Source organism: Ascidia mentula, chromosome 8 (assembly GCF_947561715.1).
Source record: "Ascidia mentula chromosome 8, kaAscMent1.1, whole genome shotgun sequence".
Taxonomy (NCBI): domain Eukaryota; kingdom Metazoa; phylum Chordata; class Ascidiacea; order Phlebobranchia; family Ascidiidae; genus Ascidia; species Ascidia mentula.
The window spans coordinates 10,475,857-10,547,945 of record NC_138573.1 but is presented as its reverse complement, the minus strand read 5'-3'; positions in this window follow the sequence as shown (position 1 = coordinate 10,547,945).

Below are 72,089 nucleotides of genomic sequence, written 5' to 3'. Positions count from 1 at the left end.
AAGCTTTATTATACAGTGGATAACGCTGATACTCCAGTATTGCTTTTGCGGTTGCACAACGTATGTAACTATGAAATTTCAGCACTTGTCCATTTTGCAGTATATGACTTTTCGATGAAAAATTTTTTTTTGCAGTACAAGCTTTATTATACAGTGGATAACGCTGATACTCCAGTATTGCTTTTGCGGTTGCACAACGTATGTAACTATGCGATTTCAGCACTTGTCCATTTTGCAGTATATGACTTTTCGATGAAAAATATTTTTTTGCAGTACAAGCTTTATTACACAGTGGAAAACGCTGATACTCCAGTATTGCTTTTGCGGTTGCACAACGTATGTAACTATTCGATTTCAGCACTTGTCCATTTTGCAGTATATGACTTTTCGATGAAAAATATTTTTTTGCAGTACAAGCTTTATTATACAGTGGATAACGCTGATACTCCAGTATTGCTTTTGCGGTTGCACAACGTATGTAACTATGCGATTTCAGCACTTGTCCATTTTGCAGTATATGACTTTTCGATGAAAAATATTTTTTTGCAGTACAAGCTTTATTATACAGTGGAAAACGCTGATACTCCAGTATTGCTTTTGCGGTTGCACAACGTATGTAACTATGCGATTTCAGCACTTGTCCATTTTGCAGTATATGACTTTTCGATGAAAAATATTTTTTTGCAGTACAAGCTTTATTATACAGTGGAAAACGCTGATACTCCAGTATTGCTTTTGCGGTTGCACAACGTATGTAACTATGCGATTTCAGCACTTGTCCATTTTGCAGTATATGACTTTTCGATGAAAAATAATTTTTTTGCAGTACAAGCTTTATTATACAGTGGAAAACGCTGATACTCCAGTATTGCTTTTGCGGTTGCACAACGTATGTAACTATGAGATTTCAGCACTTGTCCATTTTGCAGTATATGACTTTTCGATGAAAAATTTTTTTTTTTGCAGTACAAGCTTTATTATACAGTGGAAAACGCTGGTACTCCAGTATTGTTTTTGCGTTTGCACAACGTATGTAACTATGCGATTTCAGCACTTGTCCATTTTGCAGTATATGACTTTTCGATGAAAAAATTTTTTTTGCAGTACAAGCTTTATTATACAGTGGAAAATGCTGATACTCCAGTATTGCTTTTGCGGTTGCACAACGTATGTAACTATGCGATTTCAGCACTTGTCCATTTTGCAGTATATGACTTTTCGATGAAAAATTTTTTTTTGCAGTACAAGCTTTATTATACAGTGGAAAATGCTGATACTCCAGTATTGCTTTTGCGGTTGCACAACGTATGTAACTATGAGATTTCAGCACTTGTCCATCTTGCAGTATATGACTTTTCGATGAAAAATATTTTTTTGCAGTACAAGCTTTATTATACAGTGGAAAACGCTGATACTCCAGTATTGCTTTTGCGGTTGCACAACGTATGTAACTATGACATTTCAGCACTTGTCCATTTTGCAGTATATGACTTTTCGATGAAAAATATTTTTTTTCAGTACAAGCTTTATTATACAGTAGATAACGCTGATACTCCAGTATTGCTTTTGCGGTTGCACAACGTATGTAACTATGCGATTTCAGCACTTGTCCATTTTGCAGTATATGACTTTTCGATGAAAAATATTTTTTTGCAGTACAAGCTTTATTATACAGTGGATAACGCTGATACTCCAGTATTGCTTTTGCGGTTGCACAACGTATGTAACTATGCGATTTCAGCACTTGTCCATTTTGCAGTATATGACTTTTCGATGAAAAATATTTTTTTGCAGTACAAGCTTTATTATACAGTGGATAACGCTGATACTCCAGTATTGCTTTTGCGGTTGCACAACGTATGTAACTATGCGATTTCAGCACTTGTCCATTTTGCAGTATATGACTTTTCGATGAAAAATATTTTTTTGCAGTACAAGCTTTATTATACAGTGGAAAACGCTAATACTCCAGTATTGCTTTTGCGGTTGCACAACGTATGTAACTATGAGATTTCAGCACTTGTCCATTTTGCATAATATGACTTTTCGATAAAAAATAATTTTTTTCAGTACAAGCTTTATTATACAGTGGAAAACGCTGATACTCCAGTATTGCTTTTGCGGTTGCACAACGTATGTAACTATGCGATTTCAGCACTTGTCCATTTTGCAGTATATGACTTTTCGATGAAAAATATTTTTTTGCAGTACAAGCTTTATTATACAGTGGAAAACGCTGATACTCCAGTATTGCTTTTGCGGTTGCACAACGTATGTAACTATGCGATTTCAGCACTTGTCCATTTTGCAGTATATGACTTTTCGATGAAAAATATTTTTTTGCAGTACAAGCTTTATTATACAGTGGATAACGCTGATACTCCAGTATTGCTTTTGCGGTTGCACAACGTATGTAACTATGCGATTTCAGCACTTGTCCATTTTGCAGTATATGACTTTTCGATGAAAAATATTTTTTTGCAGTACAAGCTTTATTATACAGTGGATAACGCTGATACTCCAGTATTGCTTTTGCGGTTGCACAACGTATGTAACTATGCGATTTCAGCACTTGTCCATTTTGCAGTATATGACTTTTCGATGAAAAATATTTTTTTGCAGTACAAGCTTTATTATACAGTGGAAAACGCTGATACTCCAGTATTGCTTTTGCGGTTGCACAACGTATGTAACTATGAGATTTCAGCACTTGTCCATTTTGCAGTATATGACTTTTCGATGAAAAATGTTTTTTTTTTGCAGTACAAGCTTTATTATACAGTGGAAAACGCTGGTACTCCAGTATTGTTTTTGCGTTTGCACAACGTATGTAACTATGCGATTTCAGCACTTGTCCATTTTGCAGTATATGACTTTTCGATGAAAAAATTTTTTTTGCAGTACAAGCTTTATTATACAGTGGAAAATGCTGATACTCCAGTATTGCTTTTGCGGTTGCACAACGTATGTAACTATGCGATTTCAGCACTTGTCCATTTTGCAGTATATGACTTTTCGATGAAAAATATTTTTTTGCAGTACAAGCTTTATTATACAGTGGATAACGCTGATACTCCAGTATTGCTTTTGCGGTTGCACAACGTATGTAACTATGCGATTCCAGCACTTGTCCATTTTGCATACTATGACTTTTCGATAAAAAATAATTTTTTTCAGTACAAGCTTTATTATACAGTGGATAACGCTGATACTCCAGTATTGCTTTTGCGGTTGCACAACGTATGTAACTATGCGATTTCAGCACTTGTCCATTTTGCAGTATATGACTTTTCGATGAAAAATATTTTTTTGCAGTACAAGCTTCATTATACAGTGGAAAACGCTGATACTCCAGTATTGCTTTTTCGGTTGCACAACGTATGTAACTATGCGATTTCAGCACTTGTCCATTTTGCAGTATATGACTTTTCGATGAAAAATATTTTTTTGCAGTACAAGCTTTATTATACGGTGGATAACGCTGATACTCCAGTATTGCTTTTGCGGTTGCACAACGTATGTAACTATGAAATTTCAGCACTTCTCCATTTTGCAGTATATGACTTTTCGTTAAAAAATGAATTCTTTTCAGTACAAGCTTTATTATACTGTGGAAAACGCTGATACTCCAGTATTGCTTTTGCGGTTGCACAACGTATGTAACTATGCGATTTCAGCACTTGTCCATTTTGCAGTATATGACTTTTCGATGAAAAATATTTTTTTGCAGTACAAGCTTTATTATACAGTGGATAACGCTGATACTCCAGTATTGCTTTTGCGGTTGCACAACGTATGTAACTATGAAATTTCAGCACTTGTCCATTTTGCAGTATATGACTTTTCGATAAAAAATATTTTTTTGCAGTACAAGCTTTATTATACAGTGGATAACGCTGATACTCCAGTATTGCTTTTGCGGTTGCACAACGTATGTAACTATGAAATTTCAGCACTTGTCCATTTTGCAGTATATGACTTTTCGATGAAAAATATTTTTTTGCAGTACAAGCTTTATTATACAGTGGATAACGCTGATACTCCAGTATTGCTTTTGCGGTTGCACAACGTATGTAACTATGAAATTTCAGCACTTCTCCATTTTGCAGTATATGACTTTTCGATAAAAAATGAATTCTTTTCAGTACAAGCTTTATTATACTGTGGAAAACGCTGATACTCCAGTATTGCTTTTGCGGTTGCACAACGTATGTAACTATGCGATTTCAGCACTTGTCCATTTTGCAGTATATGACTTTTCGATGAAAAATATTTTTTTGCAGTACAAGCTTTATTATACAGTGGATAACGCTGATACTCCAGTATTGCTTTTGCGGTTGCACAACGTATGTAACTATGCGATTTCAGCACTTGTCCATTTTGCAGTATATGACTTTTCGATGAAAAATATTTTTTTGCAGTACAAGCTTTATTATACAGTGGAAAACGCTAATACTCCAGTATTGCTTTTGCGGTTGCACAACGTATGTAACTATGAGATTTCAGCACTTGTCCATTTTGCATAATATGACTTTTCGATAAAAAATAATTTTTTTCAGTACAAGCTTTATTATACAGTGGAAAACGCTGATACTCCAGTATTGTTTTTGCGTTTGCACAACGTATGTAACTATGCGATTTCAGCACTTGTCCATTTTGCAGTATATGACTTTTCGATGAAAAAATTTTTTTTGCAGTACAAGCTTTATTATACAGTGGAAAACGCTGATACTCCAGTATTGCTTTTGCGGTTGCACAACGTATGTAACTATGCGATTTCAGCACTTGTCCATTTTGCAGTATATGACTTTTCGATGAAAAATATTTTTTTGCAGTACAAGCTTTATTATACAGTGGATAACGCTGATACTCCAGTATTGCTTTTGCGGTTGCACAACGTATGTAACTATGAAATTTCAGCACTTGTCCATTTTGCAGTATATGACTTTTCGATGAAAAATTTTTTTTTGCAGTACAAGCTTTATTATACAGTGGATAACGCTGATACTCCAGTATTGCTTTTGCGGTTGCACAACGTATGTAACTATGCGATTTCAGCACTTGTCCATTTTGCAGTATATGACTTTTCGATGAAAAATATTTTTTTGCAGTACAAGCTTTATTATACAGTGGAAAACGCTGATACTCCAGTATTGCTTTTGCGGTTGCATAACGTATGTAACTATTCGATTTCAGCACTTGTCCATTTTGCAGTATATGACTTTTCGATGAAAAATATTTTTTTGCAGTACAAGCTTTATTATACAGTGGATAACGCTGATACTCCAGTATTGCTTTTGCGGTTGCACAACGTATGTAACTATGCGATTTCAGCACTTGTCCATTTTGCAGTATATGACTTTTCGATGAAAAATATTTTTTTGCAGTACAAGCTTTATTATACAGTGGATAACGCTGATACTCCAGTATTGCTTTTGCGGTTGCACAACGTATGTAACTATGCGATTTCAGCACTTGTCCATTTTGCAGTATATGACTTTTCGATGAAAAATATTTTTTTGCAGTACAAGCTTTATTATACAGTGGATAACGCTGATACTCCAGTATTGCTTTTGCGGTTGCACAACGTATGTAACTATGCGATTTCAGCACTTGTCCATTTTGCAGTATATGACTTTTCGATGAAAAATATTTTTTTGCAGTACAAGCTTTATTATACAGTGGAAAACGCTAATACTCCAGTATTGCTTTTGCGGTTGCACAACGTATGTAACTATGAGATTTCAGCACTTGTCCATTTTGCATAATATGACTTTTCGATAAAAAATAATTTTTTTCAGTACAAGCTTTATTATACAGTGGAAAACGCTGATACTCCAGTATTGTTTTTGCGTTTGCACAACGTATGTAACTATGAAATTTCAGCACTTGTCCATTTTGCAGTATATGACTTTTCGATGAAAAATATTTTTTTGCAGTACAAGCTTTATTATACAGTGGATAACGCTGATACTCCAGTATTGCTTTTGCGGTTGCACAACGTATGTAACTATGCGATTTCAGCACTTGTCCATTTTGCAGTATATGACTTTTCGATGAAAAATATTTTTTTGCAGTACAAGCTTTATTATACAGTGGATAACGCTGATACTCCAGTATTGCTTTTGCGGTTGCACAACGTATGTAACTATGCGATTTCAGCACTTGTCCATTTTGCAGTATATGACTTTTCGATGAAAAATATTTTTTTGCAGTACAAGCTTTATTATACAGTGGAAAACGCTAATACTCCAGTATTGCTTTTGCGGTTGCACAACGTATGTAACTATGAGATTTCAGCACTTGTCCATTTTGCATAATATGACTTTTCGATAAAAAATAATTTTTTTCAGTACAAGCTTTATTATACAGTGGAAAACGCTGATACTCCAGTATTGTTTTTGCGTTTGCACAACGTATGTAACTATGCGATTTCAGCACTTGTCCATTTTGCAGTATATGACTTTTCGATGAAAAATTTTTTTTTGCAGTACAAGCTTTATTATACAGTGGATAACGCTGATACTCCAGTATTGCTTTTGCGGTTGCACAACGTATGTAACTATGCGATTTCAGCACTTGTCCATTTTGCAGTATATGACTTTTCGATGAAAAATATTTTTTTGCAGTACAAGCTTTATTATACAGTGGAAAACGCTGATACTCCAGTATTGCTTTTGCGGTTGCACAACGTATGTAACTATTCGATTTCAGCACTTGTCCATTTTGCAGTATATGACTTTTCGATGAAAAATATTTTTTTGCAGTACAAGCTTTATTATACAGTGGATAACGCTGATACTCCAGTATTGCTTTTGCGGTTGCACAACGTATGTAACTATGCGATTTCAGCACTTGTCCATTTTGCAGTATATGACTTTTCGATGAAAAATATTTTTTTGCAGTACAAGCTTTATTATACAGTGGATAACGCTGATACTCCAGTATTGCTTTTGCGGTTGCACAACGTATGTAACTATGCGATTTCAGCACTTGTCCATTTTGCAGTATATGACTTTTCGATGAAAAATATTTTTTTGCAGTACAAGCTTTATTATACAGTGGATAACGCTGATACTCCAGTATTGCTTTTGCGGTTGCACAACGTATGTAACTATGCGATTTCAGCACTTGTCCATTTTGCAGTATATGACTTTTCGATGAAAAATATTTTTTTGCAGTACAAGCTTTATTATACAGTGGATAACGCTGATACTCCAGTATTGCTTTTGCGGTTGCACAACGTATGTAACTATGCGATTTCAGCACTTGTCCATTTTGCAGTATATGACTTTTCGATGAAAAATATTTTTTTGCAGTACAAGCTTTATTATACAGTGGAAAACGCTGATACTCCAGTATTGCTTTTGCGGTTGCACAACGTATGTAACTATTCGATTTCAGCACTTGTCCATTTTGCAGTATATGACTTTTCGATGAAAAATATTTTTTTGCAGTACAAGCTTTATTATACAGTGGATAACGCTGATACTCCAGTATTGCTTTTGCGGTTGCACAACGTATGTAACTATGCGATTTCAGCACTTGTCCATTTTGCAGTATATGACTTTTCGATGAAAAATATTTTTTTGCAGTACAAGCTTTATTATACAGTGGATAACGCTGATACTCCAGTATTGCTTTTGCGGTTGCACAACGTATGTAACTATGCGATTTCAGCACTTGTCCATTTTGCAGTATATGACTTTTCGATGAAAAATATTTTTTTGCAGTACAAGCTTTATTATACAGTGGAAAACGCTGATACTCCAGTATTGCTTTTGCGGTTGCACAACGTATGTAACTATGCGATTTCAGCACTTGTCCATTTTGCAGTATATGACTTTTCGATGAAAAATAATTTTTTTGCAGTACAAGCTTTATTATACAGTGGAAAACGCTGATACTCCAGTATTGCTTTTGCGGTTGCACAACGTATGTAACTATGAGATTTCAGCACTTGTCCATTTTGCAGTATATGACTTTTCGATGAAAAATTTTTTTTTTTGCAGTACAAGCTTTATTATACAGTGGAAAACGCTGGTACTCCAGTATTGTTTTTGCGTTTGCACAACGTATGTAACTATGCGATTTCAGCACTTGTCCATTTTGCAGTATATGACTTTTCGATGAAAAAATTTTTTTTGCAGTACAAGCTTTATTATACAGTGGAAAATGCTGATACTCCAGTATTGCTTTTGCGGTTGCACAACGTATGTAACTATGCGATTTCAGCACTTGTCCATTTTGCAGTATATGACTTTTCGATGAAAAAATTTTTTTTGCAGTACAAGCTTTATTATACAGTGGAAAATGCTGATACTCCAGTATTGCTTTTGCGGTTGCACAACGTATGTAACTATGAGATTTCAGCACTTGTCCATCTTGCAGTATATGACTTTTCGATGAAAAATATTTTTTTGCAGTACAAGCTTTATTATACAGTGGAAAACGCTGATACTCCAGTATTGCTTTTGCGGTTGCACAACGTATGTAACTATGCGATTTCAGCACTTGTCCATTTTGCAGTATATGACTTTTCGATGAAAAATAATTTTTTTGCAGTACAAGCTTTATTATACAGTGGAAAACGCTGATACTCCAGTATTGCTTTTGCGGTTGCACAACGTATGTAACTATGAGATTTCAGCACTTGTCCATTTTGCAGTATATGACTTTTCGATGAAAAATTTTTTTTTTTGCAGTACAAGCTTTATTATACAGTGGAAAACGCTGGTACTCCAGTATTGTTTTTGCGTTTGCACAACGTATGTAACTATGCGATTTCAGCACTTGTCCATTTTGCAGTATATGACTTTTCGATGAAAAAATTTTTTTTGCAGTACAAGCTTTATTATACAGTGGAAAATGCTGATACTCCAGTATTGCTTTTGCGGTTGCACAACGTATGTAACTATGAGATTTCAGCACTTGTCCATCTTGCAGTATATGACTTTTCGATGAAAAATATTTTTTTGCAGTACAAGCTTTATTATACAGTGGAAAACGCTGATACTCCAGTATTGCTTTTGCGGTTGCACAACGTATGTAACTATGCGATTTCAGCACTTGTCCATTTTGCAGTATATGACTTTTCGATGAAAAATAATTTTTTTGCAGTACAAGCTTTATTATACAGTGGAAAACGCTGATACTCCAGTATTGCTTTTGCGGTTGCACAACGTATGTAACTATGAGATTTCAGCACTTGTCCATTTTGCAGTATATGACTTTTCGATGAAAAATTTTTTTTTTTGCAGTACAAGCTTTATTATACAGTGGAAAACGCTGGTACTCCAGTATTGTTTTTGCGTTTGCACAACGTATGTAACTATGCGATTTCAGCACTTGTCCATTTTGCAGTATATGACTTTTCGATGAAAAAATTTTTTTTGCAGTACAAGCTTTATTATACAGTGGAAAATGCTGATACTCCAGTATTGCTTTTGCGGTTGCACAACGTATGTAACTATGCGATTTCAGCACTTGTCCATTTTGCAGTATATGACTTTTCGATGAAAAAATTTTTTTTGCAGTACAAGCTTTATTATACAGTGGAAAATGCTGATACTCCAGTATTGCTTTTGCGGTTGCACAACGTATGTAACTATGAGATTTCAGCACTTGTCCATCTTGCAGTATATGACTTTTCGATGAAAAATATTTTTTTGCAGTACAAGCTTTATTATACAGTGGATAACGCTGATACTCCAGTATTGCTTTTGCGGTTGCACAACGTATGTAACTATGCGATTTCAGCACTTCTCCATTTTGCAGTATATGACTTTTCGATGAAAAATATTTTTTTGCAGTACAAGCTTTATTATACAGTGGAAAACGCTGATACTCCAGTATTGCTTTTGCGGTTGCACAACGTATGTAACTATCAGATTTCAGCACTTCTCCATTTTGCAGTATATGACTTTTCGATAAAAAATATTTTTTTTCAGTACAAGCTTTATTATACAGTGGAAAACGCTGATACTCCAGTATTGCTTTTGCGGTTGCACAACGTATGTAACTATGCGATTTCAGCACTTGTCCATTTTGCAGTATATGACTTTTCGATGAAAAATATTTTTTTGCAGTACAAGCTTTATTATACAGTGGATAACGCTGATACTCCAGTATTGCTTTTGCGGTTGCACAACGTATGTAACTATGCGATTTCAGCACTTGTCCATTTTGCAGTATATGACTTTTCGATGAAAAATATTTTTTTGCAGTACAAGCTTTATTATACAGTGGATAACGCTGATACTCCAGTATTGCTTTTGCGGTTGCACAACGTATGTAACTATGCGATTTCAGCACTTGTCCATTTTGCAGTATATGACTTTTCGATGAAAAATATTTTTTTGCAGTACAAGCTTTATTATACAGTGGAAAACGCTGATACTCCAGTATTGCTTTTGCGGTTGCAGAAAGTATGTAACTATGCGATTTCAGCACTTGTCCATTTTGCAGTATATGACTTTTCGATGAAAAATATTTTTTTGCAGTACAAGCTTCATTATACAGTGGAAAACGCTGATACTCCAGTATTGCTTTTGCGGTTGCACAACGTATGTAACTATGAGATTTCAGCACTTCTCCATTTTGCAGTATATGACTTTTCGATAAAAAATAATTTTTTTCAGTACAAGCTTTATTATACAGTGGAAAACGCTGGTACTCCAGTATTGCTTTTGCGGTTGCACAACGTATGTAACTGTGCGATTTCAGCACTTGTCCATTTTGCAGTATATGACTTTTCGACAAAAAATAATTTTTTTCAGTACAAGCTTTATTATACAGTGGAAAACGCTGGTACTCCAGTATTGCTTTTGCGGTTGCACAACGTATGTAACTGTGCGATTTCAGCACTTGTCCATTTTGCAGTATATGACTTTTCGATGAAAAATATTTTTTTGCAGTACAAGCTTTATTATACAGTGGATAACGCTGATACTCCAGTATTGCTTTTGCGGTTGCACAATGTATGTAACTATGCGATTTCAGCACTTGTCCATTTTGCAGTATATGACTTTTCGATGAAAAATATTGTTTTGCAGTACAAGCTTTATTATACAGTGGAAAACGCTGATACTCCAGTATTGCTTTTGCGGTTGCACAACGTATGTAACTATGAGATTTCAGCACTTCTCCATTTTGCAGTATATGACTTTTCGATAAAAAATATTTTTTTTCAGTACAAGCTTTATTATACAGTGGAAAACGCTGATACTCCAGTATTGCTTTTGCGGTTGCACAACGTATGTAACTATGCGATTTCAGCACTTGTCCATTTTGCAGTATATGACTTTTCGATGAAAAATATTTTTTTGCAGTACAAGCTTTATTATAAAGTGGATAACGCTGATACTCCAGTATTGCTTTTGCGGTTGCACAACGTATGTAACTGTGCGATTTCAGCACTTGTCCATTTTGCATAATATGACTTTTCGATAAAAAATAATTTTTTTCAGTACAAGCTTTATTATACAGTGCATAACGCTGATACTCCAGTATTGCTTTTGCGGTTGCACAACGTATGTAACTATGCGATTTCAGCACTTGTCCATTTTGCAGTATATGACTTTTCGATGAAAAATATTTTTTTGCAGTACAAGCTTTATTATACAGTGGAAAACGCTGGTACTCCAGTATTGCTTTTGCGGTTGCACAACGTATGTAACTGTGCGATTTCAGCACTTCTCCATTTTGCAGTATATGACTTTTCGATAAAAAATAATTTTTTTCAGTACAAGCTTTATTATACTGTGGAAAACGCTGGTACTCCAGTATTGCTTTTGCGGTTGCACAACGTATGTAACTGTGCGATTTCAGCACTTGTCCATTTTGCATAATATGACTTTTCGATAAAAAATAATTTTTTTCAGTACAAGCTTTATTATACAGTGGATAACGCTGATACTCCAGTATTGCTTTTGCGGTTGCACAACGTATGTAACTATGCGATTTCAGCACTTGTCCATTTTGCAGTATATGACTTTTCGATAAAAAATAATTTTTTTCAGTACAAGCTTTATTATACTTTCGAAAACTCTGGTACTCCAGTATTGCTTTTGCGGTTGCACAACGTATGTAACTGTGCGATTACAGCACTTGTCCATTTTGCATAATATGACTTTTCGATAAAAAATAATTTTTTTCAGTACAAGCTTTATTATACAGTGGATAACGCTGATACTCCAGTATTGCTTTTTCGGTTGCACAACGTATGTAACTATGAGATTTCAGCAATTCTCCATTTTGCAGTATATGGCTTTTCGATAAAAAATAATTTTTTTCAGTACAAGCTTTATTATACACTGGAAAACGCTGATACTCCAGTATTGCTTTTGCGGTTGCACAACGTATGTAACTATGAGATTTCAGCACTTCTCCATTTTGCAGTATATGACTTTTCGATAAAAAATATTTTTTTTCAGTACAAGCTTTATTATACAGTGGAAAACGCTGATACTCCAGTATTGCTTTTGCGGTTGCACAACGTATGTAACTATGCGATTTCAGCACTTGTCCATTTTGCAGTATATGACTTTTCGATGAAAAATATTTTTTTGCAGTACAAGCTTTATTATAAAGTGGATAACGCTGATACTCCAGTATTGCTTTTGCGGTTGCACAACGTATGTAACTGTGCGATTTCAGCACTTGTCCATTTTGCATAATAAGACTTTTCGATAAAAAATAATTTTTTTCAGTACAAGCTTTATTATACAGTGCATAACGCTGATACTCCAGTATTGCTTTTGCGGTTGCACAACGTATGTAACTATGCGATTTCAGCACTTGTCCATTTTGCAGTATATGACTTTTCGATGAAAAATATTTTTTTGCAGTACAAGCTTTATTATACAGTGGAAAACGCTGGTACTCCAGTATTGCTTTTGCGGTTGCACAACGTATGTAACTGTGCGATTTCAGCACTTCTCCATTTTGCAGTATATGACTTTTCGATAAAAAATAATTTTTTTCAGTACAAGCTTTATTATACTGTGGAAAACGCTGGTACTCCAGTATTGCTTTTGCGGTTGCACAACGTATGTAACTGTGCGATTTCAGCACTTGTCCATTTTGCATAATATGACTTTTCGATAAAAAATAATTTTTTTCAGTACAAGCTTTATTATACAGTGGATAACGCTGATACTCCAGTATTGCTTTTGCGGTTGCACAACGTATGTAACTATGCGATTTCAGCACTTGTCCATTTTGCAGTATATGACTTTTCGATAAAAAATAATTTTTTTCAGTACAAGCTTTATTATACTGTGGAAAACTCTGGTACTCCAGTATTGCTTTTGCGGTTGCACAACGTATGTAACTGTGCGATTACAGCACTTGTCCATTTTGCATAATATGACTTTTCGATAAAAAATAATTTTTTTCAGTACAAGCTTTATTATACAGTGGATAACGCTGATACTCCAGTATTGCTTTTTCGGTTGCACAACGTATGTAACTATGAGATTTCAGCAATTCTCCATTTTGCAGTATATGGCTTTTCGATAAAAAATAATTTTTTTCAGTACAAGCTTTATTATACAGTGGAAAACGCTGGTACTCCAGTATTGCTTTTGCGGTTGCACAATGTATGTAACTATGCGATTTCAGCACTTGTCCATTTTGCAGTATATGACTTTTCGATAAAAAATAATTTTTTTCAGTACAAGCTTTATTATACAGTGGAAAACGCTGATACTCCAGTATTGCTTTTGCGGTTGCACAACGTATGTAACTATGCGATTTCAGCACTTGTCCATTTTGCAGTATATGACTTTTCGATGAAAAATATGTTTGTGCAGTACAAGCTTTATTATACAGTGGATAACGCTGATACTCCAGTATTGCTTTTGCGGTTGCACAACGTATGTAACTATGCGATTTCAGCACTTGTCCATTTTGCAGTATATGACTTTTCGATGAAAAATATTTTTTTTCAGTACAAGCTTTATTATACAGTGGATAACGCTGATACTCCAGTATTGCTTTTGCGGTTGCACAACGTATGTAACTATGCGATTTCAGCACTTGTCCATTTTGCAGTATATGACTTTTCGATGAAAAATATTTTTTTGCAGTACAAGCTTTATTATACAGTGGAAAACGCTGATACTCCAGTATTGCTTTTGCGGTTGCACAACGTATGTAACTATGCGATTTCAGCATTTCTCCTATTGCAGTATATGACTTTTCGATAAAAAATGAATTTTTTTCAGTACAAGCTTTATTAAACAGTGGAAAACGCTGGTACTCCAGTATTGCTTTTGCGGTTGCACAACGTATGTAACTATGCGATTCCAGCACTTGTCCATTTTGCATACTATGACTTTTCGATAAAAAATAATTTTTTTCAGTACAAGCTTAATTATACAGTGGAAAACGCTGATACTCCAGTATTGCTTTTGCGGTTGCACAACGTATGTTACTATGCGATTTCAGCACTTGTCCATTTTGCAGTATATGACTTTTCGATGAAAAATATTTTTTTGCAGTACAAGCTTCATTATACAGTGGAAAACGCTGGTACTCCAGTATTGCTTTTGCGGTTGCACAACGTATGTAACTATGCGATTTCAGCACTTGTCCATTTTGCAGTATATGACTTTTCGATGAAAAATATTTTTTTGCAGTACAAGCTTTATTATACAGTGGATAACGCTGATACTCCAGTATTGCTTTTGCAGTTGCACAACGTATGTAACTATGCGATTTCAGCACTTGTCCATTTTGCAGTATATGACTTTTCGATGAAAAATATTTTTTTGCAGTACAAGCTTTATTATACAGTGGATAACGCTGATACTCCAGTATTGCTTTTGCGGTTGCACAACGTATGTAACTATGCGATTTCAGCACTTGTCCATTTTGCAGTATATGACTTTTCGATGAAAAATATTTTTTTGCAGTACAAGCTTTATTATACTGTGGATAACGCTGATACTCCAGTATTGCTTTTGCGGTTGCACAACGTATGTAACTATGAGATTTCAGCACTTCTCCATTTTGCAGTATATGACTTTTCGATAAAAAATATTTTTTTTCAGTACAAGCTTTATTATACAGTGGAAAACGCTGGTACTCCAGTATTGCTTTTGCGGTTGCACAACGTATGTAACTGTGCGATTTCAGCACTTGTCCATTTTGCAGTATATGACTTTTCGATAAAAAATAATTTTTTTCAGTACAAGCTTTATTATACTGTGGAAAACGCTGGTACTCCAGTATTGCTTTTGCGGTTGCACAACGTATGTAACTGTGCGATTTCAGCACTTGTCCATTTTGCAGTATATGACTTTTCGTTAAAAAATATTTTTTTTCAGTACAAGCTTTATTATACAGTGGAAAACGCTGGTACTCCAGTATTGCTTTTGCGGTTGCACAACGTATGTAACTATGCGATTTCAGCATTTGTCCATTTTGCAGTATATGACTTTTCGATGAAAAATATTTTTTTGCAGTACAAGCTTTATTATGCAGTGGAAAACGCTGATACTCCAGTATTGCTTTTGCGGTTGCACAATGTATGTAACTATGAGATTTCAGCACTTCTCCATTTTGCAGTATATGACTTTTCGATAAAAAATATTTTTTTTCAGTACAAGCTTTATTATACAGTGGATAACGCTGATACTCCAGTATTGCTTTTGCGGTTGCACAACGTATGTAACTATGCGATTTCAGCACTTGTCCATTTTGCAGTATATGACTTTTCGATAAAAAATAATTTTTTTCAGTACAAGCTTTATTATACTGTGGAAAACGCTGGTACTCCAGTATTGCTTTTGCGGTTGCACAACGTATGTAACTGTGCGATTACAGCACTTGTCCATTTTGCATAATATGACTTTTCGATAAAAAATAATTTTTTTCAGTACAAGCTTTATTATACAGTGGATAACGCTGATACTCCAGTATTGCTTTTTCGGTTGCACAACGTATGTAACTATGAGATTTCAGCAATTCTCCATTTTGCAGTATATGGCTTTTCGATAAAAAATAATTTTTTTCAGTACAAGCTTTATTATACAGTGGAAAACGCTGGTACTCCAGTATTGCTTTTGCGGTTGCACAATGTATGTAACTATGCGATTTCAGCACTTGTCCATTTTGCAGTATATGACTTTTCGATAAAAAATAATTTTTTTCAGTACAAGCTTTATTATACAGTGGAAAACGCTGATACTCCAGTATTGCTTTTGCGGTTGCACAACGTATGTAACTATGCGATTTCAGCACTTGTCCATTTTGCAGTATATGACTTTTCGATGAAAAATATGTTTGTGCAGTACAAGCTTTATTATACAGTGGATAACGCTGATACTCCAGTATTGCTTTTGCGGTTGCACAACGTATGTAACTATGCGATTTCAGCACTTGTCCATTTTGCAGTATATGACTTTTCGATGAAAAATATTTTTTTGCAGTACAAGCTTTATTATACAGTGGATAACGCTGATACTCCAGTATTGCTTTTGCAGTTGCACAACGTATGTAACTATGCGATTTCAGCACTTGTCCATTTTGCAGTATATGACTTTTCGATGAAAAATATTTTTTTGCAGTACAAGCTTTATTATACAGTGGATAACGCTGATACTCCAGTATTGCTTTTGCGGTTGCACAACGTATGTAACTATGCGATTTCAGCACTTGTCCATTTTGCAGTATATGACTTTTCGATGAAAAATATTTTTTTGCAGTACAAGCTTTATTATACTGTGGATAACGCTGATACTCCAGTATTGCTTTTGCGGTTGCACAACGTATGTAACTATGCGATTTCAGCACTTGTCCATTTTGCAGTATATGACTTTTCGATGAAAAATATTTTTTTGCAGTACAAGCTTTATTATACAGTGGAAAACGCTGATACTCCAGTATTGCTTTTGCGGTTGCACAACGTATGTAACTATGCGATTCCAGCACTTGTCCATTTTGCATACTATGACTTTTCGATAAAAAATAATTTTTTTCAGTACAAGCTTTATTATACAGTGGATAACGCTGATACTCCAGTATTGCTTTTGCGGTTGCACAACGTATGTAACTATGCGATTTCAGCACTTGTCCATTTTGCAGTATATGACTTTTCGATGAAAAATATTTTTTTGCAGTACAAGCTTCATTATACAGTGGAAAACGCTGATACTCCAGTATTGCTTTTTCGGTTGCACAACGTATGTAACTGTGAGATTTCAGCACTTCTCCATTTTGCAGTATATGACTTTTCGATGAAAAATAATTTTTTTCAGTACAAGCTTTATTATACAGTGGAAAACGCTGGTACTCCAGTATTGCTTTTGCGGTTGCACAACGTATGTAACTATGCGATTTCAGCACTTGTCCATTTTGCAGTATATGACTTTTCGATAAAAAATAATTTTTTTCAGTACAAGCTTTATTATACAGTGGAAAACGCTGATACTCCAGTATTGCTTTTGCGGTTGCACAACGTATGTAACTATGCGATTTCAGCACTTGTCCATTTTGCAGTATATGACTTTTCGATGAAAAAGATTTTTTTGCAGTACAAGCTTTATTATACAGTGGATAACGCTGATACTCCAGTATTGCTTTTGCGGTTGCACAACGTATGTAACTATGCGATTTCAGCACTTGTCCATTTTGCAGTATATGACTTTTCGATGAAAAATATTTTTTTGCAGTACAAGCTTTATTATACAGTGGATAACGCTGATACTCCAGTATTGCTTTTGCGGTTGCACAACGTATGTAACTATGCGATTTCAGCACTTGTCCATTTTGCAGTATATGACTTTTCGATGAAAAATATTTTTTTGCAGTACAAGCTTTATTATTCAGTGGAAAACGCTGATACTCCAGTATTGCTTTTGCGGTTGCACAACGTATGTAACTATCAGATTTCAGCACTTCTCCATTTTGCAGTATATGACTTTTCGATAAATAATATTTTTTTTCAGTACAAGCTTTATTATACAGTGGAAAACGCTGATACTCCAGTATTGCTTTTGCGGTTGCACAACGTATGTAACTATGCGATTTCAGCACTTGTCCATTTTGCAGTATATGACTTTTCGATGAAAAATATTTTTTTGCAGTACAAGCTTTATTATACAGTGGATAACGCTGATACTCCAGTATTGCTTTTGCAGTTGCACAACGTATGTAACTATGCGATTTCAGCACTTGTCCATTTTGCAGTATATGACTTTTCGATGAAAAATATTTTTTTGCAGTACAAGCTTTATTATACAGTGAATAACGCTGATACTCCAGTATTGCTTTTGCGGTTGCACAACGTATGTAACTATGCGATTTCAGCACTTGTCCATTTTGCAGTATATGACTTTTCGATGAAAAATATTTTTTTGCAGTACAAGCTTTATTATACTGTGGATAACGCTGATACTCCAGTATTGCTTTTGCGGTTGCACAACGTATGTAACTATGCGATTTCAGCACTTGTCCATTTTGCAGTATATGACTTTTCGATGAAAAATATTTTTTTGCAGTACAAGCTTTATTATACAGTGGAAAACGCTGATACTCCAGTATTGCTTTTGCGGTTGCACAACGTATGTAACTATGAGATTTCAGCACTTCTCCATTTTGCAGTATATGACTTTTCGATAAAAAATATTTTTTTTCAGTACAAGCTTTATTATACAGTGGAAAACGCTGGTACTCCAGTATTGCTTTTGCGGTTGCACAACGTATGTAACTGTGCGATTTCAGCACTTGTCCATTTTGCAGTATATGACTTTTCGATAAAAAATAATTTTTTTCAGTACAAGCTTTATTATACTGTGGAAAACGCTGGTACTCCAGTATTGCTTTTGCGGTTGCACAACGTATGTAACTGTGCGATTTCAGCACTTGTCCATTTTGCAGTATATGACTTTTCGTTAAAAAATATTTTTTTTTCAGTACAAGCTTTATTATACAGTGGAAAACGCTGGTACTCCAGTATTGCTTTTGCGGTTGCACAACGTATGTAACTGTGCGATTTCAGCACTTGTCCATTTTGCAGTATATGACTTTTCGATAAAAAATAATTTTTTTCAGTACAAGCTTTATTATACAGTGCATAACGCTGATACTCCAGTATTGCTTTTGCGGTTGCACAACGTATGTAACTATGCGATTTCAGCATTTGTCCATTTTGCAGTATATGACTTTTCGATGAAAAATATTTTTTTGCAGTACAAGCTTTATTATGCAGTGGAAAACGCTGATACTCCAGTATTGCTTTTGCGGTTGCACAATGTATGTAACTATGAGATTTCAGCACTTCTCCATTTTGCAGTATATGACTTTTCGATAAAAAATATTTTTTTTCAGTACAAGCTTTATTATACAGTGGAAAACGCTGGTACTCCAGTATTGCTTTTGCGGTTGCACAACGTATGTAACTGTGCGATTTCAGCACTTCTCCATTTTGCAGTATATGACTTTTCGATAAAAAATAATTTTTTTCAGTACAAGCTTTATTATACTGTGGAAAACGCTGGTACTCCAGTATTGCTTTTGCGGTTGCACAACGTATGTAACTGTGCGATTTCAGCACTTGTCCATTTTGCATAATATGACTTTTCGACAAAAAATAATTTTTTTCAGTACAAGCTTTATTATACAGTGGATAACGCTGATACTCCAGTATTGCTTTTGCGGTTGCACAACGTATGTAACTATGCGATTTCAGCACTTGTCCATTTTGCAGTATATGACTTTTCGATAAAAAATAATTTTTTTCAGTACAAGCTTTATTATACTGTGGAAAACGCTGGTACTCCAGTATTGCTTTTGCGGTTGCACAACGTATGTAACTATGCGATTTCAGCACTTGTCCATTTTGCAGTATATGACTTTTTGATGAAAAATATTTTTTTGCAGTACAAGCTTTATTATACTGTGGATAAAGCTGATACTCCAGTATTGCTTTTGCGGTTGCACAACGTATGTAACTATGCGATTTCAGCACTTGTCCATTTTGCAGTATATGACTTTTCGATGAAAAAGATTTTTTTGCAGTACAAGCTTCATTATACAGTGGATAACGCTGATACTCCAGTATTGCTTTTGCGGTTGCACAACGTATGTAACTATGCGATTTCAGCACTTGTCCATTTTGCAGTATATGACTTTTCGATGAAAAATATTTTTTTGCAGTACAAGCTTTATTATACAGTGGATAACGCTGATACTCCAGTATTGCTTTTGCGGTTGCACAACGTATGTAACTATGCGATTTCAGCACTTGTCCATTTTGCAGTATATGACTTTTCGATGAAAAATATTTTTTTGCAGTACAAGCTTTATTATTCAGTGGAAAACGCTGATACTCCAGTATTGCTTTTGCGGTTGCACAACGTATGTAACTATGCGATTTCAGCACTTGTCCATTTTGCAGTATATGACTTTTCGATGAAAAATATTTTTTTGCAGTACAAGCTTTATTATACAGTGGAAAACGCTGATACTCCAGTATTGCTTTTGCGGTTGCACAACGTATGTAACTATTCGATTTCAGCACTTGTCCATTTTGCAGTATATGACTTTTCGATGAAAAATATTTTTTTGCAGTACAAGCTTTATTATACAGTGGATAACGCTGATACTCCAGTATTGCTTTTGCGGTTGCACAACGTATGTAACTATGCGATTTCAGCACTTGTCCATTTTGCAGTATATGACTTTTCGATGAAAAATATTTTTTTGCAGTACAAGCTTTATTATACAGTGGAAAACGCTGATACTCCAGTATTGCTTTTGCGGTTGCACAACGTATGTAACTATTCGATTTCAGCACTTGTCCATTTTGCAGTATATGACTTTTCGATGAAAAATATTTTTTTGCAGTACAAGCTTTATTATACAGTGGATAACGCTGATACTCCAGTATTGCTTTTGCGGTTGCACAACGTATGTAACTATGCGATTTCAGCACTTGTCCATTTTGCAGTATATGACTTTTCGATGAAAAATATTTTTTTGCAGTACAAGCTTTATTATACAGTGGATAACGCTGATACTCCAGTATTGCTTTTGCGGTTGCACAACGTATGTAACTATGCGATTTCAGCACTTGTCCATTTTGCAGTATATGACTTTTCGATGAAAAATATTTTTTTGCAGTACAAGCTTTATTATACAGTGGATAACGCTGATACTCCAGTATTGCTTTTGCGGTTGCACAACGTATGTAACTATGCGATTTCAGCACTTGTCCATTTTGCAGTATATGACTTTTCGATGAAAAATATTTTTTTGCAGTACAAGCTTTATTATACAGTGGAAAACGCTAATACTCCAGTATTGCTTTTGCGGTTGCACAACGTATGTAACTATGAGATTTCAGCACTTGTCCATTTTGCATAATATGACTTTTCGATAAAAAATAATTTTTTTCAGTACAAGCTTTATTATACAGTGGAAAACGCTGATACTCCAGTATTGTTTTTGCGTTTGCACAACGTATGTAACTATGAAATTTCAGCACTTGTCCATTTTGCAGTATATGACTTTTCGATGAAAAATATTTTTTTGCAGTACAAGCTTTATTATACAGTGGATAACGCTGATACTCCAGTATTGCTTTTGCGGTTGCACAACGTATGTAACTATGAAATTTCAGCACTTGTCCATTTTGCAGTATATGACTTTTCGATGAAAAATTTTTTTTTGCAGTACAAGCTTTATTATACAGTGGATAACGCTGATACTCCAGTATTGCTTTTGCGGTTGCACAACGTATGTAACTATGCGATTTCAGCACTTGTCCATTTTGCAGTATATGACTTTTCGATGAAAAATATTTTTTTGCAGTACAAGCTTTATTATACAGTGGAAAACGCTGATACTCCAGTATTGCTTTTGCGGTTGCACAACGTATGTAACTATTCGATTTCAGCACTTGTCCATTTTGCAGTATATGACTTTTCGATGAAAAATATTTTTTTGCAGTACAAGCTTTATTATACAGTGGATAACGCTGATACTCCAGTATTGCTTTTGCGGTTGCACAACGTATGTAACTATGCGATTTCAGCACTTGTCCATTTTGCAGTATATGACTTTTCGATGAAAAATATTTTTTTGCAGTACAAGCTTTATTATACAGTGGATAACGCTGATACTCCAGTATTGCTTTTGCGGTTGCACAACGTATGTAACTATGCGATTTCAGCACTTGTCCATTTTGCAGTATATGACTTTTCGATGAAAAATATTTTTTTGCAGTACAAGCTTTATTATACAGTGGATAACGCTGATACTCCAGTATTGCTTTTGCGGTTGCACAACGTATGTAACTATGCGATTTCAGCACTTGTCCATTTTGCAGTATATGACTTTTCGATGAAAAATATTTTTTTGCAGTACAAGCTTTATTATACAGTGGAAAACGCTAATACTCCAGTATTGCTTTTGCGGTTGCACAACGTATGTAACTATGAGATTTCAGCACTTGTCCATTTTGCATAATATGACTTTTCGATAAAAAATAATTTTTTTCAGTACAAGCTTTATTATACAGTGGAAAACGCTGATACTCCAGTATTGTTTTTGCGTTTGCACAACGTATGTAACTATGCGATTTCAGCACTTGTCCATTTTGCAGTATATGACTTTTCGATGAAAAATATTTTTTTGCAGTACAAGCTTTATTATACAGTGGATAACGCTGATACTCCAGTATTGCTTTTGCGGTTGCATAACGTATGTAACTATGAAATTTCAGCACTTGTCCATTTTGCAGTATTTGACTTTTCGATGAAAAATTTTTTTTTGCAGTACAAGCTTTATTATACAGTGGATAACGCTGATACTCCAGTATTGCTTTTGCGGTTGCACAACGCATGTAACTATGCGATTTCAGCACTTGTCCATTTTGCAGTATATGACTTTTCGATGAAAAATATTTTTTTGCAGTACAAGCTTTATTATACAGTGGAAAACGCTGATACTCCAGTATTGCTTTTGCGGTTGCACAACGTATGTAACTATTCGATTTCAGCACTTGTCCATTTTGCAGTATATGACTTTTCGATGAAAAATATTTTTTTGCAGTACAAGCTTTATTATACAGTGGATAACGCTGATACTCCAGTATTGCTTTTGCGGTTGCACAACGTATGTAACTATGCGATTTCAGCACTTGTCCATTTTGCAGTATATGACTTTTCGATGAAAAATATTTTTTTGCAGTACAAGCTTTATTATACAGTGGAAAACGCTGATACTCCAGTATTGCTTTTGCGGTTGCACAACGTATGTAACTATGCGATTTCAGCACTTGTCCATTTTGCAGTATATGACTTTTCGATGAAAAATATTTTTTTGCAGTACAAGCTTTATTATACAGTGGAAAACGCTGATACTCCAGTATTGCTTTTGCGGTTGCACAACGTATGTAACTATGCGATTTCAGCACTTGTCCATTTTGCAGTATATGACTTTTCGATGAAAAATAATTTTTTTGCAGTACAAGCTTTATTATACAGTGGAAAACGCTGATACTCCAGTATTGCTTTTGCGGTTGCACAACGTATGTAACTATGAGATTTCAGCACTTGTCCATTTTGCAGTATATGACTTTTCGATGAAAAATTTTTTTTTTTGCAGTACAAGCTTTATTATACAGTGGAAAACGCTGGTACTCCAGTATTGTTTTTGCGTTTTCACAACGTATGTAACTATGCGATTTCAGCACTTGTCCATTTTGCAGTATATGACTTTTCGATGAAAAAATTTTTTTTGCAGTACAAGCTTTATTATACAGTGGAAAATGCTGATACTCCAGTATTGCTTTTGCGGTTGCACAACGTATGTAACTATGCGATTTCAGCACTTGTCCATTTTGCAGTATATGACTTTTCGATGAAAAAATTTTTTTTGCAGTACAAGCTTTATTATACAGTGGAAAATGCTGATACTCCAGTATTGCTTTTGCGGTTGCACAACGTATGTAACTATGAGATTTCAGCACTTGTCCATCTTGCAGTATATGACTTTTCGATGAAAAATATTTTTTTGCAGTACAAGCTTTATTATACAGTGGAAAACGCTGATACTCCAGTATTGCTTTTGCGGTTGCACAACGTATGTAACTATGACATTTCAGCACTTGTCCATTTTGCAGTATATGACTTTTCGATGAAAAATATTTTTTTTCAGTACAAGCTTTATTATACAGTAGATAACGCTGATACTCCAGTATTGCTTTTGCGGTTGCACAACGTATGTAACTATGCGATTTCAGCACTTGTCCATTTTGCAGTATATGACTTTTCGATGAAAAATATTTTTTTGCAGTACAAGCTTTATTATACAGTGGATAACGCTGATACTCCAGTATTGCTTTTGCGGTTGCACAACGTATGTAACTATGCGATTTCAGCACTTGTCCATTTTGCAGTATATGACTTTTCGATGAAAAATATTTTTTTGCAGTACAAGCTTTATTATACGGTGGATAACGCTGATACTCCAGTATTGCTTTTGCGGTTGCACAACGTATGTAACTATGAAATTTCAGCACTTCTCCATTTTGCAGTATATGACTTTTCGATAAAAAATGAATTCTTTTCAGTACAAGCTTTATTATACTGTGGAAAACGCTGATACTCCAGTATTGCTTTTGCGGTTGCACAACGTATGTAACTATGCGATTTCAGCACTTGTCCATTTTGCAGTATATGACTTTTCGATGAAAAATATTTTTTTGCAGTACAAGCTTTATTATACAGTGGATAACGCTGATACTCCAGTATTGCTTTTGCGGTTGCACAACGTATGTAACTATGCGATTTCAGCACTTCTCCATTTTGCAGTATATGACTTTTCGATGAAAAATATTTTTTTGCAGTACAAGCTTTATTATACAGTGGAAAACGCTGATACTCCAGTATTGCTTTTGCGGTTGCACAACGTATGTAACTATCAGATTTCAGCACTTCTCCATTTTGCAGTATATGACTTTTCGATAAAAAATATTTTTTTTCAGTACAAGCTTTATTATACAGTGGAAAACGCTGATACTCCAGTATTGCTTTTGCGGTTGCACAACGTATGTAACTATGCGATTTCAGCACTTGTCCATTTTGCAGTATATGACTTTTCGATGAAAAATATTTTTTTGCAGTACAAGCTTTATTATACAGTGGATAACGCTGATACTCCAGTATTGCTTTTGCGGTTGCACAACGTATGTAACTATGCGATTTCAGCACTTGTCCATTTTGCAGTATATGACTTTTCGATGAAAAATATTTTTTTGCAGTACAAGCTTTATTATACAGTGGATAACGCTGATACTCCAGTATTGCTTTTGCGGTTGCACAACGTATGTAACTATGCGATTTCAGCACTTGTCCATTTTGCAGTATATGACTTTTCGATGAAAAATATTTTTTTGCAGTACAAGCTTTATTATACAGTGGAAAACGCTGATACTCCAGTATTGCTTTTGCGGTTGCAGAAAGTATGTAACTATGCGATTTCAGCACTTGTCCATTTTGCAGTATATGACTTTTCGATGAAAAATATTTTTTTGCAGTACAAGCTTCATTATACAGTGGAAAACGCTGATACTCCAGTATTGCTTTTGCGGTTGCACAACGTATGTAACTATGAGATTTCAGCACTTCTCCATTTTGCAGTATATGACTTTTCGATAAAAAATAATTTTTTTCAGTACAAGCTTTATTATACAGTGGAAAACGCTGGTACTCCAGTATTGCTTTTGCGGTTGCACAACGTATGTAACTGTGCGATTTCAGCACTTGTCCATTTTGCAGTATATGACTTTTCGACAAAAAATAATTTTTTTCAGTACAAGCTTTATTATACAGTGGAAAACGCTGGTACTCCAGTATTGCTTTTGCGGTTGCACAACGTATGTAACTGTGCGATTTCAGCACTTGTCCATTTTGCAGTATATGACTTTTCGATGAAAAATATTTTTTTGCAGTACAAGCTTTATTATACAGTGGATAACGCTGATACTCCAGTATTGCTTTTGCGGTTGCACAATGTATGTAACTATGCGATTTCAGCACTTGTCCATTTTGCAGTATATGACTTTTCGATGAAAAATATTGTTTTGCAGTACAAGCTTTATTATACAGTGGAAAACGCTGATACTCCAGTATTGCTTTTGCGGTTGCACAACGTATGTAACTATGAGATTTCAGCACTTCTCCATTTTGCAGTATATGACTTTTCGATAAAAAATATTTTTTTTCAGTACAAGCTTTATTATACAGTGGAAAACGCTGATACTCCAGTATTGCTTTTGCGGTTGCACAACGTATGTAACTATGCGATTTCAGCACTTGTCCATTTTGCAGTATATGACTTTTCGATGAAAAATATTTTTTTGCAGTACAAGCTTTATTATAAAGTGGATAACGCTGATACTCCAGTATTGCTTTTGCGGTTGCACAACGTATGTAACTGTGCGATTTCAGCACTTGTCCATTTTGCATAATATGACTTTTCGATAAAAAATAATTTTTTTCAGTACAAGCTTTATTATACAGTGCATAACGCTGATACTCCAGTATTGCTTTTGCGGTTGCACAACGTATGTAACGATGCGATTTCAGCACTTGTCCATTTTGCAGTATATGACTTTTCGATGAAAAATATTTTTTTGCAGTACAAGCTTTATTATACAGTGGAAAACGCTGGTACTCCAGTATTGCTTTTGCGGTTGCACAACGTATGTAACTGTGCGATTTCAGCACTTCTCCATTTTGCAGTATATGACTTTTCGATAAAAAATAATTTTTTTCAGTACAAGCTTTATTATACTGTGGAAAACGCTGGTACTCCAGTATTGCTTTTGCGGTTGCACAACGTATGTAACTGTGCGATTTCAGCACTTGTCCATTTTGCATAATATGACTTTTCGATAAAAAATAATTTTTTTCAGTACAAGCTTTATTATACAGTGGATAACGCTGATACTCCAGTATTGCTTTTGCGGTTGCACAACGTATGTAACTATGCGATTTCAGCACTTGTCCATTTTGCAGTATATGACTTTTCGATAAAAAATAATTTTTTTCAGTACAAGCTTTATTATACTGTGGAAAACTCTGGTACTCCAGTATTGCTTTTGCGGTTGCACAACGTATGTAACTGTGCGATTACAGCACTTGTCCATTTTGCATAATATGACTTTTCGATAAAAAATAATTTTTTTCAGTACAAGCTTTATTATACAGTGGATAACGCTGATACTCCAGTATTGCTTTTTCGGTTGCACAACGTATGTAACTATGAGATTTCAGCAATTCTCCATTTTGCAGTATATGGCTTTTCGATAAAAAATAATTTTTTTCAGTACAAGCTTTATTATACAGTGGAAAACGCTGATACTCCAGTATTGCTTTTGCGGTTGCACAACGTATGTAACTATGAGATTTCAGCACTTCTCCATTTTGCAGTATATGACTTTTCGATAAAAAATATTTTTTTTCAGTACAAGCTTTATTATACAGTGGAAAACGCTGATACTCCAGTATTGCTTTTGCGGTTGCACAACGTATGTAACTATGAGATTTCAGCACTTCTCCATTTTGCAGTATATGACTTTTCGATGAAAAATATTTTTTTTCAGTACAAGCTTTATTATACAGTGCATAACGCTGATACTCCAGTATTGCTTTTGCGGTTGCACAACGTATGTAACTATGCGATTTCAGCATTTGTCCATTTTGCAGTATATGACTTTTCGATGAAAAATATTTTTTTGCAGTACAAGCTTTATTATGCAGTGGAAAACGCTGATACTCCAGTATTGCTTTTGCGGTTGCACAATGTATGTAACTATGAGATTTCAGCACTTCTCCATTTTGCAGTATATGACTTTTCGATAAAAAATATTTTTTTTCAGTACAAGCTTTATTATACAGTGGAAAACGCTGGTACTCCAGTTTTGCTTTTGCGGTTGCACAACGTATGTAACTGTGCGATTTCAGCACTTCTCCATTTTGCAGTATATGACTTTTCGATAAAAAATAATTTTTTTCAGTACAAGCTTTATTATACAGTGGAAAACGCTGGTACTCCAGTATTGCTTTTGCGGTTGCACAACGTATGTAACTGTGCGATTTCAGCACTTGTCCATTTTGCAAGATATGACTTTTCGACAAAAAATAATTTTTTTCAGTACAAGCTTTATTATACAGTGGAAAACGCTGGTACTCCAGTATTGCTTTTGCGGTTGCACAACGTATGTAACTGTGCGATTTCAGCACTTGTCCATTTTGCATGATATGACTTTTCGACAAAAAATAATTTTTTTCAGTACAAGCTTTATTATACAGTGGAAAACGCTGGTACTCCAGTATTGCTTTTGCGGTTGCACAACGTATGTAACTGTGCGATTTCAGCACTTGTCCATTTTGCAGTATATGACTTTTCGATGAAAAATATTTTTTTGCAGTACAAGCTTTATTATACAGTGGATAACGCTGATACTCCAGTATTGCTTTTGCGGTTGCACAACGTATGTAACTGTGCGATTTCAGCACTTGTCCATTTTGCAGTATATGACTTTTCGATGAAAAATATTTTTTTGCAGTACAAGCTTTATTATACAGTGGAAAACGCTGGTACTCCAGTATTGCTTTTGCGGTTGCACAACGTATGTAACTGTGCGATTTCAGCACTTCTCCATTTTGCAGTATATGACTTTTCGATAAAAAATAATTTTTTTCAGTACAAGCTTTATTATACTGTGGAAAACGCTGGTACTCCAGTATTGCTTTTGCGGTTGCACAACGTATGTAACTGTGCGATTTCAGCACTTGTCCATTTTGCATAATATGACTTTTCGATAAAAAATAATTTTTTTCAGTACAAGCTTTATTATACAGTGGATAACGCTGATACTCCAGTATTGCTTTTGCGGTTGCACAACGTATGTAACTATGCGATTTCAGCACTTGTCCATTTTGCAGTATATGACTTTTCGATAAAAAATAATTTTTTTCAGTACAAGCTTTATTATACTGTGGAAAACTCTGGTACTCCAGTATTGCTTTTGCGGTTGCACAACGTATGTAACTGTGCGATTACAGCACTTGTCCATTTTGCATAATATGACTTTTCGATAAAAAATAATTTTTTTCAGTACAAGCTTTATTATACAGTGGATAACGCTGATACTCCAGTATTGCTTTTTCGGTTGCACAACGTATGTAACTATGAGATTTCAGCAATTCTCCATTTTGCAGTATATGGCTTTTCGATAAAAAATAATTTTTTTCAGTACAAGCTTTATTATACAGTGGAAAACGCTGATACTCCAGTATTGCTTTTGCGGTTGCACAACGTATGTAACTATGAGATTTCAGCACTTCTCCATTTTGCAGTATATGACTTTTCGATAAAAAATATTTTTTTTCAGTACAAGCTTTATTATACAGTGGAAAACGCTGATACTCCAGTATTGCTTTTGCGGTTGCACAACGTATGTAACTATGAGATTTCAGCACTTCTCCATTTTGCAGTATATGACTTTTCGATGAAAAATATTTTTTTTCAGTACAAGCTTTATTATACAGTGCATAACGCTGATACTCCAGTATTGCTTTTGCGGTTGCACAACGTATGTAACTATGCGATTTCAGCATTTGTCCATTTTGCAGTATATGACTTTTCGATGAAAAATATTTTTTTGCAGTACAAGCTTTATTATGCAGTGGAAAACGCTGATACTCCAGTATTGCTTTTGCGGTTGCACAATGTATGTAACTATGAGATTTCAGCACTTCTCCATTTTGCAGTATATGACTTTTCGATAAAAAATATTTTTTTTCAGTACAAGCTTTATTATACAGTGGAAAACGCTGGTACTCCAGTTTTGCTTTTGCGGTTGCACAACGTATGTAACTGTGCGATTTCAGCACTTCTCCATTTTGCAGTATATGACTTTTCGATAAAAAATAATTTTTTTCAGTACAAGCTTTATTATACAGTGGAAAACGCTGGTACTCCAGTATTGCTTTTGCGGTTGCACAACGTATGTAACTGTGCGATTTCAGCACTTGTCCATTTTGCAAGATATGACTTTTCGACAAAAAATAATTTTTTTCAGTACAAGCTTTATTATACAGTGGAAAACGCTGGTACTCCAGTATTGCTTTTGCGGTTGCACAACGTATGTAACTGTGCGATTTCAGCACTTGTCCATTTTGCATGATATGACTTTTCGACAAAAAATAATTTTTTTCAGTACAAGCTTTATTATACAGTGGAAAACGCTGGTACTCCAGTATTGCTTTTGCGGTTGCACAACGTATGTAACTGTGCGATTTCAGCACTTGTCCATTTTGCAGTATATGACTTTTCGATGAAAAATATTTTTTTGCAGTACAAGCTTTATTATACAGTGGATAACGCTGATACTCCAGTATTGCTTTTGCGGTTGCACAACGTATGTAACTATGCGATTTCAGCACTTGTCCATTTTGCAGTATATGACTTTTCGATGAAAAATATTTTTTTGCAGTACAAGCTTTATTATACAGTGGAAAACGCTGATACTCCAGTATTGCTTTTGCGGTTGCACAACGTATGTAACTATGCGATTTCAGCACTTGCCCATTTTGCAGTATATGACTTTTCGATGAAAAATATTTTTTTGCAGTACAAGCTTTATTATACAGTGGATAACGCTGATACTCCAGTATTGCTTTTGCGGTTGCACAACGTATGTAACTATCAGATTTCAGCACTTCTCCATTTTGCAGTATATGACTTTTCGATAAAAAATATTTTTTTTCAGTACAAGCTTTATTATACAGTGGAAAACGCTGATACACCAGTATTGCTTTTGCGGTTGCACAACGTATGTAACTATGCGATTTCAGCACTTGTCCATTTTGCAGTATATGACTTTTCGATGAAAAATATTTTTTTGCAGTACAAGCTTTATTATACAGTGGATAACGCTGATACTCCAGTATTGCTTTTGCGGTTGCACAACGTATGTAACTATGCGATTTCAGCACTTGTCCATTTTGCAGTATATGACTTTTCGATGAAAAATATTTTTTTGCAGTACAAGCTTTATTATACAGTGGATAACGCTGATACTCCAGTATTGCTTTTGCGGTTGCACAACGTATGTAACTATGCGATTTCAGCACTTGTCCATTTTGCAGTATATGACTTTTCGATGAAAAATATTTTTTTGCAGTACAAGCTTTATTATACAGTGGAAAACGCTGATACTCCAGTATTGCTTTTGCGGTTGCACAACGTATGTAACTATGCGATTTCAGCACTTGTCCATTTTGCAGTATATGACTTTTCGATGAAAAATATTTTTTTGCAGTACAAGCTTTATTATACAGTGGAAAACGCTGATACTCCAGTATTGCTTTTGCGGTTGCACAACGTATGTAACTATGCGATTTGAGCACTTGTCCATTTTGCAGTATATGACTTTTCGATGAAAAATATTTTTTTGCAGTACAAGCTTCATTATACAGTGGAAAACGCTGATACTCCAGTATTGCTTTTGCGGTTGCACAACGTATGTAACTATGCGATTTCAGCACTTGTCCATTTTGCAGTATATGACTTTTCGATGAAAAATATTTTTTTTCAGTACAAGCTTTATTATAGAGTGGAAAACGCTGATACTCCAGTATTGCTTTTGCGGTTGCACAACGTATGTAACTATGCGATTTCAGCACTTGTCCATTTTGCAGTATATGACTTTTCGATGAAAAATATTTTTTTGCAGTACAAGCTTTATTATACAGTGGAAAACGCTGATACTCCAGTATTGCTTTTGCGGTTGCACAACGTTTGTAGCTATGAGATTTCAGCACTTCTCCATTTTGCAGTATATGACTTTTCGATGAAAAATATTTTTTTTCAGTACAAGCTTTATTATACAGTGGAAAACGCTGGTACTCCAGTATTGCTTTTGCGGTTGCACAACGTATGTAACTGTGCGATTTCAGCACTTGTCCATTTTGCAGTATATGACTTTTCGATAAAAAATAATTTTTTTCAGTACAAGCTTTATTATACTGTGGAAAACGCTGGTACTCCAGTATTGCTTTTGCGGTTGCACAACGTATGTAACTGTGCGATTTCAGCACTTGTCCATTTTGCAGTATATGACTTTTCGTTAAAAAATATTTTTTTTCAGTACAAGCTTTATTATACAGTGGAAAACGCTGGTACTCCAGTATTGCTTTTGCGGTTGCACAACGTATGTAACTGTGCGATTTCAGCACTTGTCCATTTTGCATAATATGACTTTTCGATAAAAAATAATTTTTTTCAGTACAAGCTTTATTATACAGTGCATAACGCTGATACTCCAGTATTGCTTTTGCGGTTGCACAACGTATGTAACTATGCGATTTCAGCATTTGTCCATTTTGCAGTATATGACTTTTCGATGAAAAATATTTTTTTGCAGTACAAGCTTTATTATGCAGTGGAAAACGCTGATACTCCAGTATTGCTTTTGCGGTTGCACAATGTATGTAACTATGAGATTTCAGCACTTCTCCATTTTCCAGTATATGACTTTTCGATAAAAAATATTTTTTTTCAGTACAAGCTTTATTATACAGTGGAAAACGCTGGTACTCCAGTTTTGCTTTTGCGGTTGCACAACGTATGTAACTGTGCGATTTCAGCACTTGTCCATTTTGCAGTATATGACTTTTCGATAAAAAATAACTTTTTTCAGTACAAGCTTTATTATACTGTGGAAAACGCTGGTACTCCAGTATTGCTTTTGCGGTTGCACAACGTATGTAACTATGCGATTTCAGCATTTGTCCATTTTGCAGTATATGACTTTTCGATGAAAAATATTTTTTTGCAGTACAAGCTTTGTTATACAGTGGATAACGCTGATACTCCAGTATTGCTTTTGCGGTTGCACAACGTATGTAACTATGCGATTTCAGCACTTGTCCATTTTGCAGTATATGACTTTTCGATGAAAAATATTATTTTGCAGTACAAGCTTCATTATACAGTGGAAAACGCTGATACTCCAGTATTGCTTTTGCGGTTGCACAACGTATGTAACTATGAGATTTCAGCACTTCTCCATTTTGCAGTATATGACTTTTCGATAAAAAATAATTTTTTTCAGTACAAGCTTTATTATACAATGGAAAACGCTGGTACTCCAGTATTGCTTTTGCGGTTGCACAACGTATGTAACTGTGCGATTTCAGCACTTCTCCATTTTGCAGTATATGACTTTTCGATAAAAAATAATTTTTTTCAGTACAAGCTTTATTATACAGTGGAAAACGCTGGTACTCCAGTATTGCTTTTGCGGTTGCACAACGTATGTAACTGTGCGATTTCAGCACTTGTCCATTTTGCATGATATGACTTTTCGACAAAAAATAATTTTTTTCAGTACAAGCTTTATTATACAGTGGAAAACGCTGATACTCCAGTATTGCTTTTGCGGTTGCACAACGTATGTAACTATGCGATTTCAGCACTTGTCCATTTTGCAGTATATGACTTTTCGATGAAAAATATTTTTTTGCAGTACAAGCTTTATTATACAGTGGAAAACGCTGATACTCCAGTATTGCTTTTGCGGTTGCACAACGTATGTAACTATGCGATTTCAGCACTTGTCCATTTTGCAGTATATGACTTTTCGATGAAAAATATTTTTTTGCAGTACAAGCTTCATTATACAGTGGAAAACGCTGATACTCCAGTATTGCTTTTGCGGTTGCACAACGTATGTAACTATGAGATTTCAGCACTTCTCCATTTTGCAGTATATGACTTTTCGATAAAAAATAATTTTTTTCAGTACAAGCTTTATTATACAGTGGAAAACGCTGGTACTCCAGTATTGCTTTTGCGGTTGCACAACGTATGTAACTGTGCGATTTCAGCACTTCTCCATTTTGCAGTATATGACTTTTCGATAAAAAATAATTTTTTTCAGTACAAGCTTTATTATACAGTGGAAAACGCTGGTACTCCAGTATTGCTTTTGCGGTTGCACAACGTATGTAACTGTGCGATTTCAGCACTTGTCCATTTTGCATGATATGACTTTTCGACAAAAAATAATTTTTTTCAGTACAAGCTTTATTATACAGTGGAAAACGCTGGTACTCCAGTATTGCTTTTGCGGTTGCACAACGTATGTAACTGTGCGATTTCAGCACTTGTCCATTTTGCAGTATATGACTTTTCGATGAAAAATATTTTTTTGCAGTACAAGCTTTATTATACAGTGGATAACGCTGATACTCCAGTATTGCTTTTGCGGTTGCACAACGTATGTAACTATCAGATTTCAGCACTTCTCCATTTTGCAGTATATGACTTTTCGATAAAAAATATTTTTTTTCAGTACAAGCTTTATTATACAGTGGAAAACGCTGATACTCCAGTATTGCTTTTGCGGTTGCACAACGTATGTAACTATGCGATTTCAGCACTTGTCCATTTTGCAGTATATGACTTTTCGATGAAAAATATTTTTTTGCAGTACAAGCTTTATTATACAGTGGATAACGCTGATACTCCAGTATTGCTTTTGCGGTTGCACAACGTATGTAACTATCAGATTTCAGCACTTCTCCATTTTGCAGTATATGACTTTTCGATAAAAAATATTTTTTTTCAGTACAAGCTTTATTATACAGTGGAAAACGCTGATACTCCAGTATTGCTTTTGCGGTTGCACAACGTATGTAACTATGCGATTTCAGCACTTGTCCATTTTGCAGTATATGACTTTTCGATGAAAAATATTTTTTTGCAGTACAAGCTTTATTATACAGTGGATAACGCTGATACTCCAGTATTGCTTTTGCGGTTGCACAACGTATGTAACTATGCGATTTCAGCACTTGTCCATTTTGCAGTATATGACTTTTCGATGAAAAATATTTTTTTGCAGTACAAGCTTTATTATACAGTGGATAACGCTGATACTCCAGTATTGCTTTTGCGGTTGCACAACGTATGTAACTATGCGATTTCAGCACTTGTCCATTTTGCAGTATATGACTTTTCGATGAAAAATATTTTTTTGCAGTACAAGCTTTATTATACAGTGGATAACGCTGATACTCCAGTATTGCTTTTGCGGTTGCACAACGTATGTAACTATGCGATTTCAGCACTTGTCCATTTTGCAGTATATGACTTTTCGATGAAAAATATTTTTTTGCAGTACAAGCTTTATTATACAGTGGAAAACGCTGATACTCCAGTATTGCTTTTGCGGTTGCACAACGTATGTAACTATGCGATTTCAGCACTTCTCCATTTTGCAGTATATGACTTTTCGATGAAAAATATTTTTTTGCAGTACAAGCTTCATTATACAGTGGAAAACGCTGATACTCCAGTATTGCTTTTGCGGTTGCACAACGTATGTAACTATGCGATTTCAGCACTTGTCCATTTTGCAGTATATGACTTTTCGATGAAAAATATTTTTTTTCAGTACAAGCTTTATTATACAGTGGAAAACGCTGATACTCCAGTATTGCTTTTGCGGTTGCACAACGTATGTAACTATGCGATTTCAGCACTTGTCCATTTTGCAGTATATGACTTTTCGATGAAAAATATTTTTTTGCAGTACAAGCTTTATTATACAGTGGATAACGCTGATACTCCAGTATTGCTTTTGCGGTTGCACAACGTATGTAACTATGCGATTTCAGCACTTGTCCATTTTGCAGTATATGACTTTTCGATGAAAAATATTTTTTTGCAGTACAAGCTTTATTATACAGTGGAAAACGCTGATACTCCAGTATTGCTTTTGCGGTTGCACAACGTTTGTAGCTATGAGATTTCAGCACTTGTCCATTTTGCAGTATATGACTTTTCGATAAAAAATAATTTTTTTCAGTACAAGCTTTATTATACTGTGGAAAACGCTGGTACTCCAGTATTGCTTTTGCGGTTGCACAACGTATGTAACTGTGCGATTTCAGCACTTGTCCATTTTGCAGTATATGACTTTTCGATAAAAAATATTTTTTTTCAGTACAAGCTTTATTATACAGTGGAAAACGCTGGTACTCCAGTTTTGCTTTTGCGGTTGCACAACGTATGTAACTGTGCGATTTCAGCACTTGTCCATTTTGCAGTATATGACTTTTCGATAAAAAATAATTTTTTTCAGTACAAGCTTTATTATACTGTGGAAAACGCTGGTACTCCAGTATTGCTTTTGCGGTTGCACAACGTATGTAACTATGCGATTTCAGCACTTGTCCATTTTGCAGTATATGACTTTTCGATGAAAAATATTTTTTTGCAGTACAAGCTTTATTATACAGTGGAAAACGCTGATACTCCAGTATTGCTTTTGCGGTTGCACAACGTATGTAACTATGCGATTTCAGCACTTGTCCATTTTGCAGTATATGACTTTTCGATAAAAAATATTTTTTTTCAGTACAAGCTTTATTATACAGTGGAAAACGCTGGTACTCCAGTATTGCTTTTGCGGTTGCACAACGTATGTAACTGTGCGATTTCAGCACTTGTCCATTTTGCATAATATGACTTTTCGATAAAAAATATTTTTTTTCAGTACAAGCTTTATTATACAGTGGATAACGCTGGTACTCCAGTATTGCTTTTGCGGTTGCACAACGTATGTAACTGTGTGATTTCAGCACTTGTCCATTTTGCAGTATATGACTTTTCGATAAAAAATAATTTTTTTCAGTACAAGCTTTATTATACTGTGGAAAACGCTGGTACTCCAGTATTGCTTTTGCGGTTGCACAACGTATGTAACTGTGCGATTTCAGCACTTGTCCATTTTGCAGTATATGACTTTTCGTTAAAAAATATTTTTTTTCAGTACAAGCTTTATTATACAGTGGAAAACGCTGGTACTCCAGTATTGCTTTTGCGGTTGCACAACGTATGTAACTGTGCGATTTCAGCACTTGTCCATTTTGCATAATATGACTTTTCGATAAAAAATAATTTTTTTCAGTACAAGCTTTATTATACAGTGCATAACGCTGATACTCCAGTATTGCTTTTGCGGTTGCACAACGTATGTAACTATGCGATTTCAGCATTTGTCCATTTTGCAGTATATGACTTTTCGATGAAAAATATTTTTTTGCAGTACAAGCTTTATTATGCAGTGGAAAACGCTCATACTCCAGTATTGCTTTTGCGGTTGCACAATGTATGTAACTATGAGATTTCAGCACTTCTCCATTTTGCAGTATATGACTTTTCGATAAAAAATATTTTTTTTCAGTACAAGCTTTATTATACAGTGGAAAACGCTGGTACTCCAGTATTGCTTTTGCGGTTGCACAACGTATGTAACTGTGCGATTTCAGCACTTGTCCATTTTGCAGTATATGACTTTTCGATAAAAAATAATTTTTTTCAGTACAAGCTTTATTATACTGTGGAAAACGCTGGTACTCCAGTATTGCTTTTGCGGTTGCACAACGTATGTAACTGTGCGATTTCAGCACTTGTCCATTTTGCAGTATATGACTTTTCGATAAAAAATAATTTTTTTCAGTACCAGCTTTATTATACTGTGGAAAACGCTGGTACTCCAGTATTGCTTTTGCGGTTGCACAACGTATGTAACTGTGCGATTTCAGCACTTGTCCATTTTGCATAATATGACTTTTCGGTAAAAAATATTTTTTTTCAGTACAAGCTTTATTATACAGTGGATAACGCTGATACTCCAGTATTGCTTTTGCGGTTGCACAACGTATGTAACTGTGTGATTTCAGCACTTGTCCATTTTGCAGTATATGACTTTTCGATAAAAAATAATTTTTTTCAGTACAAGCTTTATTATACTGTGGAAAACGCTGGTACTCCAGTATTGCTTTTGCGGTTGCACAACGTATGTAACTGTGCGATTTCAGCACTTGTCCATTTTGCAGTATATGACTTTTCGTTAAAAAATATTTTTTTTCAGTACAAGCTTTATTATACAGTGGAAAACGCTGGTACTCCAGTATTGCTTTTGCGGTTGCACAACGTATGTAACTGTGCGATTTCAGCACTTGTCCATTTTGCATAATATGACTTTTCGATAAAAAATAATTTTTTTCAGTACAAGCTTTATTATACAGTGCATAACGCTGATACTCCAGTATTGCTTTTGCGGTTGCACAACGTATGTAACTATGCGATTTCAGCATTTGTCCATTTTGCAGTATATGACTTTTCGATGAAAAATATTTTTTTGCAGTACAAGCTTTATTATGCAGTGGAAAACGCTCATACTCCAGTATTGCTTTTGCGGTTGCACAATGTATGTAACTATGAGATTTCAGCACTTCTCCATTTTGCAGTATATGACTTTTCGATAAAAAATATTTTTTTTCAGTACAAGCTTTATTATACAGTGGAAAACGCTGGTACTCCAGTATTGCTTTTGCGGTTGCACAACGTATGTAACTGTGCGATTTCAGCACTTGTCCATTTTGCAGTATATGACTTTTCGATAAAAAATAATTTTTTTCAGTACAAGCTTTATTATACTGTGGAAAACGCTGGTACTCCAGTATTGCTTTTGCGGTTGCACAACGTATGTAACTGTGCGATTTCAGCACTTGTCCATTTTGCAGTATATGACTTTTCGATAAAAAATAATTTTTTTCAGTACCAGCTTTATTATACTGTGGAAAACGCTGGTACTCCAGTATTGCTTTTGCGGTTGCACAACGTATGTAACTGTGCGATTTCAGCACTTGTCCATTTTGCATAATATGACTTTTCGGTAAAAAATAATTTTTTTCAGTACAAGCTTTATTATACAGTGCATAACGCTGATACTCCAGTATTGCTTTTGCGGTTGCACAACGTATGTAACTATGCGATTTCAGCATTTGTCCATTTTGCAGTATATGACTTTTCGATGAAAAATATTTTTTTGCAGTACAAGCTTTATTATGCAGTGGAAAACGCTCATACTCCAGTATTGCTTTTGCGGTTGCACAATGTATGTAACTATGAGATTTCAGCACTTCTCCATTTTGCAGTATATGACTTTTCGATAAAAAATATTTTTTTCAGTACAAGCTTTATTATACAGTGGAAAACGCTGGTACTCCAGTATTGCTTTTGCGGTTGCACAACGTATGTAACTGTGCGATTTCAGCACTTGTCCATTTTGCAGTATATGACTTTTCGATAAAAAATAATTTTTTTCAGAACAAGCTTTATTATACTGTGGAAAACGCTGGTACTCCAGTATTGCTTTTGCGGTTGCACAACGTATGTAACTGTGCGATTTCAGCACTTGTCCATTTTGCATAATATGACTTTTCGGTAAAAAATAATTTTTTTCAGTACAAGCTTTATTATACAGTGGATAACGCTGATACTCCAGTATTGCTTTTGCGGTTGCACAACGTATGTAACTATGAGATTTCAGCACTTCTCCATTTTGCAGTATATGACTTTTCGATGAAAAATATTTTTTTTCAGTACAAGCTTTATTATACAGTGGAAAACGCTGGTACTCCAGTATTGCTTTTGCGGTTGCACAACGTATGTAACTGTGCGATTTCAGCACTTGTCCATTTTGCAGTATATGACTTTTCGATAAAAAATAATTTTTTTCAGTACAAGCTTTATTATACTGTGGAAAACGCTGGTACTCCAGTATTGCTTTTGCGGTTGCACAACGTATGTAACTGTGCGATTTCAGCACTTGTCCATTTTGCAGTATATGACTTTTCGTTAAAAAATATTTTTTTTCAGTACAAGCTTTATTATACAGTGGAAAACGCTGGTACTCCAGTATTGCTTTTGCGGTTGCACAACGTATGTAACTGTGCGATTTCAGCACTTGTCCATTTTGCATAATATGACTTTTCGATAAAAAATAATTTTTTTCAGTACAAGCTTTATTATACAGTGCATAACGCTGATACTCCAGTATTGCTTTTGCGGTTGCACAACGTATGTAACTATGCGATTTCAGCATTTGTCCATTTTGCAGTATATGACTTTTCGATGAAAAATATTTTTTTGCAGTACAAGCTTTATTATGCAGTGGAAAACGCTGATACTCCAGTATTGCTTTTGCGGTTGCACAATGTATGTAACTATGAGATTTCAGCACTTCTCCATTTTGCAGTATATGACTTTCCGATAAAAAATATTTTTTTTCAGTACAAGCTTTATTATACAGTGGAAAACGCTGGTACTCCAGTTTTGCTTTTGCGGTTGCACAACGTATGTAACTGTGCGATTTCAGCACTTGTCCATTTTGCAGTATATGACTTTTCGATAAAAAATGATTTTTTTCAGTACAAGCTTTATTATACTGTGGAAAACGCTGGTACTCCAGTATTGCTTTTGCGGTTGCACAACGTATGTAACTATGCGATTTCAGCACTTGTCCATTTTGCAGTATATGACTTTTCGATGAAAAATATTGTTTTGCAGTACAAGCTTTATTATACAGTGGAAAACGCTGATACTCCAGTATTGCTTTTGCGGTTGCACAACGTATGTAACTATGCGATTTCAGCACTTGTCCATTTTGCAGTATATGACTTTTCGATAAAAAATATTTTTTTTCAGTACAAGCTTTATTATACAGTGGAAAACGCTGGTACTCCAGTATTGCTTTTGCGGTTGCACAACGTATGTAACTATGCGATTTCAGCACTTGTCCATTTTGCAGTATATGACTTTTCGATGAAAAATATTTTTTTGCAGTACAAGCTTTATTATACAGTGGAAAACGCTGATACTCCAGTATTGCTTTTGCGGTTGCACAACGTATGTAACTATGAGATTTCAGCACTTGTCCATTTTGCAGTATATGACTTTTCGATGAAAAATATTTTTTTGCAGTACAAGCTTCATTATACAGTGGATAACGCTGATACTCCAGTATTGCTTTTGCGGTTGCACAACGTATGTAACTATGCGATTTCAGCACTTGTCCATTTTGCAGTATATGACTTTTCGATGAAAAATATTTTTTTGCAGTACAAGCTTTATTATACAGTGGAAAACGCTGATACTCCAGTATTGCTTTTGCGGTTGCACAACGTATGTAACTATGCGATTTCAGCACTTGTCCATTTTGCAGTATATGACTTTTCGATGAAAAATATTTTTTTGCAGTACAAGCTTCATTATACAGTGGAAAACGCTGATACTCCAGTATTGCTTTTGCGGTTGCACAACGTATGTAACTATGAGATTTCAGCACTTCTCCATTTTGCAGTATATGACTTTTCGACAAAAAATAATTTTTTTCAGTACAAGCTTTATTATACAGTGGAAAACGCTGGTACTCCAGTATTGCTTTTGCGGTTGCACAACGTATGTAACTGTGCGATTTCAGCACTTCTCCATTTTGCAGTATATGACTTTTCGATAAAAAATAATTTTTTTCAGTACAAGCTTTATTATACAGTGGAAAACGCTGGTACTCCAGTATTGCTTTTGCGGTTGCACAACGTATGTAACTGTGCGATTTCAGCACTTGTCCATTTTGCATGATATGACTTTTCGACAAAAAATAATTTTTTTCAGTACAAGCTTTATTATACAGTGGAAAACGCTGGTACTCCAGTATTGCTTTTGCGGTTGCACAACGTATGTAACTGTGCGATTTCAGCACTTGTCCATTTTGCAGTATATGACTTTTCGATGAAAAATATTTTTTTGCAGTACAAGCTTTATTATACAGTGGATAACGCTGATACTCCAGTATTGCTTTTGCGGTTGCACAACGTATGTAACTATGCGATTTCAGCACTTGTCCATTTTGCATAATATGACTTTTCGATAAAAAATAATTTTTTTCAGTACAAGCTTTATTATACAGTGCATAACGCTGATACTCCAGTATTGCTTTTGCGGTTGCACAACGTATGTAACTATGCGATTTCAGCATTTGTCCATTTTGCAGTATATGACTTTTCGATGAAAAATATTTTTTTGCAGTACAAGCTTTATTATGCAGTGGAAAACGCTGATACTCCAGTATTGCTTTTGCGGTTGCACAATGTATGTAACTATGAGATTTCAGCACTTCTCCATTTTGCAGTATATGACTTTTCGATAAAAAATATTTTTTTTCAGTACAAGCTTTATTATACAGTGGAAAACGCTGGTACTCCAGTTTTGCTTTTGCGGTTGCACAACGTATGTAACTGTGCGATTTCAGCACTTGTCCATTTTGCAGTATATGACTTTTCGATAAAAAATAATTTTTTTCAGTACAAGCTTTATTATACTGTGGAAAACGCTGGTACTCCAGTATTGCTTTTGCGGTTGCACAACGTATGTAACTATGCGATTTCAGCACTTGTCCATTTTGCAGTATATGACTTTTCGATGAAAAATATTTTTTTGCAGTACAAGCTTTATTATACAGTGGAAAACGCTGGTACTCCAGTATTGCTTTTGCGGTTGCACAACGTATGTAACTGTGCGATTTCAGCACTTGTCCATTTTGCATAATATGACTTTTCGATAAAAAATAATTTTTTTCAGTACAAGCTTTATTATACAGTGCATAACGCTGATACTCCAGTATTGCTTTTGCGGTTGCACAACGTATGTAACTATGCGATTTCAGCATTTGTCCATTTTGCAGTATATGACTTTTCGATGAAAAATATTTTTTTGCAGTACAAGCTTTATTATGCAGTGGAAAACGCTGATACTCCAGTATTGCTTTTGCGGTTGCACAATGTATGTAACTATGAGATTTCAGCACTTCTCCATTTTGCAGTATATGACTTTTCGATAAAAAATATTTTTTTTCAGTACAAGCTTTATTATACAGTGGAAAACGCTGGTACTCCAGTTTTGCTTTTGCGGTTGCACAACGTATGTAACTATGAGATTTCAGCACTTGTCCATTTTGCAGTATATGACTTTTCGATGAAAAATATTTTTTTGCAGTACAAGCTTCATTATACAGTGGATAACGCTGATACTCCAGTATTGCTTTTGCGGTTGCACAACGTATGTAACTATGCGATTTCAGCACTTGTCCATTTTGCAGTATATGACTTTTCGATGAAAAATATTTTTTTGCAGTACAAGCTTTATTATACAGTGGAAAACGCTGATACTCCAGTATTGCTTTTGCGGTTGCACAACGTATGTAACTATGCGATTTCAGCACTTGTCCATTTTGCAGTATATGACTTTTCGATGAAAAATATTTTTTTGCAGTACAAGCTTCATTATACAGTGGAAAACGCTGATACTCCAGTATTGCTTTTGCGGTTGCACAACGTATGTAACTATGAGATTTCAGCACTTCTCCATTTTGCAGTATATGACTTTTCGACAAAAAATAATTTTTTTCAGTACAAGCTTTATTATACAGTGGAAAACGCTGGTACTCCAGTATTGCTTTTGCGGTTGCACAACGTATGTAACTGTGCGATTTCAGCACTTCTCCATTTTGCAGTATATGACTTTTCGATAAAAAATAATTTTTTTCAGTACAAGCTTTATTATACAGTGGAAAACGCTGGTACTCCAGTATTGCTTTTGCGGTTGCACAACGTATGTAACTGTGCGATTTCAGCACTTGTCCATTTTGCATGATATGACTTTTCGACAAAAAATAATTTTTTTCAGTACAAGCTTTATTATACAGTGGAAAACGCTGGTACTCCAGTATTGCTTTTGCGGTTGCACAACGTATGTAACTGTGCGATTTCAGCACTTGTCCATTTTGCAGTATATGACTTTTCGATGAAAAATATTTTTTTGCAGTACAAGCTTTATTATACAGTGGATAACGCTGATACTCCAGTATTGCTTTTGCGGTTGCACAACGTATGTAACTATGCGATTTCAGCACTTGTCCATTTTGCATAATATGACTTTTCGATAAAAAATAATTTTTTTCAGTACAAGCTTTATTATACAGTGCATAACGCTGATACTCCAGTATTGCTTTTGCGGTTGCACAACGTATGTAACTATGCGATTTCAGCATTTGTCCATTTTGCAGTATATGACTTTTCGATGAAAAATATTTTTTTGCAGTACAAGCTTTATTATGCAGTGGAAAACGCTGATACTCCAGTATTGCTTTTGCGGTTGCACAATGTATGTAACTATGAGATTTCAGCACTTCTCCATTTTGCAGTATATGACTTTTCGATAAAAAATATTTTTTTTCAGTACAAGCTTTATTATACAGTGGAAAACGCTGGTACTCCAGTTTTGCTTTTGCGGTTGCACAACGTATGTAACTGTGCGATTTCAGCACTTGTCCATTTTGCAGTATATGACTTTTCGATAAAAAATAATTTTTTTCAGTACAAGCTTTATTATACTGTGGAAAACGCTGGTACTCCAGTATTGCTTTTGCGGTTGCACAACGTATGTAACTATGCGATTTCAGCACTTGTCCATTTTGCAGTATATGACTTTTCGATGAAAAATATTTTTTTGCAGTACAAGCTTTATTATACAGTGGAAAACGCTGGTACTCCAGTATTGCTTTTGCGGTTGCACAACGTATGTAACTGTGCGATTTCAGCACTTGTCCATTTTGCATAATATGACTTTTCGATAAAAAATAATTTTTTTCAGTACAAGCTTTATTATACAGTGCATAACGCTGATACTCCAGTATTGCTTTTGCGGTTGCACAACGTATGTAACTATGCGATTTCAGCATTTGTCCATTTTGCAGTATATGACTTTTCGATGAAAAATATTTTTTTGCAGTACAAGCTTTATTATGCAGTGGAAAACGCTGATACTCCAGTATTGCTTTTGCGGTTGCACAATGTATGTAACTATGAGATTTCAGCACTTCTCCATTTTGCAGTATATGACTTTTCGATAAAAAATATTTTTTTTCAGTACAAGCTTTATTATACAGTGGAAAACGCTGGTACTCCAGTTTTGCTTTTGCGGTTGCACAACGTATGTAACTGTGCGATTTCAGCACTTGTCCATTTTGCAGTATATGACTTTTCGATGAAAAATATTTTTTTGCAATACAAGCTTTATTATACAGTGGAAAACGCTGATACTCCAGTATTGCTTTTGCGGTTGCACAACGTATGTAACTATGCGATTTCAGCACTTGTCCATTTTGCAGTATATGACTTTTCGATAAAAAATATTTTTTTCAGTACAAGCTTTATTATACAGTGGAAAACGCTGATACTCCAGTATTGCTTTTGCGGTTGCACAACGTATGTAACTATGAGATTTCAGCACTTGTCCATTTTGCAGTATATGACTTTTCGATGAAAAATATTTTTTTGCAGTACAAGCTTCATTATACAGTGGATAACGCTGATACTCCAGTATTGCTTTTGCGGTTGCACAACGTATGTAACTATGCGATTTCAGCACTTGTCCATTTTGCAGTATATGACTTTTCGATGAAAAATATTTTTTTGCAGTACAAGCTTTATTATACAGTGGAAAACGCTGATACTCCAGTATTGCTTTTGCGGTTGCACAACGTATGTAACTATGCGATTTCAGCACTTGTCCATTTTGCAGTATATGACTTTTCGATGAAAAATATTTTTTTGCAGTACAAGCTTCATTATACAGTGGAAAACGCTGATACTCCAGTATTGCTTTTGCGGTTGCACAACGTATGTAACTATGAGATTTCAGCACTTCTCCATTTTGCAGTATATGACTTTTCGATAAAAAATAATTTTTTTCAGTACAAGCTTTATTATACAGTGGAAAACGCTGGTACTCCAGTATTGCTTTTGCGGTTGCACAACGTATGTAACTGTGCGATTTCAGCACTTCTCCATTTTGCAGTATATGACTTTTCGATAAAAAATAATTTTTTTCAGTACAAGCTTTATTATACAGTGGAAAACGCTGGTACTCCAGTATTGCTTTTGCGGTTGCACAACGTATGTAACTGTGCGATTTCAGCACTTGTCCATTTTGCATGATATGACTTTTCGACAAAAAATAATTTTTTTCAGTACAAGCTTTATTATACAGTGGAAAACGCTGGTACTCCAGTATTGCTTTTGCGGTTGCACAACGTATGTAACTGTGCGATTTCAGCACTTGTCCATTTTGCAGTATATGACTTTTCGATGAAAAATATTTTTTTGCAGTACAAGCTTTATTATACAGTGGATAACGCTGATACTCCAGTATTGCTTTTGCGGTTGCACAACGTATGTAACTATGCGATTTCAGCACTTGTCCATTTTGCAGTATATGACTTTTCGATGAAAAATATTTTTTTGCAGTACAAGCTTTATTATACAGTGGATAACGCTGATACTCCAGTATTGCTTTTGCGGTTGCACAACGTATGTAACTATCAGATTTCAGCACTTCTCCATTTTGCAGTATATGACTTTTCGATAAAAAATATTTTTTTTCAGTACAAGCTTTATTATACAGTGGAAAACGCTGATACTCCAGTATTGCTTTTGCGGTTGCACAACGTATGTAACTATGCGATTTCAGCACTTGTCCATTTTGCAGTATATGACTTTTCGATGAAAAATATTTTTTTGCAGTACAAGCTTTATTATACAGTGGATAACGCTGATACTCCAGTATTGCTTTTGCGGTTGCACAACGTATGTAACTATGCGATTTCAGCACTTGTCCATTTTGCAGTATATGACTTTTCGATGAAAAATATTTTTTTGCAGTACAAGCTTTATTATACAGTGGATAACGCTGATACTCCAGTATTGCTTTTGCGGTTGCACAACGTATGTAACTATGCGATTTCAGCACTTGTCCATTTTGCAGTATATGACTTTTCGATAAAAAATAATTTTTTGCAGTACAAGCTTTATTATACTGTGGAAAACGCTGGTACTCCAGTATTGCTTTTGCGGTTGCACAACGTATGTAACTGTGCGATTTCAGCACTTGTCCATTTTGCATGATATGACTTTTCGACAAAAAATAATTTTTTTCAGTACAAGCTTTATTATACAGTGGAAAACGCTGATACTCCAGTATTGCTTTTGCGGTTGCACAACGTATGTAACTATGCGATTTCAGCACTTGTCCATTTTGCAGTATATGACTTTTCGATGAAAAATATTTTTTTGCAGTACAAGCTTTATTATACAGTGGAAAACGCTGATACTCCAGTATTGCTTTTGCGGTTGCACAACGTATGTAACTATGCGATTTCAGCACTTGTCCATTTTGCAGTATATGACTTTTCGATGAAAAATATTTTTTTGCAGTACAAGCTTCATTATACAGTGGAAAACGCTGATACTCCAGTATTGCTTTTGCGGTTGCACAACGTATGTAACTATGAGATTTCAGCACTTCTCCATTTTGCAGTATATGACTTTTCGATAAAAAATAATTTTTTTCAGTACAAGCTTTATTATACAGTGGAAAACGCTGGTACTCCAGTATTGCTTTTGCGGTTGCACAACGTATGTAACTGTGCGATTTCAGCACTTCTCCATTTTGCAGTATATGACTTTTCGATAAAAAATAATTTTTTTCAGTACAAGCTTTATTATACAGTGGAAAACGCTGGTACTCCAGTATTGCTTTTGCGGTTGCACAACGTATGTAACTGTGCGATTTCAGCACTTGTCCATTTTGCATGATATGACTTTTCGACAAAAAATAATTTTTTTCAGTACAAGCTTTATTATACAGTGGAAAACGCTGATACTCCAGTATTGCTTTTGCGGTTGCACAACGTATGTAACTATGCGATTTCAGCACTTGTCCATTTTGCAGTATATGACTTTTCGATAAAAAATAATTTTTTTCAGTACAAGCTTTATTATACAGTGGAAAACGCTGGTGCTCCAGTATTGCTTTTGCGGTTGCACAACGTATGTAACTATGCGATTTCAGCACTTGTCCATTTTGCGGTATATGACTTTTCGATGAAAAATATGTTTTTGCAGTACAAGCTTTATTATACAGTGGATAACGCTGATACTCCAGTATTGCTTTTGCGGTTGCACAACGTATGTAACTATGCGATTTCAGCACTTGTCCATTTTGCAGTATATGACTTTTCGATGAAAAATATTTTTTTGCAATACAAGCTTTATTATACAGTGGAAAACGCTGATACTCCAGTATTGCTTTTGCGGTTGCACAACGTATGTAACTATGCGATTTCAGCACTTGTCCATTTTGCAGTATATGACTTTTCGATAAAAAATATTTTTTTCAGTACAAGCTTTATTATACAGTGGATATGGTGGCCTATACATTTTTCCATAAGAAAAAAAAATTCGTTTCGAATTTCGTTTTCCCGAAACAAATTTTGTTTTGAAATAATCAATTTTGTTTCCAAAAGCAAAATTCGAAACAGAGTTCAAAACGAATTTCAGAAAAGGTGGTTATGGTCAAAAACGAAATTCGAAACAAATTTTTTGGAAAAACTTTTTTTTAAAAGTGAATATCGCTTGATGGAAACAAAGAGCTGATATTTAATATAATGACGTCAGTATTCAAAAACATATTTTTGTAAACAAATTTTGTTAACAAATCAAAGTCCGTTTTGAAATGCCCAAATTTTGAAGTATCAAAAATGTAACTGTGAAAACAAAATTTGTTTTCGAAACAAAATTCGTTTACAAATGCCTTTAGTACTTTACTCACTATGTTGTAAACAGTGGGAAACAAATTATGTTTTCGAAACAAAATTCGTTTACAAATGCCTCTGGATCGTTAGTATCTATGTTGCCCATAGCGGAAAACAAAATTCGTTTCCGAAACAAAATGCGTTTACAAATGCCTTTGGATCGTTACTATCTATGTTGCCCATAGCGGAAACAAAATTTGTTTTCGAAACAAAATTGGTTTACAAATGCCTTTGGATCGTTACTATCTATGTTGCCCATAGCAGGAAACAAAATTTGTTTTCGAAACAAAATTCGTTTACAAATGCCTTTGGATAGTTACTATCTATATTGCCCATAGCGGGAAACAAAATTCGTTTTCGAAACAAAATTCGTTTGCAAACGCCTTTGGATCGTTACTATCTATGTTGCCCATAGCGGGAAACAAAATTCGTTTTCGAAACAAAATTCGTTTACAAATGCCTTTGGATCGTTACTATCTATGTTGCCCATAGCGGGAAACAAAATTTGTTTTCGAAACAAAATTCGTTTACAAATGCCTTTGTATCGTTACTATCTATGTTGCCCATAGCGGGAAACAAAATTCGTTTTCGAAACAAAATTCGTTTACAAATGCCTTTGGATCGTTGCTATCTATGTTGCCCATAGCGGGAAACAAAATTCGTTTTCGAAACAAAATTCGTTTACAAATGCCTTTGGATCGTTGCTATCTATGTTGCCCATAGCAGGAAACAAAATTTGTTTTCGAAACAAAATTCGTTTACAAATGCCTTTGGATCGTTACTATCTATGTTGCCTATAGCGGGAAACAAAATTCGTTTTCGAAACAAAATTCGTTTACAAATGCCTTTGGATCGTTTCTATCTATGTTGCCCATAGCGGGAAACAAAATTCGTTTTCGAAACAAAATTCGTTTACAAATGCCTTTGGATCGTTACTATCTATGTTGCCCATAGCGGAAACAAAATTTGTTTTCGAAACAAAATTGGTTTACAAATGCCTTTGGATCGTTACTATCTATGTTGCCCATAGCAGGAAACAAAATTTGTTTTCGAAACAAAATTCGTTTACAAATGCCTTTGGATAGTTACTATCTATATTGCCCATAGCGGGAAACAAAATTCGTTTTCGGAACAAAATTCGTTTACAAATGCCTTTGGTTCGTTACTCACCATGATGTCTATACCGGGAAACAAAAATTCGTTTTCGAAACAAAATTCGTTTACAAACGCCTTTGGATCGTTACTATCTATGTTGCCCATAGCGGGAAATTCGTTTTCGAAACAAAATTCGTTTACAAATGCCTTTGGATCGTTACTATCTATGTTGCCCATAGCGGGAAACGAAATTCGTTTTCGAAACAAAATTCGTTTACAAATGCCTTTGTATCGTTACTATCTATGTTGCCCATAGCGGGAAACAAAATTCGTTTTCGAAACAAAATTCGTCTACAAATGCCTTTGGATCGTTGGTATCTATGTTGCCCATAGCGGGAAACAAAATTTGTTTTCGAAACAAAATTCGTTTACAAATGCCTTTGGATCGTTGCTATCTATGTTGCCCATAGCGGGAAACAAAATTCGTTTTCGAAACAAAATTCGTTTACAAATGCCTTTGTATCGTTACTATCTATGTTGCCCATAGCGGGAAACAAAATTCGTTTACAAATGCCTTTGGATCGTTGCTATCTATGTTGCCCATAGCTGGAAACAAAATTCGTTTTCGAAACAAAATTCGTTTACAAATGCTTTTGGATCGTTACTATCTATGTTGCCCATAGCGGGAAACAAAATTTGTTTTCGAAACAAAATTTGTTTACAAATGCCTTTGTATCGTTACTATCTATGTTGCCCATAGCTGGAAACAAAATTCGTTTTCGAAACAAAATTCGTTTACAAATGCTTTTGGATCGTTACTATCTATGTTGCCCATAGCGGGAAACAAAATTTGTTTTCGAAACAAAATTCGTTTACAAATGCCTTTGGATCGTTACTATCAATGTTGCCCATAGCGGGAAACAAAATTCGTTTTCGAAACAAAATTCGTTTACAAATGCCTTTGGATCGTTACTATCTATGTTGCCCATAGCGGGAAACAAAATTCGTTTTCGAAACAAAATTCGTTTACAAATGCCTTTGTTTCGTTACTATCTATGTTGCCCATAGCGGGAAACAAAATTCGTTTACAAATGCCTTTGGATCGTTACTATCTATGTTGCCCATAGCGGGAAACAAAATTCGTTTTCGAAACAAAATTTGTTTACAAATGCCTTTGGATCGTTGCTATCTATGTTGCCCATAGCGGGAAACAAAATTCGTTTTCGAAACAAAATTCGTTTACAAATGCCTTTGGATCGTTACTATCTATGTTGCCCATAGCAGGAAACATAATTTGTTTTCGAAACAAAATTCGTTTTCAAATGACTTTGATCCGTTACTCACCATGTTGTACATAGTGGGAAACATAATTTGTTTTCGAAACAAAATTCGTTTACAAATGCCTTTGGTTCGTTACTCACCATGTTGTACATAGTGGGAAACATAATTTGTTTTCGAAACAAAATTCGTTTACAAATGCCTTTGGTTCGTTACTCACCATGATGTCTATACCGGGAAACAAAAATTCGTTTTCGAAATTAATTTCGTTTACAAATGCTTTGGTTCGTTACTCACCATGTTGCACATAGTGGGAAACATAATTTGTTTTCGAAACATAATTTGTTTTCGAAACAAAATTCGTTTTCAAATGACTTTGATCCGTTACTCACCATGTTGTACATAGTGGGAAACATAATTTGTTTTCGAAACAAAATTCGTTTTCAAAGGATTTTGATCCGTTACTCACTATAGTGACCATAGTGGGAAACCAAATTTGTATTTGTGTTTAAAACTTCACGTCAATTGACTTCAAAATATAGCAAAGGTAGGCGGCCAACCATCAGAATTTGACAGTAGCCATCATGCCTTAGCAGTTTTCACTGCTCGTTTTGTTCTGGCATCTAGTATTTGAGTGCAAAACTTCAAGTCCCCTGATATTAAAATGTTCAAATCACAGGCGGGCAACTCTCAAAATTACATAATTCCGCCGAACCTTAGCCACCGTAGTGCCAAACATGCGTTTTCGTTCGCGAATAAAAAACTAAAGGACATAGGCCAATTTGGTTTTGATTGTTCGTTTTGTACTGGCATCTAATATTTGTGTGCAAAACTTCAAATCGCTTGATGGAAAAATGTTGAAATCATAGGCGGTCAACTGTCAAAATTAGTTAGATCCGCCGAACCTTAGCCACCATAGTGTCAAACATGCGTTTTCCTTCACGAACAAAAAACTAAAGGACATAGGCCAATTTGGTTTTCACTGCTTGTTTTGTACTGGCATCTAGTATTTGTGTGCAAAATTTCAAGTCGCTTGATATAAAAATGGTCAAATCGAAGGCGGGAAGATCTCCAAATCAATTAATTCCGCCGAACCTTAGCCAGCATCATAGTTTGAGCATGCGTTGTTGTTCACCAACAAATTTCCAAAGGACATAGGCTAATTTGGTTTCCACCGCTCACTTTGTAATGGCATCTAGTATTTGTGTCCTTTAGAATTTTATTGGTGAACGAAAACGTATGTTCGAAACTATGTGGCTAAGGATCGGCGAAAATAACTCAAATTGACAGCTGCCCGCTTGCAATTTGAACATTTTTATATCAAGCGACTTGAAATTTTGCACACAAATACTAGATGCCAGTATACAAAACGAGCAGTGAAAACCAAATTGGCCTATATCTTTTGGTTTTTTATTCGCGAAGGAAAACGCATGTTTGACGCTATGGTGGCTAAGGATCGGCGAAATTTACTCAAATTGACAGTTGCCCGCTTGCAATTTGAACATTTTTATATCAAGCGACTTGAAATTTTGCACACAAATACTAGATGTCAGTACAAAACGAGCAGTGAAAAACCAAATTGGCCTATGTCCTTTAGTTTTTTATTCGCGACCGAAAACGCATGTTTGACACTATGGTGGCTAAGGATCGGCGAAATTAACACAAATTGACAGTTGCCTGCCTGCAATTTGAACATTTTTTTGTCAAGCGACTTGAAATTTTGCACACAAATACTAGATGCCAGTACAAAACGAGCAGTAAAAACCAAATTGGCCTATGTCCTTTAGTTTTTTATTCGCGACCGAAAACGCATGTTTTACTCTATGGTGGCTAAGGTTCGTCGAAATTAACTCAAATTGACAGTTGCCCGCTTGCAATTTGAACATTTTTATATCAAGCGACTTGAAATTTTGCACACAAATACTAGATGCCAGTACAAAACGAGCAGTGAAAACCAAATTGGCCTATGTCCTTTAGTTTTTTATTCGCGACCGAAATCGCATGTTTGACACTATGGTGGCTAAGGATCGGCGAAATTAACTCAAATTGACAGTTGCCTGCCTGCAATTTGAACATTTTTTTGTCAAGCGACTTGAAAATTTGCACACAAATACTAGATGCCAGTACAAAACGAGCAGTGAAAACCAAATTGGCCTATGTCCTTTAGTTTTTTTTTCGCGACCGAAAACGCATGTTTCACACTATGGTGGCTAAGGTTCGGCGAAATTAACTCAAATTGACAGTTGACCGCCTGCAATGTGAACATTTTTATATCAAGCGACTTGAAATTTTGCACACAAATACTAAATAACAGTACAAAACAAGCAGTAAAAACCAAATTGGCCTATGTCCTTTAGTATTTTATTCGCGACCGAAAACGCATATTTGGCACTATGGTTGCTAAGTTTCAGCGAAATTAACTCAAATTGACAGTTGCCCGCTTGCAATTTGAACATTTTTATATCAAGCGACTTGAAATTTTGCACACATATACTAGATGCCAGTACAAAACAAGCAGTGAAAACCAAATTGGCCTATGTCCTTTAGTATTTTATTCGCGACCGAAAACGCATATTTGGCACTATGGTTGCTAAGTTTCAGCGAAATTAACTCAAATTGACAGTTGCCCGCTTGCAATTTGAACATTTTTATATCAAGCGACTTGAAATTTTGCACACATATACTAGATGCCAGTACAAAACGAGCAGTGAAAACCAAATTGGCCTATGTCCTTTAGTTTTTTATTCGCGACCGAAAACGCATGTTTGACTCTATGGTGGCTAAGGTTCGTCGAAATTAACTCAAATTGACAGTTGCCCGCTTGCAATTTGAACATTTTTATATCAAGCGACTTGAAATTTTGCACACATATACTAGATGCCAGTACAAAACGAGCAGTGAAAACCAAATTGGCCTATGTCCTTTAGTTTTTTATTCGCGACCGAAAACGCATGTTTGACACTATGGTGGCTAAGGATCGGCGAAATTAACTCAAATTGACAGTTGCCCGCTTGCAATTTGAACATTTTTATATCAAGCGACTTGAAATTTTGCACACAAATACTAGATGCCAGTACAAAACGAGCAGTGAAAACCAAATTGGCCTATGTCCTTTAGTTTTTTATTCGCGACCGAAAACGCATGTTTGACTCTATGGTGGCTAAGGTTCGTCGAAATTAACTCAAATTGACAGTTGCCCGCTTGCAATTTGAACATTTTTATATCAAGCGACTTGAAATTTTGCACACATATACTAGATGCCAGTACAAAACGAGCAGTGAAAACCAAATTGGCCTATGTCCTTTAGTTTTTTATTCGCGACCGAAAACGCATGTTTGACTCTATGGTGGCTAAGGTTCGTCGAAATTAACTCAAATTGACAGTTGCCCGCTTGCAATTTGAACATTTTTATATCAAGCGACTTGAAATTTTGCACACAAATACTAGATGCCAGTACAAAACGAGCAGTGAAAACCAAATTGGCCTATGTCCTTTAGTTTTTTATTCGCGACCGAAAACGCATGTTTGACACTATGGTGGCTAAGGTTCGTCGAAATTAACTCAAATTGACAGTTGCCCGCTTGCAATTTGAACATTTTTATATCAAGCGACTTGAAATTTTGCACACATATACTAGATGCCAGTACAAAACGAGCAGTGAAAACCAAATTGGCCTATGTCTTTTAGTTTTTTATTCGCGACCGAAAACGCATGTTTGACACTATGGTGGCTAAGGATCGGCGAAATTAACTCAAATTGACAGTTGCCCGCTTGCAATTTGAACATTTTTATATCAAGCGACTTGAAATTTTGCACACAAATACTAGATGCCAGCACAAAACGAGCAGTGAAAACCAAATTGGCCTATGTCCTTTAGTTTTTTATTCGCGACCGAAAACGCATGTTTTACTCTATGGTGGCTAAGGTTCGTCGAAATTAACTCAAATTGACAGTTGCCCGCTTGCAATTTGAACATTTTTATATCAAGCGACTTGAAATTTTGCACACATATACTAGATGCCAGTACAAAACGAGCAGTGAAAACCAAATTGGCCTATGTCCTTTAGTTTTTTATTCGCGACCGAAAACGCATGTTTGACTCTATGGTGGCTAAGGATCGGCGAAATTAACTCAAATTGACAGTTGCCCGCTTGCAATTTGAACATTTTTATATCAAGCGACTTGAAATTTTGCACACAAATACTAGATGCCAGCACAAAACGAGCAGTGAAAACCAAATTGGCCTATGTCCTTTAGTTTTTTATTCGCGACCGAAAACGCATGTTTTACTCTATGGTGGCTAAGGTTCGTCGAAATTAACTCAAATTGACAGTTGCCCGCTTGCAATTTGAACATTTTTATATCAAGCGACTTGAAATTTTGCACACATATACTAGATGCCAGTACAAAACGAGCAGTGAAAACCAAATTGGCCTATGTCCTTTAGTTTTTTATTCGCGACCGAAAACGCATGTTTGACACTATGGTGGCTAAGGATCGGCGAAATTAACTCAAATTGACAGTTGCCCGCTTGCAATTTGAACATTTTTATATCAAGCGACTTGAAATATTGCACTCAAATACTAGATGCCAGTACAAAACGAGCAGTGAAAACCAAATTGGCCTATGTCTTTTAGTTTTTTGTTCGCGACCGAAAACGCATGTTTGACTCTATGGTGGCTAAGAATCGGCGAAATTAACTCAAATTGACAGTTGCCCGCTTGCAATTTGAACATTTTTATATCAAGCGACTTGAAATTTTGCACACAAATACTAGATGCCAGTACAAAACGAGCAGTGAAAACCAAATTGGCCTATGTCCTTTAGTTTTTTATTCGCGACCGAAAACGCGTGTTTGACGCTATGGTGGCTAAGGTTCGTCGAAATTAACTCAAATTGACAGTTGCCCGCTTGCAATTTGAACATTTTTATATCAAGCGACTTGAAATTTTGCACACATATACTAGATGCCAGTACAAAACAAGCAGTGAAAACCAAATTGGCCTATGTCTTTTAGTTTTTTATTCGCGACCGAAAACGCATGTTTTACTCTATGGTGGCTAAGGTTCGTCGAAATTAACTCAAATTGACAGTTGCCCGCTTGCAATTTGAACATTTTTATATCAAGCGACTTGAAATTTTGCACACAAATAATAGATGCCAGTACAAAACGAGCAGTGAAAACCAAATTGGCCTATGTCCTTTAGTTTTTTATTCGCGACCGAAAACGCATGTTTGACTCTATGGTGGCTAAGGATCGGCGAAATTAACTCAAATTGACAGTTGCCCGCTTGCAATTTGAACATTTTTTTATCAAGCGACTTGAAATTTTGCACACAAATACTAGATGCCAGTACAAAACGAGCAGTGAAAACCAAATTGGCCTATGTCCTTTAGTTTTTTATTCGCGACCGAAAACGCATGTTTTACTCTATGGTGGCTAAGGTTCGTCGAAATTAACTCAAATTGACAGTTGCCCGCTTGCAATTTGAACATTTTTATATCAAGCGACTTGAAATTTTGCACACATATACTACATGCCAGTACAAAACGAGCAGTGAAAACCAAATTGGCCTATGTCCTTTAGTTTTTTATTCGCGACCGAAAACGCATGTTTGACTCTATGGTGGCTAAGGTTCGTCGAAATTAACTCAAATTGACAGTTGCCCGCTTGCAATTTGAACATTTTTATATCAAGCGACTTGAAATTTTGCACACATATACTAGATGCCAGTACAAAACGAGCAGTGAAAACCAAATTGGCCTATGTCCTTTAGTTTTTTATTCGCGACCGAAAACGCATGTTTGACTCTATGGTGGCTAAGGTTCGTCGAAATTAACTCAAATTGACAGTTGCCCGCTTGCAATTTGAACATTTTTATATCAAGCGACTTGAAATTTTGCACACAAATACTAGATGCCAGTACAAAACGAGCAGTGAAAACCAAATTGGCCTATGTCCTTTAGTTTTTTATTCGCGACCGAAAACGCATGTTTGACACTATGGTGGCTAAGGTTCGTCGAAATTAACTCAAATTGACAGTTGCCCGCTTGCAATTTGAACATTTTTATATCAAGCGACTTGAAATTTTGCACACATATACTAGATGCCAGTACAAAACGAGCAGTGAAAACCAAATTGGCCTATGTCTTTTAGTTTTTTATTCGCGACCGAAAACGCATGTTTGACACTATGGTGGCTAAGGATCGGCGAAATTAACTCAAATTGACAGTTGCCCGCTTGCAATTTGAACATTTTTATATCAAGCGACTTGAAATTTTGCACACAAATACTAGATGCCAGTACAAAACGAGCAGTGAAAACCAAATTGGCCTATGTCCTTTAGTTTTTTATTCGCGACCGAAAACGCATGTTTGACTCTATGGTGGCTAAGGATCGGCGAAATTAACTCAAATTGACAGTTGCCCGCTTGCAATTTGAACATTTTTATATCAAGCGACTTGAAATTTTGCACACAAATACTAGATGCCAGTGCAAAACGAGCAGTGAAAACCAAATTGGCCTATGTCCTTTAGTTTTTTATTCGCGACCGAAAACGCATGTTTTACTCTATGGTGGCTAAGGTTCGGCGAAATTTACTCAAATTGACAGTTGACCGCCTGCAATTTGAACATTTTTATATCAAGCGACTTGAAATTTTGTACACAAATACTAGATGCCAGTACAAAACGAACAAGAAAACCAAATTGGCCTATGTCTTTTCGTTTTTTATTCGCGACCGAAAACGCATGTTTGACACCATGGTGGCTAAGGTTCGTCGAAATTTACTCAAATTGACAGTTGCCCGCCTGCAATTTGAACATTTTTATATCAAGCGACTTGAAATTTTGTACACAAATACTAGATGCCAGTACAAAACGAACAAGAAAACCAAATTGGCCTATGTCTTTTAGTTTTTTATTCGCGACCGAAAACGCATGTTTGACACCATGGTGGCTAAGGTTCGTCGAAATTTACTCAAATTGACAGTTGCCCGCCTGCAATTTGAACATTTTTATATCAAGCGACTTGAAATTTTGCACATAAATACTAGATGCCAGTGCAAAACGAACAAGAAAAACCAAATTGGCCTATGTCTTTTAGTTTTATATTCGCGACCGAAAACGCATGTTTGACACCATGGTGGCTAAGGTTCGTCGAAATTTACTCAAATTGACAGTTGCCCGACTGCAATTTGAACATTTTTGTATCAAGCGACTTGAAATTTTGCACACAAATACTAGATGCCAGTACAAAACGAGCAGTGAAAACCAAATTGGCCTATGTCCTTTAGTTTTTTATTCGCGACCGAAAACGCATGTTTGACTCTATGTTGGCTAAGGTTCGTCGAAATTAACTCAAATTGACAGTTGCCCGCTTGCAATTTGAACATTTTTATATCAAGCGACTTGAAATTTTGCACACAAATACTAGATGCCAGTACAAAACGAGCAGTGAAAACCAAATTGGCCTATGTCCTTTAGTTTTTTATTCGCGACCGAAAACGCATGTTTGACACTATGGTGGCTAAGGATCGGCGAAATTAACTCAAATTGAGAGTTGCCCGCTTGCAATTTGAACATTTTTATATCAAGCGACTTGAAATTTTGCACACAAATAATAGATGCCAGTACAAAACGAGCAGTGAAAACCAAATTGGCCTATGTCCTTTAGTTTTTTATTCGCGACCGAAAACGCATGTTTTACTCTATGGTGGCTAAGGTTCGTCGAAATTAACTCAAATTGACAGTTGCCCGCTTGCAATTTGAACATTTTTATATCAAGCGACTTGAAATTTTGCACACATATACTAGATGCCAGTACAAAACGAGCAGAGCAAACCAAATTGGCCTATATCCTTTAGTTTTTTATTCGCGACCGAAAACGCATGTTTGGCACTATGGTTGCCAAGGATCAGCGAAATTAACTCAAATTGAGAGTTGACCGCCTGCAATTTGAACATTTTTATATCAAGCGACTTGAAATTTTGCACACAAATAATAGATGCCAGTACAAAACGAGCAGTGAAAACCAAATTGGCCTATGTCCTTTAGTTTTTTATTCGCGACCGAAAACGCATGTTTGACTCTATGGTGGCTAAGGTTCGTCGAAATTAACTCAAATTGACAGTTGCCCGCTTGCAATTTGAACATTTTTATATCAAGCGACTTGAAATTTTGCACACATATACTAGATGCCAGTACAAAACGAGCAGAGCAAACCAAATTGGCCTATATCCTTTAGTTTTTTATTCGCGACCGAAAACGCATGTTTGGCACTATGGTTGCCAAGGATCAGCGAAATTAACTCAAATTGAGAGTTGACCGCCTGCAATTTGAACATTTTTATATCAAGCGACTTGAAATTTTGTACACAAATACTAGATGCCAGTACAAAACGAACAAGAAAACCAAATTGGCCTATGTCTTTTAGTTTTTTATTCGCGACCGAAAACGCATGTTTGACACCATGGTGGCTAAGGTTCGTCGAAATTTACTCAAATTGACAGTTGCCCGCCTGCAATTTGAACATTTTTATATCAAGCGACTTGAAATTTTGCACATAAATACTAGATGCCAGTGCAAAACGAACAAGAAAAACCAAATTGGCCTATGTCTTTTAGTTTTATATTCGCGACCGAAAACGCCTGTTTGACACTATGGTGACTAAGGTTCGGCGAAATTTACTCAAATTGACAGTTGCCCCCTTGCAATTTGAACATTTTTATATCAAGCGACTTGAAATTTTGTACACAAATACTAGATGCCAGTACAAAACGAACAAGAAAACCAAATTGGCCTATGTCTTTTAGTTTTTTATTCGCGACCGAAAACGCATGTTTGACACCATGGTGGCTAAGGTTCGTCGAAATTTACTCAAATTGACAGTTGCCCGCCTGCAATTTGAACATTTTTGTATCCAGCGACTTGAAATTTTGCACACAAATACTAGATGCCAGTACAAAACGAGCAGTGAAAACCAAATTGGCCTATGTCCTTTAGTTTTTTATTCGCGACCGAAAACGCATGTTTGAGTCTATGGTGGCTAAGGATCGGCGAAATTAACTCAAATTGACAGTTGCCCGCTTGCAATTTGAACATTTTTATATCAAGCGACTTGAAATTTTGCACACAAATACTAGATGCCAGTACAAAACGAGCAGTGAAAACCAAATTGGCCTATGTCCTTTAGTTTTTTATTCGCGACCGAAAACGCATGTTTTACTCTATGGTGGCTAAGGTTCGTCGAAATTAACTCAAATTGACAGTTGCCCGCTTGCAATTTGAACATTTTTATATCAAGCCACTTGAAATTTTGCACACAAATACTAGATGCCAGTACAAAACGAGCAGTGAAAACCAAATTGGCCTATGTCCTTTAGTTTTTTATTCGCGACCGAAAACGCATGTTTGACTCTATGGTGGCTAAGGATCGGCGAAATTAACTCAAATTGACAGTTGCCCGCTTGCAATTTGAACATTTTTATATCAAGCGACTTGAAATTTTGCACACAAATACTAGATGCCAGTACAAAACGAGCAGTGAAAACCAAATTGGCCTATGTCCTTTAGTTTTTTATTCGCGACCGAAAACGCATGTTTTACTCTATGGTGGCTAAGGTTCGTCGAAATTAACTCAAATTGACAGTTGCCCGCTTGCAATTTGAACATTTTTATATCAAGCGACTTGAAATTTTGCACACATATACTAGATGCGAGTACAAAACGAGCAGTGAAAACCAAATTGGCCTATGTCCTTTAGTTTTTTATTCGCGACCGAAAACGCATGTTTGACTCTATGGTGGCTAAGGTTCGTCGAAATTAACTCAAATTGACAGTTGCCCGCTTGCAATTTGAACATTTTTATATCAAGCGACTTGAAATTTTGCACACATATACTAGATGCCAGTACAAAACGAGCAGAGCAAACCAAATTGGCCTATATCCTTTAGTTTTTTATTCGCGACCGAAAACGCATGTTTGGCACTATGGTTGCCAAGGAATGGCGAAATTAACTCAAATAGAGAGTTGCCCGCCTGCAATTTGAACATTTTTATATCAAGCGACTTGAAATTTTGCACATAAATACTAGATGCCAGTGCAAAACGAACAAGAAAAACCAAATTGGCCTATGTCTTTTAGTTTTATATTCGCGACCGAAAACGCATGTTTGACACTATGGTGGCTAAGGTTCGGCGAAATTTACTCAAATTGACAGTTGACCGCCTGCAATTTGAACATTTTTATATCAAGCGACTTGAAATTTTGTACACAAATACTAGATGCCAGTACAAAACGAACAAGAAAACCAAATTGGCCTATGTCTTTTCGTTTTTTATTCGCGACCGAAAACGCATGTTTGACACCATGGTGGCTAAGGTTCGTCGAAATTTACTCAAATTGACAGTTGCCCGCCTGCAATTTGAACATTTTTATATCAAGCGACTTGAAATTTTGTACACAAATACTAGATGCCAGTACAAAACGAACAAGAAAACCAAATTGGCCTATGTCTTTTAGTTTTTTATTCGCGACCGAAAACGCATGTTTGACACCATGGTGGCTAAGGTTCGTCGAAATTTACTCAAATTGACAGTTGCCCGCCTGCAATTTGAACATTTTTATATCAAGCGACTTGAAATTTTGCACATAAATACTAGATGCCAGTGCAAAACGAACAAGAAAAACCAAATTGGCCTATGTCTTTTAGTTTTATATTCGCGACCGAAAACGCATGTTTGACACCATGGTGGCTAAGGTTCGTCGAAATTTACTCAAATTGACAGTTGCCCGACTGCAATTTGAACATTTTTGTATCCAGCGACTTGAAATTTTGCACACAAATGCTAGATGCCAGTACAAAACGAGCAGTGAAAACCAAATTGGCCTATGTCCTTTAGTTTTTTATTCGCGACCGAAAACGCATGTTTGACTCAATGGTGGCTAAGGATCGGCGAAATTAACTCAAATTGACAGTTGCCCGCTTGCAATTTGAACATTTTTATATCAAGCGACTTGAAATTTTGCACACAAATACTAGATGCCAGTACAAAACGAGCAGTGAAAACCAAATTGGCCTATGTCCTTTAGTTTTTTATTCGCGACCGAAAACGCATGTTTTACTCTATGGTGGCTAAGGTTCGTCGAAATTAACTCAAATTGACAGTTGCCCGCTTGCAATTTGAACATTTTTATATCAAGCGACTTGAAATTTTGCACACAAATACTAGATGCCAGTACAAAACGAGCAGTGAAAACCAAATTGGCCTATGTCCTTTAGTTTTTTATTCGCGACCGAAAACGCATGTTTTACTCTATGGTGGCTAAGGTTCGTCGAAATTAACTCAAATTGACAGTTGCCCGCTTGCAATTGGAACATTTTTATATCAAGCGACTTGAAATTTTGCACACATATACTAGATGCCAGTACAAAACGAGCAGTGAAAACCAAATTGGCCTATGTCCTTTAGTTTTTTATTCGCGACCGAAAACGCATGTTTTACTCTATGGTGGCTAAGGTTCGTCGAAATTAACTCAAATTGACAGTTGCCCGCTTGCAATTTGAACATTTTTATATCAAGCGACTTGAAATTTTGCACACATATACTAGATGCCAGTACAAAACGAGCAGAGCAAACCAAATTGGCCTATATCCTTTAGTTTTTTATTCGCGACCGAAAACGCATGTTTGGCACTATGGTTGCCAAGGATCGGCGAAATTAACTCAAATTAAGAGTTGCCCGCCTGCAATTTGAACATTTTTATATCAAGCGACTTGAAATTTTGCACATAAATACTAGATGCCAGTGCAAAACGAACAAGAAAAACCAAATTGGCCTATGTCTTTTAGTTTTATATTCGCGACCGAAAACGCATGTTTGACACTATGGTGGCTAAGGTTCGGCGAAATTTACTCAAATTGACAGTTGACCGCCTGCAATTTGAACATTTTTATATCAAGCGACTTGAAATTTTGTACACAAATACTAGATGCCAGTACAAAACGAACAAGAAAACCAAATTGGCCTATGTCTTTTAGTTTTTTATTCGCGACCGAAAACGCATGTTTGACACCATGGTGGCTAAGGTTCGTCGAAATTAACTCAAATTGACAGTTGCCCGCCTGCAATTTGAACATTTTTATATCAAGCGACTTGAAATTTTGCACGTAAATACTAGATGCCAGTACAAAACGAACAAGAAAAACCAAATTGGCCTATGTCTTTTAGTTTTATATTCGCGACCGAAAACGCATGTTTGACACTATGGTGACTAAGGTTCGGCGAAATTTACTCAAATTGACAGTTGCCCGCCTGCAATTTGAACATTTTTATATCAAGCGACTTGAAATTTTGTACACAAATACTAGATGCCAGTACAAAACGAGCAAGAAAACCAAATTGGCCTATGTCTTTTAGTTTTTTATTCGCGACCGAAAACGCATGTTTGACACCATGGTGGCTAAGGTTCGTCGAAATTTACTCAAATTGACAGTTGCCCGCCTGCAATTTGAACATTTTTGTATCCAGCGACTTGAAATTTTGCACACAAATACTAGATGCCAGTGCAAGTCGAGCAGTGAAAATGAAACTGGCCTATGTCCTTTAGAATTTTGTTGCTGAACGAAAACGCATGTTTGAGACTATGGTGGCTAAGGTTCGGCGGAAATAATTGATTTTGAGAGACCGCCTGCGATGGTGGTCGAAAAATTTTTTGACATTTTTAAATCAAGTGACTTTGAACTTCACACACAAATTACAGATTCTGTTTCCACTATGAACAACATATTTGTGTCGGACTAATGGTATTACAACACAGTGATTAATGGATCAACGGCATTTGTAATCGAATTTTGTTTCAAAAACAAATTTTGTTTCCCACTATGTACAACACAGTGATTAACGGTTTAAATGCATTTATAAACGAATTTTGTTTCGAAAACAAATTTGGTTCCCACTCTATACAACACAGTGATTAACGGATCAAAGGCATTTGTAATCGAATTTTGTTTCGAAAACAAATTTTAATTCATGCTATGTTCATGATGTTTTTGTGCAACTTTTTGCATTTTTGAATAGATAAAATCAGTTATCACAGTATATATAGACGTAAGTTATACTTACTGAGGCGTTTCAACTTTAAATTAAGAAACGTTTTGCTTCAACATATGCCCTACTCACACATATTTCGCACAGCGTTTGTTTCGTGTGATAGTGGATGAAAATCTAGTTTGTTTTGGATTAATTCGTATGACATGTTCCAACAGATTAGATTGATAAATTAGTTGAAAAAGATTTCTGATTTAGGAACAATCCTTAACCCCGGCCCCATTATCTCACGTTTGGACCAACATTGTCCAATTTATCCGATAGTGTTGATTTAAATAGCTCATTTGACACCTGTATAACCTAGCATTTTTATTCCATAATATGTTACAGCACGTTTGCGTAACGCTTCTAATTTCAAGTATGGCCCTCTACCCCCATCATGTGGCCAGTCGTCGTCAAGAATTTTGTTCACAAAATTCGTTCACAAAATTCGTTTACAAAATTTCAATTTTGTTTCCCACCATTACATAGGAAAACGCTGATACTCCAGTATTGCTTTTGCGGTTGCACAACGTATGTAACTATGAGATTTCAGCACTTGTCCATTTTGCAGTATATGACTTTTCGATGAAAAATATTTTTTTGCAGTACAAGCTTCATTATACAGTGGATAACGCTGATACTCCAGTATTGCTTTTGCGGTTGCACAACGTATGTAACTATGCGATTTCAGCACTTGTCCATTTTGCAGTATATGACTTTTCGATGAAAAATATTTTTTTGCAGTACAAGCTTTATTATACAGTGGAAAACGCTGATACTCCAGTATTGCTTTTGCGGTTGCACAACGTATGTAACTATGCGATTTCAGCACTTGTCCATTTTGCAGTATATGACTTTTCGATGAAAAATATTTTTTTGCAGTACAAGCTTCATTATACAGTGGAAAACGCTGATACTCCAGTATTGCTTTTGCGGTTGCACAACGTATGTAACTATGAGATTTCAGCACTTCTCCATTTTGCAGTATATGACTTTTCGATAAAAAATAATTTTTTTCAGTACAAGCTTTATTATACAGTGGAAAACGCTGGTACTCCAGTATTGCTTTTGCGGTTGCACAACGTATGTAACTGTGCGATTTCAGCACTTCTCCATTTTGCAGTATATGACTTTTCGATAAAAAATAATTTTTTTCAGTACAAGCTTTATTATACAGTGGAAAACGCTGGTACTCCAGTATTGCTTTTGCGGTTGCACAACGTATGTAACTGTGCGATTTCAGCACTTGTCCATTTTGCATGATATGACTTTTCGACAAAAAATAATTTTTTTCAGTACAAGCTTTATTATACAGTGGAAAACGCTGGTACTCCAGTATTGCTTTTGCGGTTGCACAACGTATGTAACTGTGCGATTTCAGCACTTGTCCATTTTGCAGTATATGACTTTTCGATGAAAAATATTTTTTTGCAGTACAAGCTTTATTATACAGTGGATAACGCTGATACTCCAGTATTGCTTTTGCGGTTGCACAACGTATGTAACTATGCGATTTCAGCACTTGTCCATTTTGCAGTATATGACTTTTCGATGAAAAATATTTTTTTGCAGTACAAGCTTTATTATACAGTGGATAACGCTGATACTCCAGTATTGCTTTTGCGGTTGCACAACGTATGTAACTATCAGATTTCAGCACTTCTCCATTTTGCAGTATATGACTTTTCGATAAAAAATATTTTTTTTCAGTACAAGCTTTATTATACAGTGGAAAACGCTGATACTCCAGTATTGCTTTTGCGGTTGCACAACGTATGTAACTATGCGATTTCAGCACTTGTCCATTTTGCAGTATATGACTTTTCGATGAAAAATATTTTTTTGCAGTACAAGCTTTATTATACAGTGGATAACGCTGATACTCCAGTATTGCTTTTGCGGTTGCACAACGTATGTAACTATGCGATTTCAGCACTTGTCCATTTTGCAGTATATGACTTTTCGATGAAAAATATTTTTTTGCAGTACAAGCTTTATTATACAGTGGATAACGCTGATACTCCAGTATTGCTTTTGCGGTTGCACAACGTATGTAACTATGCGATTTCAGCACTTGTCCATTTTGCAGTATATGACTTTTCGATGAAAAATATTTTTTTGCAGTACAAGCTTTATTATACAGTGGAAAACGCTGATACTCCAGTATTGCTTTTGCGGTTGCACAACGTATGTAACTATGCGATTTCAGCACTTGTCCATTTTGCAGTATATGACTTTTCGATGAAAAATATTTTTTTGCAGTACAAGCTTCATTATACAGTGGAAAACGCTGATACTCCAGTATTGCTTTTGCGGTTGCACAACGTATGTAACTATGAGATTTCAGCACTTCTCCATTTTGCAGTATATGACTTTTCGATAAAAAATAATTTTTTTCAGTACAAGCTTTATTATACAGTGGAAAACGCTGGTACTCCAGTATTGCTTTTGCGGTTGCACAACGTATGTAACTGTGCGATTTCAGCACTTCTCCATTTTGCAGTATATGACTTTTCGATAAAAAATAATTTTTTTCAGTACAAGCTTTATTATACAGTGGAAAACGCTGGTACTCCAGTATTGCTTTTGCGGTTGCACAACGTATGTAACTGTGCGATTTCAGCACTTGTCCATTTTGCATGATATGACTTTTCGACAAAAAATAATTTTTTTCAGTACAAGCTTTATTATACAGTGGAAAACGCTGGTACTCCAGTATTGCTTTTGCGGTTGCACAACGTATGTAACTGTGCGATTTCAGCACTTGTCCATTTTGCAGTATATGACTTTTCGATGAAAAATATTTTTTTGCAGTACAAGCTTTATTATACAGTGGATAACGCTGATACTCCAGTATTGCTTTTGCGGTTGCACAACGTATGTAACTATGCGATTTCAGCACTTGTCCATTTTGCAGTATATGACTTTTCGATGAAAAATATTTTTTTGCAGTACAAGCTTTATTATACAGTGGATAACGCTGATACTCCAGTATTGCTTTTGCGGTTGCACAACGTATGTAACTATCAGATTTCAGCACTTCTCCATTTTGCAGTATATGACTTTTCGATAAAAAATATTTTTTTTCAGTACAAGCTTTATTATACAGTGGAAAACGCTGATACTCCAGTATTGCTTTTGCGGTTGCACAACGTATGTAACTATGCGATTTCAGCACTTGTCCATTTTGCAGTATATGACTTTTCGATGAAAAATATTTTTTTGCAGTACAAGCTTTATTATACAGTGGATAACGCTGATACTCCAGTATTGCTTTTGCGGTTGCACAACGTATGTAACTATGCGATTTCAGCACTTGTCCATTTTGCAGTATATGACTTTTCGATGAAAAATATTTTTTTGCAGTACAAGCTTTATTATACAGTGGATAACGCTGATACTCCAGTATTGCTTTTGCGGTTGCACAACGTATGTAACTATGCGATTTCAGCACTTGTCCATTTTGCAGTATATGACTTTTCGATGAAAAATATTTTTTTGCAGTACAAGCTTTATTATACAGTGGATAACGCTGATACTCCAGTATTGCCTTTGCGGTTGCACAACGTATGTAACTATGCGATTTCAGCACTTGTCCATTTTGCAGTATATGACTTTTCGATGAAAAATATTTTTTTGCAGTACAAGCTTTATTATACAGTGGAAAACGCTGATACTCCAGTATTGCTTTTGCGGTTGCACAACGTATGTAACTATGCGATTTCAGCACTTGTCCATTTTGCAGTATATGACTTTTCGATGAAAAATATTTTTTTGCAGTACAAGCTTCATTATACAGTGGAAAACGCTGATACTCCAGTATTGCTTTTGCGGTTGCACAATGTATGTAACTATGAGATTTCAGCACTTCTCCATTTTGCAGTATATGACTTTTCGATAAAAAATATTTTTTTTCAGTACAAGCTTTATTATAGAGTGGAAAACGCTGGTACTCCAGTATTGCTTTTGCGGTTGCACAACGTATGTAACTGTGCGATTTCAGCACTTGTCCATTTTGCAGTATATGACTTTTCGATAAAAAATAATTTTTTGCAGTACAAGCTTTATTATACTGTGGAAAACGCTGGTACTCCAGTATTGCTTTTGCGGTTGCACAACGTATGTAACTGTGCGATTTCAGCACTTGTCCATTTTGCATAATATGACTTTTCGATAAAAAATATTTTTTTTCAGTACAAGCTTTATTATACAGTGGAAAACGCTGGTACTCCAGTATTGCTTTTGCGGTTGCACAACGTATGTAACTGTGCGATTTCAGCACTTGTCCATTTTGCAGTATATGACTTTTCGATAAAAAATAATTTTTTGCAGTACAAGCTTTATTATACTGTGGAAAACGCTGGTACTCCAGTATTGCTTTTGCGGTTGCACAACGTATGTAACTGTGCGATTTCAGCACTTGTCCATTTTGCATGATATGACTTTTCGACAAAAAATAATTTTTTTCAGTACAAGCTTTATTATACAGTGGAAAACGCTGATACTCCAGTATTGCTTTTGCGGTTGCACAACGTATGTAACTATGCGATTTCAGCACTTGTCCATTTTGCAGTATATGACTTTTCGATGAAAAATATTTTTTTGCAGTACAAGCTTTATTATACAGTGGAAAACGCTGATACTCCAGTATTGCTTTTGCGGTTGCACAACGTATGTAACTATGCGATTTCAGCACTTGTCCATTTTGCAGTATATGACTTTTCGATGAAAAATATTTTTTTGCAGTACAAGCTTCATTATACAGTGGAAAACGCTGATACTCCAGTATTGCTTTTGCGGTTGCACAACGTATGTAACTATGAGATTTCAGCACTTCTCCATTTTGCAGTATATGACTTTTCGATAAAAAATAATTTTTTTCAGTACAAGCTTTATTATACAGTGGAAAACGCTGGTACTCCAGTATTGCTTTTGCGGTTGCACAACGTATGTAACTGTGCGATTTCAGCACTTCTCCATTTTGCAGTATATGACTTTTCGATAAAAAATAATTTTTTTCAGTACAAGCTTTATTATACAGTGGAAAACGCTGGTACTCCAGTATTGCTTTTGCGGTTGCACAACGTATGTAACTGTGCGATTTCAGCACTTGTCCATTTTGCATGATATGACTTTTCGACAAAAAATAATTTTTTTCAGTACAAGCTTTATTATACAGTGGAAAACGCTGATACTCCAGTATTGCTTTTGCGGTTGCACAACGTATGTAACTATGCGATTTCAGCACTTGTCCATTTTGCAGTATATGACTTTTCGATAAAAAATAATTTTTTTCAGTACAAGCTTTATTATACAGTGGAAAACGCTGGTACTCCAGTATTGCTTTTGCGGTTGCACAACGTATGTAACTATGCGATTTCAGCACTTGTCCATTTTGCGGTATATGACTTTTCGATGAAAAATATGTTTTTGCAGTACAAGCTTTATTATACAGTGGATAACGCTGATACTCCAGTATTGCTTTTGCGGTTGCACAACGTATGTAACTATGCGATTTCAGCACTTGTCCATTTTGCAGTATATGACTTTTCGATGAAAAATATTTTTTTGCAGTACAAGCTTTATTATACAGTGGAAAACGCTGATACTCCAGTATTGCTTTTGCGGTTGCACAACGTATGTAACTATGAGATTTCAGCACTTGTCCATTTTGCAGTATATGACTTTTCGATGAAAAATATTTTTTTGCAGTACAAGCTTCATTATACAGTGGATAACGCTGATACTCCAGTATTGCTTTTGCGGTTGCACAACGTATGTAACTATGCGATTTCAGCACTTGTCCATTTTGCAGTATATGACTTTTCGATGAAAAATATTTTTTTGCAGTACAAGCTTTATTATACAGTGGATAACGCTGATACTCCAGTATTGCTTTTGCGGTTGCACAACGTATGTAACTATGCGATTTCAGCACTTGTCCATTTTGCAGTATATGACTTTTCGATGAAAAATATTTTTTTGCAGTACAAGCTTTATTATACAGTGGATAACGCTGATACTCCAGTATTGCTTTTGCGGTTGCACAACGTATGTAACTATGCGATTTCAGCACTTGTCCATTTTGCAGTATATGACTTTTCGATGAAAAATATTTTTTTGCAGTACAAGCTTTATTATACAGTGGAAAACGCTGATACTCCAGTATTGCTTTTGCGGTTGCACAACGTATGTAACTATCAGATTTCAGCACTTCTCCATTTTGCAGTATATGACTTTTCGATAAAAAATAATTTTTTTCAGTACAAGCTTTATTATACAGTGGAAAACGCTGGTACTCCAGTATTGCTTTTGCGGTTGCACAACGTATGTAACTGTGCGATTTCAGCACTTGTCCATTTTGCATAATAAGACTTTTCGATAAAAAATATTTTTTTTCAGTACAAGCTTTATTATACAGTGGAAAACGCTGGTACTCCAGTGTTGCTTTTGCGGTTGCACAACGTATGTAACTGTGCGATTTCAGCACTTGTCCATTTTGCATAATATGACTTTTCGATAAAAAATAATTTTTTTCAGTACAAGCTTTATTATACAGTGCATAACGCTGATACTCCAGTATTGCTTTTGCGGTTGCACAACGTATGTAACTATGCGATTTCAGCATTTGTCCATTTTGCAGTATATGACTTTTCGATGAAAAATATTTTTTTGCAGTACAAGCTTTATTATGCGGTGGAAAACGCTGATACTCCAGTATTGCTTTTGCGGTTGCACAATGTATGTAACTATGAGATTTCAGCACTTCTCCATTTTGCAGTATATGACTTTTCGATAAAAAATATTTTTTTTCAGTACAAGCTTTATTATACAGTGGAAAACGCTGGTACTCCAGTTTTGCTTTTGCGGTTGCACAACGTATGTAACTGTGCGATTTCAGCACTTGTCCATTTTGCAGTATATGACTTTTCGATAAAAAATAATTTTTTTCAGTACAAGCTTTATTATACTGTGGAAAACGCTGGTACTCCAGTATTGCTTTTGCGGTTGCACAACGTATGTAACTATGCGATTTCAGCACTTGTCCATTTTGCATAATATGACTTTTCGATGAAAAATATTTTTTTTCAGTACAAGCTTTATTATACAGTGGAAAACGCTGGTACTCCAGTATTGCTTTTGCGGTTGCACAACGTATGTAACTATGAGATTTCAGCACTTCTCCATTTTGCAGTATATGACTTTTCGATGAAAAATATTTTTTTTCAGTACAAGCTTTATTATACAGTGGAAAACGCTGGTACTCCAGTATTGCTTTTGCGGTTGCACAACGTATGTAACTGTGCGATTTCAGCACTTGTCCATTTTGCAGTATATGACTTTTCGATAAAAAATAATTTTTTTCAGTACAAGCTTTATTATACTGTGGAAAACGCTGGTACTCCAGTATTGCTTTTGCGGTTGCACAACGTATGTAACTGTGCGATTTCAGCACTTGTCCATTTTGCAGTATATGACTTTTCGTTAAAAAATATTTTTTTTCAGTACAAGCTTTATTATACAGTGGAAAACGCTGGTACTCCAGTATTGCTTTTGCGGTTGCACAACGTATGTAACTGTGCGATTTCAGCACTTGTCCATTTTGCATAATATGACTTTTCGATAAAAAATAATTTTTTTCAGTACAAGCTTTATTATACAGTGCATAACGCTGATACTCCAGTATTGCTTTTGCGGTTGCACAACGTATGTAACTATGCGATTTCAGCATTTGTCCATTTTGCAGTATATGACTTTTCGATGAAAAATATTTTTTTGCAGTACAAGCTTTATTATGCAGTGGAAAACGCTGATACTCCAGTATTGCTTTTGCGGTTGCACAATGTATGTAACTATGAGATTTCAGCACTTCTCCATTTTGCAGTATATGACTTTCCGATAAAAAATATTTTTTTTCAGTACAAGCTTTATTATACAGTGGAAAACGCTGGTACTCCAGTTTTGCTTTTGCGGTTGCACAACGTATGTAACTGTGCGATTTCAGCACTTGTCCATTTTGCAGTATATGACTT